The sequence below is a fragment of the Odontomachus brunneus genome, unplaced genomic scaffold (genome assembly GCF_010583005.1).
Source record: "Odontomachus brunneus isolate Ranch 3 - 2012 unplaced genomic scaffold, Obru_v1 Obru_scaffold_010, whole genome shotgun sequence".
NCBI classification, from domain to species: domain Eukaryota; kingdom Metazoa; phylum Arthropoda; class Insecta; order Hymenoptera; family Formicidae; genus Odontomachus; species Odontomachus brunneus.
Window position 1 is genome coordinate 524,192 of NW_022639460.1, and position 70,860 is coordinate 595,051.

The 70,860-nt window shown below is 43.2% G+C and overlaps 7 protein-coding genes across 10 annotated transcripts in view; 6 read left to right on the plus strand and 1 right to left on the minus strand.

The window, feature by feature from the left end:
* The window catches only part of LOC116840576, a 3,132-nt gene extending 2,122 nt beyond the window's left edge, over positions 1–1,010 (plus strand). The window contains exon 3 of the mRNA XM_032807440.1: positions 46–1,010. Coding sequence (XP_032663331.1) covers positions 46–323 — 278 coding nt within the window. The 3' untranslated portion in view covers positions 324–1,010. The remainder of the gene's footprint in view (positions 1–45) is intronic.
* A 10,883-nt stretch (positions 1,011–11,893) lies between these two features.
* On the plus strand, positions 11,894–14,558 carry LOC116840487. Its single transcript, XM_032807264.1, has 3 exons — positions 11,894–12,625; positions 13,130–13,232; positions 13,343–14,558. Exons 1-3 carry the CDS (start codon positions 12,293–12,295, stop codon positions 13,723–13,725), a joined length of 819 nt encoding a protein of 272 aa, XP_032663155.1. The 5' UTR covers positions 11,894–12,292; the 3' UTR covers positions 13,726–14,558.
* Positions 14,559–22,141: 7,583 nt separating this feature from the next.
* Positions 22,142–28,247, plus strand: LOC116840578. The gene is made up of 3 exons (XM_032807442.1): positions 22,142–22,634; positions 22,882–23,057; positions 27,150–28,247. Exons 1-3 carry the CDS (start codon positions 22,369–22,371, stop codon positions 27,548–27,550), a joined length of 843 nt encoding a protein of 280 aa, XP_032663333.1. The 5' UTR covers positions 22,142–22,368; the 3' UTR covers positions 27,551–28,247.
* A 4,897-nt stretch (positions 28,248–33,144) lies between these two features.
* On the plus strand, positions 33,145–35,814 carry LOC116840595. Of its 4 annotated transcripts, none has more exons than XM_032807486.1 (3): positions 33,145–33,228; positions 34,079–34,593; positions 35,106–35,814. In XM_032807486.1, exons 2-3 carry the CDS (start codon positions 34,104–34,106, stop codon positions 35,393–35,395), a joined length of 780 nt encoding a protein of 259 aa, XP_032663377.1. In that variant the 5' UTR covers positions 33,145–33,228; positions 34,079–34,103; the 3' UTR covers positions 35,396–35,814. The 4 variants fall into 4 exon arrangements, with proteins under 4 accessions (XP_032663377.1, XP_032663378.1, XP_032663379.1 ...); XM_032807487.1 differs by lacking the exon at positions 33,145–33,228 and adding an exon at positions 33,255–33,420; XM_032807488.1 differs by lacking the exon at positions 33,145–33,228 and adding an exon at positions 33,694–33,781.
* An 8,215-nt stretch (positions 35,815–44,029) lies between these two features.
* LOC116840532 lies at positions 44,030–47,206 on the plus strand. The gene is made up of 3 exons (XM_032807354.1): positions 44,030–44,537; positions 45,142–45,314; positions 46,155–47,206. The coding sequence occupies exons 1-3, from the start codon at positions 44,275–44,277 to the stop codon at positions 46,475–46,477; spliced, it is 759 nt and encodes a 252-aa protein (XP_032663245.1). The 5' UTR covers positions 44,030–44,274; the 3' UTR covers positions 46,478–47,206.
* Positions 47,207–48,884: 1,678 nt separating this feature from the next.
* The window catches only part of LOC116840617, a 29,315-nt gene continuing 7,339 nt past the window's right edge, over positions 48,885–70,860 (plus strand). The window contains exons 1-6 of the mRNA XM_032807524.1: positions 48,885–49,383; positions 50,052–50,478; positions 51,932–51,992; positions 55,949–56,393; positions 57,088–57,147; positions 57,780–58,023. Of these exons, the coding sequence (XP_032663415.1) occupies positions 48,900–49,383; positions 50,052–50,478; positions 51,932–51,992; positions 55,949–56,393; positions 57,088–57,147; positions 57,780–58,023 (1,721 nt within the window). The 5' untranslated portion in view covers positions 48,885–48,899. The remainder of the gene's footprint in view (positions 49,384–50,051; positions 50,479–51,931; positions 51,993–55,948; positions 56,394–57,087; positions 57,148–57,779; positions 58,024–70,860) is intronic.
* LOC116840533 lies at positions 58,788–61,940 on the minus strand. Its single transcript, XM_032807355.1, has 3 exons — positions 61,643–61,940; positions 60,221–60,397; positions 58,788–59,460 (listed from the first exon to the last, which is right to left on the minus strand). The coding sequence occupies exons 1-3, from the start codon at positions 61,908–61,910 to the stop codon at positions 59,315–59,317; spliced, it is 591 nt and encodes a 196-aa protein (XP_032663246.1). The 5' UTR covers positions 61,911–61,940; the 3' UTR covers positions 58,788–59,314.

Consider the following 70,860-nt stretch of genomic DNA (forward strand, 5'->3'; position numbering starts at 1 on the left):
GTAACAACGTATTTGAATAAATCTATGTTTTCCCGACGCGTGCAGGCAAAATGATGGCCGCGATGGGCTTCGGCGCGCTTGGTCTCCTGGCCATGAAGGCGCTGATGGTGTCGGCCATGGCCTTGATGCTCTCACTGATCGTGGCTGTGAAGAAATTGGCGGGCGGCGGCGACGACCACGGCGGCGGTCATCATGTCGTGTACGCGCAAGATGTCGGCCATCATCACCGCAAGAAGAGATCGTTCGCGGACTACGACGAGGACCGCACGCAGCTGCCCTACCGAGGATACGCCAATCTCTACGGCAACCTACAGGCGTCCTGATGTCCTGGTCAATCGCCAGCATCCTCCGCGCAATTCGATCGAGATCCCACGGCCTTCTCTCCACTCCCCTATCGCGATGACCGGAGCTTCTCTCCGCGATGGAACCGAGACGGGCCACGTTGACGGCGGCGCGTTCGCACTATTTACATTCTCCATTGCATCGTCATTGTATCCTCATCATCCTCTCATTCATTTAACGCAACTCCACCAACGTGGTGTTCACATCCTCTCGGCTGTAGAGCGCGAAACTGCACGGTTGCCGCGGCAGGGGGTTAACGGACTTCTGGGAAACGACTGACGATGACGTCGACGACGACGGCGATGACGGCGACGGCGACGTAGACAACGGCGACAACGACGACGCGACGGTGACGAAGACGCGACGCGAGATCAGTGACAGTGACACGCCGAGACGAGACGACAGTGACCAAGAAACTAATTAACAGCCACGGTAGAAAGTGACGCTCGAACAAACGTTTGCTCGCGAAAAACGCGCTCATCCAACCCTCTTCGGGCCGTTGCTACGGAACAGGACTCTCTCAGTGAAAGATCAAGGATACCGAACTGAAGAAACCAAAGTACACATTGTTCGATTAATTGTTTTTTGTACGTATATATTTATTTTTTTACATATGTATTTATTGTTGTGCATCGCATGTTAATAAAGCATACGTGCTTGGAAGCATATATACGCAAGATAGAGGTAGATAAATAGATAGATGGAGAGAGAGAGAGTGAGTGAGTGAGTGAGTGAGTGAGTGAGTGAGTGAGTGAGTGAGAAATCATGTTTGCATTTCTTGTCACTCCCGAATCGAGGAGATTTGCAGCTTTAACGACGTCGACCACCACTCACACGATAAACAGTGATAACACGACGTGGTCAACTTTTAATCGCACCACGCGCAAAGTGCAATATTCGCGAGGATATATAAATCGCGAAAATAAATATATAAATCGTGTGAAGACCCGTATAAGACGCTAAGATAAATAACAGCATTTATCTGAGTGGGAAATGAATCTCTTGATATAAATGTAGACATCCAATGAAGTATCTACATGAATATAAGTCGCGAAGATGAATATAAAACGCAAGGATGAATGTAAATCGCGCGAAAACGAATAGAAATGACGGTGATCGCGTCTAGCCGTGAGCGTTTAGCGGCGAGTCGTGCTCGGACGAATCGAGACGTAACGGCGTTATTGCGAGAAATTAATAAGACGCTTAGGGAGTAACAGCCTCTCTCTCTCCGGCGCGCGGAAACGAAACCAAACGAAGCGACACGCTTCGCCAGGTCGGCGCGCACACCGGTGTTCCCCGTTCGCTCGCGCACGGAACATTGGAAAATCGCAGGAACGAGGTAACGCGATTCGAGCCAATGAGGAAAGTGTGCCAGCGACCTGCGGTATCGCCGCGCTGCATATATTCACCTGCGTGTCGGATGCGCGTTTACTCGACCGGCTGCGCTCGTCATGAGCGCGCGTGCGACGCTAAGGCTAATAATAGTCCGTTCGCTTGCGCGGATGTCCCCTAAGTGGATTAATGGCGATGGCGCACCGAAAGTTAAGCGCGTGGATCGTGCCGCGTATGGTCTCGCGTACATGCGGCGAATTAATAACCGGGGCTCGTTAGGCGTTTGTCCGCGCGCAAAATTCATTCCATTTCCTGGAGAAAGCGACGCGCGAGGAGCCGTGATCCCGCGGGAATTCGTCGCAAATTTTCTGGCGGCTGACTTTCAGTGATCAAGAGACGAATCTCGCTGAACTGTGCCCGTAGGCTCGCGCGAATCGCAATCTGAAACGGACTCTAGAGTTGACGAGACGAAAACGAGGGAAGGAAATAGATAGATAGATAAATAAATCTGTCTCGCGCTTTTACATCTCCACAAGAGCGACTAAGTAATAATAAATCAAGGAAGTCGAGCAATATTTACACAGAGTATATTCAGATAGAGTAATGAAGAAGAAGAAGAAGATAGAAAAGAAATAGAGAACATTCAGATAGACTCTCGTGATTATCACGACGTAGGACATTCGATGAACTTTACAATTGTTTGAATCAGATTTATGAGGCAAGTGCATTATGAATTAATCATTAAATTTGCATCATAACGCAGATCACACGCAGAAAATTTTGTGGAAAAATTGCCGAGAATCTTGTAATCGATAAACAGATCGACATTCTTCTGTAATTGACTATCCATTTATTTCATGTGTACTATTTCTATTTTAGAAACTGAAATTTCAGGGACTGAGAGAGAAACTGATATTATTGAAAAATTGACCCTACTCTTTAGCATGATAGACGTTACTGACAGTCTATTCTTACACTATTAGAAACTATTAGCTAGATTGGAAAGAATGGGAAAAGAAAATTCAATATTCTCTTCATTTGTTCAATAAGATAAATTGTTTGTTACACTGATGTAGCAAATCTGATACAACAAATTTACTAAAAGTTAAATTAAAATACGTATGTTACATTTTACACGATACGTTGTTTTGTGCACGATTTGATCGTTATTTTAGCACTCATTTGCATTTCTGTTTCTGTTTCGTCATTTGTCGTGATAAATGCAAATGCATATGAATAATAAAAAACGCAATCTTTTCAAATCGATTAATAAAGTTGCTGGCAAATTTACGTACATGTCTATTTGTGTAAACATCGTGGAAAAGAAGATTCGGCCGAATAAGAGAGAAATATTTCTTTCCTAATCATTAAAAAAAATATATATAAGAAAAAGACATGTTTTTCAAATGTATCTACTCTGATCCACTATAATTATTCTTATATTTCACATTACATTTTTTCAGTATGTTTAAACTCCCAAAGGGAGTTTCGTTCCACGATCGAATAAAGTCTACCCATCTACCTCTACATATCTACCTATCTACCTCTATCTCTCCTTGTCTCTCTCCCCGTGCATCTCTCGGCTGCTTCTCCGCGCGTCGGACATTCCTCCCACTGCAACTCCCCGGCTTCTTCTTTCTCCACACGGTAGGGGAAGGAAGAGCTGAGACCCACTGGCACACATACCGATCGTTTCCTTTTTTACGTTTCGAATATCATAAAATGTGGAGACTCGCGCCGAAAGCAGCTCAGACGGCGACGCGATCCCGTGCGGAGCCGGTCGCTTCTCCGACCGCGAGCTGCAGGGCCGCGATGCAGCTCCGCAGTCTGGTCCTCGCGAGATGCCAGGACGAATTGTTTCATGACTCATTGCGCCGCAGACTCATGCGGAAACGCGTGATCCTTTCGTTCGACTCCCCCTCCCCTCTCTATCTTTCTCTCTCTCTCTCTCTCTCTCTCTCTCTCTTTCTCACTCTGCGCCGCTAATAGCTCACTAATCGTCCCGACACTCGATTGAATTCAGCCTGAACACTTTCACATTCGTTCTTAATACCATGTTATCGTCGATAACACGAAATATGTAATCGATTCAAGCTGTATCTTTTAAGTTACGATACCTATTGACACAGAAACTTGTGCGCGACTCGTACGCGTTCACAAACGATCCCGCGTTCGCTCTTCGTGTTCCTTCCGTTATCTTCTCACGCGAGAGCGAGGTGGTTGCTCACGGACGTATTTCAGACGGAGGATTAAAGGCCAATGGCACATAGAAAAACGTAATCAGTAAGATTTAAAACAGCAAGCAAATGAATCAATCACGATCACTGATTCTAAGAAGAACCACCGTCTGTGATTGGTCAATTTGCTTACTTATATATATATATATATATATATATATATATATATCTTTATTCCTTCAGCATATATTTTTAGCCGAGAAGGGGACTTGATTTACATTTAATCTATACACTCATACTCACTCATACTACCGTCCATACTATACCTCTACAAACCCTACACCATCTATATAATATTATATGAACTTAGTAGCCATATATCCTAATCTTAACCTTATGCTGGCTTTCTTTGCATTCTTAAACCTATATCCATATACATTTGCCTTTATATTCATACAGGTCAATTTGCTTACGTCTTACTGCTTAAACTTTGCTGCGGGCCCTAATACCGCGTTTTCTGGCACAGAGCGTGGAACGCGCGTCACGGTCCATAAGGGAAAAGTATCGAGCCGAGAGAGCACCGAGGAGGCGACAGCGCCCCGTTACATTCCATGCTCATTACGAATCTCGCGCGGGGGACATTTAAAATTCAAATCTGTAGTAGCTGCGCTCGGCCACCTGATCGATTCTTTTCCAGTGGGTCGTAGGCGTGTCGATCGCCGACAGCGAAACGTCGTAGGATCGATCGAGGTTTTGCATCAGACATTCCTGGCACAGTCCGCCAGCGGACGTTAAACTAGTTGCTCGTACAAGTTCGAAAGCTATGGAATACTCCGCGGAGAGAAGCGCCGGCTCTCACCGATTTAGGGCGGGTGACGACACGAGCGGCGCGTATATCTCACCGGCGTCTTCCCCTGGCCTTAATCGACATGCTTTTTGGAAAGCTCCGTGTCTTTGCTCCGTGTCACGAAGCCCCGCGCACTTCGTGGGAATCACCGACGATCGCAACCCATTGACCTATTCGTCTGGAAAAATACCGCGACCTACGAAAGTCGGTGAACGTCCCCACCCCGGGCCTGTTTTATTTTCGAGAATTCCGTAACCTCATGGAGGTATTAGCAACAATTTAGCTCGGCACTGATGTTGCCCAAGAGTCGCTAAAGAGTCGCTAAGAAGTCGCTGAACTGTCGTTAACGTGTTTCAATGAGAAGCAGATTTTAATTCGTCGCTAATTACAATTCGTTGCGGAAGTTGTGTGGAAGGATTTGTCATTTCTTTGTGAAATTCTTGTAGCAAGTTGAGTATATCAAAGGAAGACTAGCGAGTTCTTCAGTTGTTCATTTCGTTAATAAAATTATTAATTCTTTGAATTTGGATAATTTCTTAGATAAGTAGAGAAAGAGGTACATAAATTTACCAGCAACTTTACTAATCTTTAGTTTAATTACTTTAATTTAATAGTATTTACTTTAATTTAATAATTAATTCAATTCACACAATAATTTGTCTCATAAAAATAATTTAAAACGTTGTAGAACGATATAGTTCCATCATCGATTGTCTCACGTGATGTCACAATCATAAAAGTCTACCTGGGTTATCAAATAAACAGGTGTGCATAAATTTGACAGGAACTTTACTGTTAATTTGCAAAGGTAGTGCCCTACAAATGTGGTTCGTATAATATTCATATTTACTACACAGAGCGACGAAATAAAGATCCGAAAGGAATACGGAAAGAATAAATCTATTCAAGAAATCTACTGAGAAGAAATCTGCTCAAAACAATACATCAAGCAAAATGCAAAATTTAAGTGTAACTTTTAGTAAACGTGCAGTTGCATAATTGATATAACAACAACAAAATCAATATAACAATCAAATAATCAATACAATAACAAAATTTACATTGTTGTATGATGTACATTCGATGACTAATTCAATACAGCATATTTGTCTCGCAAATATAATTCAAAAATATCACAGAGTTTTCACCATGGATTTTCTATCCACGACGTGATAATTATGAAAGTCTAAAGTTTCTTTTCTGTTTTATTTGACAAACACAACACAGAGCTTTGGCACCAACCTAATAATAACGGTCGTAGAAAAAGATATTCGGAGATTGATAACTTCGTTGATTTTCCAAAGATGTCATAATGAAACGATGTAATCATCGAAAGTGGGACAGATGTAGCTGTTCTTTTACTATTGCCTTACACATGCGACGTGTGTTATCGACGCGCGTTTCGCTGAAACTTCGTCGCGTGATAAATGAACAAGGTGAATCGGAAAAGAGGTCTCTCTCTCTCTCTCTCTCTCTCTCTCTCTCTCTCTCTCTCTCTCTCTCTCTCTGCCTCTTTTCTGATCAGCTGCTAGTATCAATTGAACCTGCGAAAACGTCTTAATAGCAAGCCGCGTGATAAGAGCGAGAGTTGGCGTAATCTGTTTAATGAGGATATCCGCTCTTAATTCGCATTTCACTGAATCAAGCGGAATGATATGTCCGATTCGCGCAACATTGATGCAGCCTCGTGTTAAATATAGTGATCTTGCCCGCCGATGGGTGTGCTTGTAGCTTAACGATCGTTGTCGTTTAGCGTAACGGAGAAACCGACTGTTTGGTTTTACTTTTTAAGGCTCGCACTTCCGACCAGGAGTGAAGGATCGACGAGAGGATTCTGAACGTTGCCGGATGACCGAGAAAGGATGAATGGCATACTGACGTAAGATCGGGAATGGGAATCGCGCCTCTTGAACTTGCCTCTCGTCATTGAATCCCTTCTTACGGATCGAGATCGAGCGCGCGCACCTTCGTTACTTCGTAATAATTATGCGGCCGGGTCGACAAAGAGACGCGCTCTCGCGCGACTACCAGCGGGAGAACGAACAACGAACAGCTCTACGTGCTCTTTCGCTTGTTCCTTTCTTCATCTCGCACAATGTAATTTTCTCTGAATACGCGAGCGATGAAAGAAAGTAACGGCTGTCACGTGTAAACGGAAGAGTCGGTGTCATGGGACTATCTCGCGAATTCGTGATCAAAAGATATTCACAATTCACTATAACATAAGTCGCGTGTTGAAGTAGTAGAGAAAATCTGGCCAAGTTATTACGTCGGCTATTACTTTGATATTATTTTATTTGACATTGAGCAAGGCTCATGTAGGCCATACACTTCGTTTGTGTATTTATTTTTGTGAGAGACAGAATGGAGAAAAGGAAGCACAAAATGTTCTTTTTACGACATTGGGGAAATATACATAAAGAAACGACTTAGTATCAGCTGAATTTCAATGAGTCATTAGTCAAGCTTAGCTGAAAGGCTAATCGTTTTGCTGCTATTGCTAAAAGTTCGCTATTATAGGTAAAATAAATTCTTATTATTAGCTGGAAAGCGTCTATGTCGCTTTTCCCATTGCTTATTTGCAAAATTCGAGTGTCGTGATGAATTAATATGTGAATATTCAGCACAAAATTCCACAAGAGAAAAAGAAATCTCGTCACATAATTGACAGATGTCTTATTTATGTATGGAAAGAGAAGTTCGGCTGGTTGAAATATAAAGAAAGCAGAATTCCAGTTGAAGTCACCAGAATTCTAAGTTAACAAGATTTTTGGTTAAGCAGAACTTGCAACTATTTAACTTGAATCGTATAGATAATCGCAGATGAAGCTTGTTTAATTGACCAAAATCTTGTTAACTTAAACAGAATTCTAATAACATTAACCGGAATTTTGATTCGTATAAATCTCATGAGACATTAACTTCACCAAATCATTTCTGTGTGTCATTTAGAAAGTAAATAATTTTTTTTTCAATTCTGATAAATTCATCCCTGAAGGAAGTCAGTCTCAAAATTATATTCATGCTGCAGCCGCCAAGTGGATCTTACCCGCGAGGTGTACCGAATTTTCCACTCCATTGAGTCTACATCGCGCACATCCTCGATATCTCCGAAGATGTGGCGAAAAATCGCCGCTTTCAGTCCTAGCCGCGGACCACCTGCGGTTTCACTTTCTCGAAATTCGAATCCACGTTGTGCTCCCACGCGACCACGTCCGCTGCATACAAAGGTTTCCTCGTCGGTCATTGCGTTGGTCACCGACGCGCATCCGCTTTGTACAAATCGCGGGGTCCGGGGGAACGAAACGAAAACGAGAAGACGGAGAGAAAGAGAGAAAGAGAAGGAGAGAGAAGAAGAAGAGAGGCAAAGAGAGAGAGAGAGAGAGGGAGAGACGTTATCGTTGGTCCGTGAGAGTCGCAGGGTCAGAGTAGAAAGTGGTGGTCGCGGCGCACGCCGTCGCGATGAAGGTCGGATCCGGGATGTTTGAACTTGATCAGTTTTCTTTCATTCATGTCCGCGTGTGAGATCCGCGTGGCCGCGTAGACACGCGGTCGACACACGCGACGCCAAAAAGACGACGAGCATCGTCTGCAAGGAGAGAGTACGATCATTTCGTAGCTTTTCCTCTTGAATTGTATCACGACGACGATCATCGTCATCGTCGTCGTCGTCATCGGCGGCCGTGAGGCCAGTTGAGCTACTTAAGAGTTAAGCGAGTGTCACATGACATGAGAGAAATGTAAGTGGTGACAAAAACTTAAGCAGCAAGCAAATTGGCCAATTACATTCGAGAATTATTGAGAATGCAAGATTACCGTATCGAAATCCTCGACTGTGATTGACAATAATTTACTATGATTGGCAATTCGCTTGCTACTGAAGTCTTGTCGTTTTTCTGTATACCACGGCCCTTATCTCTCGTTACGCTGCTGTTTGCTCACTCAGAAGCGCGATATATTGAGAAATAATATCTAAAAGACAAGAAAACACTTATTTTTGGTGACACACTAACATATTTACTTAAATAATCTGAAATTTATTTACTTAAATAATCTAAAATTTATTTTATTTAAATAGAACAAAAGACAAGGAATAATTATTTTTCCGTGAAAAGCTATGATTTTAAGGAAATGCATTCCGGACAATTTTATGTCAATTTAACACATTTTACACGTCATAATTTATTCGCTCTAATTCTCGTTAATTTAACACAAAGTAGATATAAATAGATAATAGCGCAATTTACCTGTACGTTTTACTCTGCAAAATATGTCACCAAGAATTCGTACGTTATATATAAATTGTATTATTTCAACACTCAAAAATATGAATTCAACAACACAAAATAATCAAAATAACACCAAAAATGTGTTAAATAAGCACATGGCCGTGTTAACTTAACACAAAATACATATAAACACCAAACTTAACACAAAATTTCCCCTCACAAATACTAAAAGTGTTTTACAAATGCATATATTTTGTCGATTAAAAAATAATGTTTCTCAGTGCGGAAACATGTGTATCAGTATAAGCAGATTATTTTATAAAATTTTATAAAAAGATTATTTTATAAAAATAGATGTGTATTGTTTTGGTATCCACCGTGAAGGATAAATATGTATTTTTTATTTCTTAGTTACATATTTTCTCTTCCAGGGAAAAGTGTGTGCACGTGTCGCGTCTGACACGCCCGGCAACCTCGCGAATGAGGTTTTCAGTAGTAAAAGACGGCACGTAATCAGACGCGGAGGCCGCGCCGTTTCGCCGCTCCTCTCTTCTCGTCTTTTTCTCTCCTTTTTCTTTTCTTTCCTCGCGCATACACGAAATAAATGGAGGATTGTGACGCCGGGTTAATTAAGCGTCTCTCGTTTGTAGAAACTATACGTATAACGAATGCGTTATCGTCACGTGGGCTTCACCGCGGCTAATGCCTACGGACGTTAATTCAGCCGTGCGCTTTCCACTCGGTTAGCCGCAGAGGTAAACTTTCGCGGCTCCAAGCGAGCGTATTCGCTGATCGATCGTTTCTTATTGAGATTGTCTCTCCATTGAGGAGACCAACGGTGGCGGGACAACGGAGTTAATAGGCGATGTCGCACGCCCGACCACGTGCCGGGGCCGGTTAGTATTCAGGCGCGGTATCTGGGATCGCCGCTGCTTCGGAAGAATCTTACCGAAAGTTTGTTTACACGGGATTTAACACATTCTTGAAATTCGGGTCCCATTCGGTATTCTCGATTTTACATACGTAAGTATGCAAGGTAATTGGGACAGGCCGAGAAACTTCGGCGGACTCGGACGAGAATAAATCTAAGTTTAGCATTTTTTTCTTCCTTGTACGCGCCTATGTGTGCAATATGAATTTATTATATACCTCGCCACATATACGTCGAAGCGATTATCACACGCTCGCGTAGCTATGAAATTCGAGAGGAGACCGATTTAGACGTTTCTTATCTGTATTAATGTACGCGGATAAAGAAAGTTTGACTGGATTCACCAAATTTCTGGTGAGGCACGAAATCTCGCTTAACCAGAATTGTTAATCTGAGCGGAATTCTATTTAACCGAAACTTTCTGGTTCGCTCATATCTTATCTCATAAAAATTTTATTAATGCAACCAATCGTTTTATCCGTGTGTAAGTGTGTATTTTTTCTCTTGATATATCGATCTTGTATTATTTAGGTGAGGTTTAGCTGTTTTGTAAAAACTCTTGAATGCCTCATTTTTTGCTTGCAATGCAATTAAATAAATCAATATCGTGCGAAAATGATGAAATCTTCCCGAAACAGAGTTAGTCCAATTTCTCGCCTGAAAGTGTTACTTCTGTCACAATACACTTCTGCTGAAACTTAAATTACTATAGCTATTAAAAATCACTAGATTATATTTCCTAAAAGTGTTACTTCTCTCACATTTCTGCTGAAACTTAAATTACTACAGCTATTAAAAGTCACTAGATTATATTTGTAGAGGCTAGAAACAAATAAAATATGTTACTGTACTTAAACTACCTGAGTAAAGGGTGACGTCTTACATTTAGAATGAGGAAGAGATAAGGCAAGTAAGCCACAAACGCGGATGTTGGTGCTAATATTTAAGATACGTGAGGATAATAATGTTTGACAATGTTCCTAGCAGGATATTTTTACAGATGTACATTGTAAATCTACTTTCCACATCAAACTGACTCTCGTAATTATTAATATTGATATTAATATCAAACATTATTAATTACTCTCCATAATTTAAACATTCGCCCCATAATCCGCGTTCAGCTCTCATTTGCCTCGTCTCTTCTTCCTTTAAGTTGTGCACTTCGAAAACCTGTTTATATGTAGTATCCTACATTCTAATATTCGATACTTTCTAGCTTTTTGCGACCTGACACCTTTTACAGTACCTTTTGCTATCCTAGCATGTGCAATTTTCCCATTATCGCGACGCCTCGTCAATTTCCACCGTCTCATCAGCCGCACATTACGTTCTCGTGTTGTACTTAAGGAGTTTATTCACCAGGTACGGTATCTTCAAGGCGCAAGAGGTATATTTTCGATGGCGCATCAAGGAAGCCACTCATAAATTCCCTATTAAGAAAAAAATAACACTTTTACTTATTTTACTATTCAAATAATAAATGTTAATTTGAAACTAATTTCACTGCCACTCAGTATAATGCTACTCGAAGCATAAACCAGCAGTTTTCTGGCCTACAATCGACTATTACACAAAAACGATGTAATGAATACTGCCCTTACTTCTGTGCCGCGTTCCCTAAAGAAACACTTATAGGGATAAGTTCGTTTTATCTATTATGGTATTACTTTTACAAAGTTATATTGGAATAGTGGTCGTTTGTGTTGCTCCCATCATATGTTAGATGTGCAAAATTGCGATGTTCCATTTCTCATGAACGGTGTGTGCAAATCGCATGAAACTTTTGCGGTGCTGTGATGAACATTACGTAAAATTTCTGTGCAATCTGAAGCATTTTCGTTTGAGCGAGTGAACTTCTTGAGACAGAGGCCCAATGAGAGATCGCTCTCTCGTGCATCGCAGAGCGCAGCCGATTGCGGCGCGCTTGAGAGGAGCGCGTTGTTTGAAGAAAGCTTTTTTTACTAGCACTCGAGGCGTTGTCCCCACAGCACCTCGCCCGGCCTCTATTTGCCTTGTCGTAGGCAGGTCGCAGGTCGCGTCGCGATAGGCGGCGTGGTCGATACCTCCTCGACGTAGCATGTAGGTACACCCATCTTCTATTGGGCGGACACACATCCATACGTCTCGGTGGCGTGGTTAAAACGAACGACTCGCTCACGCACTCACGCATGGCAAACGGCAGAAAAAAAGGCGGCGGTGGGGCGTCAGCGGTGGAGACGGTCGAGGAGGGGTCCGCCAAATATAAGCTAAAGAGATTGTGCGATGGACCATACGAAATTTCTCACTGCGCCCGGGACACGCTAATCTCGCGGCACCAGGTTCGTGATCCTCCCTGCAAGCTCTCTGCAAGCACAAGAGCGCGCGCGAGCCACCCGGTGATCCGATCGGACTCTCCTCCAGTTTCACGTGAAATTCCCCGTCCGAACCAGCCATGAAGAAGACCGCCGTTGTGATCCTGACGACTGTGTTCGTCTTCGCCGCCGGCCAGACCATCGACGAATGTCTCAAGCAGGACAGCATATCCTGTGTGCAGAAGAGCCTGTACAGAAGCGCGAAGGAGTTCTTCAGCAAGGACCAGCTGGAGATCGTGAGCGGAGTCAGTCTGGTGAAAAGCAAGGACGACGCCAGGAGCTCCAGGTCCGGCAAGGATCTCGCACACGATCAGGAGATGGACGTCGCCAGCGGCGTGGTGGAGCGGCAGGACGCCCTCGAGAACTTCATCGGCGACGAGGCTGGCCAGTTCTTGACCGGCCGTAGTCTCAGGGTAAATCGCGAGTCCTTTTCGCTTCTAGAAAATCATGATTATCTACGATATTTATCTAATTCTTGTCTGCAATTATCAGTGACAATTGTCTAACGAATATCTACAAGTTATAAGTAACGTCTTTCCATGACAATTATCCAATAGTTATTTAATTCAAGTCTCCTTCTTTCTCTTGTATTTACATTCGATACTTTTGGTATGCATTTTTATTTATTATTTTTTATTGATTTTTATGTCTCCTATATCTCCTCTAGAAAATCAAACTTGACGTATAGGATCGTTATTTTATATTTATATTTATTTCCGTTCTCTCTTTTTCTCCCTATTTCTATCTCTTTATTTTCTCATTCTTTTAACTCACTCTTACGATCTTCCTTGTTTCAATAACTTCACTATTCAAGCAGAAACGTCCTTAGAGAATATCTACTTGTTGATCTCGCGTTTACACGCAACCATAACCGGAAAAGTGGCCGAATTGAACACTCGCCGATCTTTTCTCCACAGATCAACCTCGCGTCCGCCTTCGAGAAGGTCAGCGAGTCAGCTCGCGCCTTCAGCGAGTCCGTGCCGCCGGAGATTCGCCAGGCTGTGGATGAGGTGGTCGAAGGTAATCCAAAGCGAGACTCGCGAAAATCGAGCCGTCGATGATTACTTCCGCGCTGTACGATCGATCGATATCGCCCACGTGACTCACTGTTGTCTCTTCCGACGTTCCAGGCCGCAGGAAGAAGATGAAAGGGATTTTGCCTCTGCTGATCGCCGCGAAAGTGAAGATGGGCCTCTTGGCGACTCTCACGTACTTCGTGGCCGGCTTGCTGGCGAAGAAGGCGATCTTCGCGTCGCTCATCTCCCTCGCCATTTCCGCTTTCGTCGGCATGAAGTCGCTCTGGGGCGGCAAGAGTGGCCACGACATAACCGCTTACTCCAACGGCTGGAACGTGCCCATCAGCGGCGGATGGTCCGGTGGCGGCGGTGGATGGTCCGCTCCCGTGGTCACCGGCGGATGGTCAAACGGCGGCGGCGGCGGCGGCGGCGGCGGCGGCTGGGACGACGGTCACGCTTACGCGCACGGCCAAGCGTATTCTGGATACCATCATTAGTAGGCGAGAGTCGTCAACGTGCCTTCCTTTTGATCCTTCCTTCTCTTCCTCTCTTTTTTTAAGCAACGTGAGCGACGTGAAGAACAGTTCATCGACGACAGTCGAAGTCTCTTCTCTCAGGCTTCGTGTCGTCCCGAGCCGAAGTTTTGATCCTACTTTCAACTTGGACATTCTATTTAAGGCTTACTTTAACGATAATTTAATTTCGAAGCTCTGTATCAAGTCCTTTGCTTAGCTGTGCTGAGAAGTACTTCCTTAGAGCCTACTGTATGGTACTTTGTGCGCTTTCCGCCGTTTAGAGGCGCTAAGTAAAGGCACTGATACTTCAGAACGTGCAGATGTGGGAAGGTTCAGGTCGAAGGTAGGGCTGAAGTATCGACTCTTTTTGTTCGCGCGATCACGAGGATATTTATTTCTAATTTATCGTTAAGGTGGAGCGGACGCAGGGCGTCTGGTCCTTCCGCGATGTACATAGAGTATAAATTATTGCTCGCTCTCGTGTGTGCGAATAGATCAAACATGAAATTGAATCAAAACCGAGAGGCTAGTCGCAACACGTGTCGATCGACGGTGGCATAGCACGCGGCTACGTTACCCCGTTAATAAGGATATTATAGGATGCATCTTAGTCACGACCTCGCGACCTTAGCGCGAGCTCCCGCGGCGCGGTAGCGGACTTGTAAGCAGAACCCACTCGACGCAGTACATCTAGTCCGATATGCGATGTGTACGAAATACTTAATGGCCTCACTCTCGTGCGGCTATATCCCTATGAGATTCTGTGTATGCTTTGTAATATGCATCTTCATTAATATAATGTTATTTGTACAAAAGTGCCACGGCTGTGTCAGTGAATGGAAACGAGTAAGTGATCCTTCCTGAATCCTTTTGTGTCCTACGTTGTCGTCTCACTTCGAAATCTCTCCTCGAAAAGTCCTTCAAGCCGATAAATGTGATAGACTTTCGTGATTATCACGGCGTAGGAGACAACCGGTGATGAAATCTTTATAACCACTTTTTCAATTACATTCACTTACATCTGTGTGTAAAGCAAATTTATTGAACGAAACATTATGTTTCCATCGTAAAATAACGTTCTTTTTATAGATTTATGCTGCAATGAATTTACTAAAAGCCATTTTTATGTTAGGTACATCTTACATGACGCTTTATGTTGACAAAATTCATCATTTCTTGTATCCCTTTTGCATCTCTACATCGTCATTCTCTGTGTGGTAAATCTGCCAAATTGTAACGTAAGTAATTGTAAGTAAAAATGCTAGATAAATTGTCGATAAGGGATGTAACCCTTACAAATCGGGTAATAAAGTTGATGCCAAACTAAAGTACCTGTCAGTGTGGACTTTTGATCAAAGATCGCAGCGTGTTCATTGAATGAAATATACGCAATTTGTTGGCCAATGGACTTGCTCCACGACCAATAAAGACATACAATACGCAATTTGCAGTTCTGTGTTTAGACGATGATACTTCCGAGGTGGGGGAGGCAATCGAGAGTCTTCTGGCTCGAGCCCCGCCGGTGAAAGTATCGATTCTTGAATGAACGATCGCTATGATCGCGAGGACACCCGTTAATTTGAAGAAGCGCGTTATTAATCCACTCGATTGTCTCGGGCCAAATTCGCCAGATCATTCGCCTGCACCTCGCCGAGGAGCTTCGAAAAAGAGAAATCACCGTGACGACGACGGCGGCGGCAACTTTCCAGTCCTTCCTGGAACGTCCGAAACATCATTTTTTTATTCCCCTCTTCACGAGCGAAACTCCTCGCGACGGCCGCGTTGCATAAAGAGCACGTTCGAAATCGTTAATACAAGCCGCTGCGAGTGTTCTGCTCTCCTTGGCGAGTCATCCGGCGTCCGGCTGGAAATCGAGCCGACGAGATGGAAATGCTGCCGGCTGACTCTCGGTGCCGCGCGCGCGCACGCTGAGGGGAAAGTGCACGTGTCTCAGGTGCATCCGGGCAGAGCCGCTTGTTTCCCGCTCGCGAAGGTCGCGAGGGGCCGCGGCTCGCGGTCACTCTTAATCGGGTCGAGAGGAAGACAGGCATCCCACTAAATCTCCTTCGAGACCGACGTCCCCTTCAGTGCCACATAGAAGAAAAATAAATAGCTGGAAAGGAGGTTGAGGCAAAATTGCCGTTTCTTCCGCGCTAAAACCCCACCGGCCGGCCGGTAAAAAGAATTTTACTTCGACAATAGGTATGTGCCGGCCTAACGTTTTCTAGGACGACGCGGCGCGGACCGATCGACGCAGCGCGACGTCGCGGACGACGGTCATTAGCGTTTGCGCGGGCCGGGAGAGGTGCGATCGCCGCCGATCCAGGAGAAGAGAAACGGAACCGATCGAGCAGCAAGTTGGGCGACGGAGTGAAGAATATAGTCATTCGTCTTATTTGTTGACAGACATCACGATGAGGCCCAGCTAACTGCTTCAGGTCCGATATAAGTGGACGCGCTTTAATCTGTATTTCTGGCTATGCTTAGTAATTTTTCTGGTACGCCCTTATTTTTTAAGATAATATCAAGTTAAGTGTCTATAAACGTTAAATGATACAAAGTTAAGTAGTTAAGAGCAATACAAAGATAAGTCTATAAACGGGCTTGTTCAATGTAGGATAGACCAGGGACTAGTTGGCAAAACCGATTATTTCTGCTGTTTTCTAATAAGTTACTGAATTAAGGCAATGTTGAGAAACTTCCTTCCGGATATGATTTAAGGAAAATCAGAATGTTATTATATAATACTGTTATATTTATTATTTAGCAGAACTCACGAAAGGAAATGGGAAATTAATTCGCATTTGGTGTAGAGAATAAAAAATTCTTTTCGCATGCCAGCTACGAGATACTTTGCATTTGGGAATCAATGATGTGGAATCGGGCCGTTAAAAAATAAATCGTTTCGCGCAAGATGCAATGTGTGAGATGAGAAAGAGAGAGAGAAAAGTGACGCAAAAAGGAAACGATTGTCACGCCTCGTTACATTCAACGACGACCGCAACGCGGCCGGAAAAGACAACGTGGAAAAAGACACAGAGTGACTTCGAGAGGAAGAGGAATTACTTTCATTCGTGCTAGCGCGACGAAGTACGCTGTATTAATACTGGAAGGACTGGGACGAGAATCTCCTTCTTGTTCTTCTTCTTCGCATATTTTCCTTTCTTTTTTTTCTATGTGATTTCCATCTTTTTTAGAACGCGATAGTTCTCGCGATATCCTAAACGGCCTTACCGGCGGTTAAAAGGAAAATAGTGTCCCAGGCGAAAGAGAGACGGTGTATGTGTGCGTTTAGAGCGAATAAATAGAGAAAAAAGTGTCGTGAAAATTGGCACCGCGGAGGTTCGTCACGGATGCGCAAGTGGATGAACAGAACCGTTCGATGAGTCGCGCACAAAAGCGGAATTTCTCCGCACTCGTAGCGCCGAGCGTCTCATTATTAGAGAGTCGTAAAGTTCCTTCGCCGATCGCGTCTTTTACCCGCATCTAAGTCCAGGTACGGTTCTCACGTCACGATTATGTTCAACTCGAGTTTCTCATGCGTCACTGGGTTACTGGATTCTTCCCTCGATACGCCGATTTCCTGGGTCGCTATTAGGCGTGCGTCGTCTTGCACGTGAATCACCGCGCGCGGGGACTGCGATCCTCCCTCTCTCCCTTCCCCGCGCCGTCGCGCGTTTTGCATTGCAATACGATCCACTTTGCATACGAGGAACAACGTTTCCTCAGCTCAAAGCACACCGAATTATTCGCATTTCTGATTGCGATCCATAAATCCAAAAAGCCAGTAATAAGTCTCCGATTAACGAAACCAAGGCCAGGAATGAGCTCGAGGAAAATCGATAATATGGTGCGAAATTCAACGTGACTTTGACCTCTTTGGGAAGTGACAAAAATGTAACTAACGAGAATACATATAGCATAATAATAATACTAACTTCACATTGGTCGCAAGAAAGAGAAAGAAAGAGAGAGAAAAATAAACAATACCACAGAGATTATACAAAGGAAAACAACCAGAGATGACAATAATGTAGCTACTATCATTGCCTAATCTGATTTGAAACGATTACATAAAGAGAAATTATGAAAAATATTTTTTGCTTTAAAATTTAAGTATGAAATACAATAATAGATTGATTATCACGACGTGAGTCAATTTATGATGGAAACTCTATCATTTTTTGTGAGAGAAACGGATAAAAGAGTCTACAATTTTTAACCATTCTTCTCCTATTTTTCTCTCTGTTTCGTCATTCTAGGATATGAGTGCTATACGAGTCACTCGCAAAGGATGCGGTTTTTACAAATCGGTCAATAAAGTTGCTGCCAAATTTACGTACACCGTTTATCTGAGAAGCAGGCGAAGCATCGTGGTAGGTAGAACAAGAGGAGACAGTGTGAAATTTCGTAGCACGATGACGAGGGAAAGCCAACTGATTCCACACTGACGTGTGTCGTCAGTTATCATCACGAAAATCGGAATTACGATGTAAGAGCTCATACATCTGTTTGGAGCGCCAGTTGGCGCGCTTCGAAAGTCGCGAGTTAGTATTGCACGTTATCAAACATGCTATCTCTCGTGCCTAATTTCACAACATTTGTCCCCGAGGTAAGTTTCATTCATTCATGAGACGCGCTTGTGGTCGGTCAGAAAGTCTGTTATCTGAATGCCGGCAGTGCATTAACATGTGTCGGTGTGCGTGTGCGCATCCGCGCACGTACACACGCACGCCGAATCACGGTGTGTGTCTGAGATGACGTCTGAATACACCTTGAACTTAACCGCCGACTGCGATTTCGAAACAATCGCAGCTGCCGACCGTTACCTTTCCCGTGACTTTCAACGAGTCACTCGACGAGGGTCGAGTTGTCGCACGGAACGGATGTATCTGCTATACGACGAAATCTAATTGGCACGCCGGCGCTTAATTGCCTTCGGCGGCGGCCTGGCTAATTGGTATCGTGGCAGCGGGCGCAACGGTCGCGCTCCTGAATTTCTCCGGGTGAGTCGTTCTCGCCGGTGATGTTCCAGCATCGCGATTACAGCGATCTCCTTCCGCCCAGGAACCTTCGGCGAGATTCATCGCCACGTTTTGAGCGACTTTCTTGACGCGATTTAGCGCGAACCACAGACGACCCGCATTCTAATGAGGCATCTTAATATAGCCTATTCGTGATAATCAATTCAGCAGCTCACTGTCGATATCCGCGGGATTTACAAGTGTTATCTAACGTATCAGCCTTTACAACGGTCAAATGTGAAAGCTGATCATTTGAATATATCCGTCCGGCTCGCTCATGTCTAGATCGAGCGCGATTTCCACACAGTGGATAAAGAAGCGTCAGGCCGGACGGCTTCTTCAGAGATAATGTTAATCACTCGAGACAATCAGAATAAATGATAATGAGAACGGAAATCACCATTCGCTCGCCCAAGGACCCTATTCTAGAGACATAGCTAACGTTAAGTATGCCTGTTTCATTCCACGTTCTGTTTTTCACGAACGTCATGTGTAACGTTATTTCAGCTTGAGAAAATCAAGAAGGCATTTAAACGCGTGTTAATAGTCGTTGTTTGAAACTCATCTCAAATAGGATACTCAAATTTGAATGTAAACCCATATTGAGTTAGTTATTTGAAATTCGCCTCAACTGAGATACTTAAATTTAAATTTAGAGTTTTTCAATATAATATAAATTATATATATCAGACAATATATAGATATTACTTATATCATATAATTCAAAACTGAAAAACTTGGATCTAACTCTGTGTGAATAAAAATCTGAACATCTCATATGAGACAAATTTCAAATGACAATTTGATTTTGAGGCGTGTATAGTACAATTTGGGTTTGTCAAACCGGGACAGCTTTGAATTATAATAACTTTATTGAAAATCAATACTTTTAAACCAATTTTTTTTTTCAGAGTCAAATATAGTAAAACTTCAGGTATGAGATACCAACGCAATAAAATCAAAATCCGTAAGCAGATTTGCGCTATTTTGAACATTTTCAGCTGAGTCGCGATTAGAGATGTAAAATGTCACACACACACACACACACATATATATATATCACTTGATTTGAGTAAAAAGCCCAAACTTAATTCAAAATTCAGATCGTTCTGATTTCACGTGGGACAAGTGTCAAGTGGCGATTATTGATACGGGCCTCAGTGTTCGACGCGCGTCTGGAATAGGTCCCTGGTTATTTATGTGCTAAGATGCGTGCGCGCACGCGCGAGACGTTCGCTTTTGTTGAGGGTGTATGCGCGCGCGCGCGCGCGTACGTACGTCACTTGGCGCTCTCGGCACTTTGTTCTCGCGTCGCTGGCGAGGCTTGAAAGGACCCGCTGGGTTCAACAGGCCGCGCGTCAGGTGTGTGATTTCGCTCAAGGCGACATTCGCTCTCGCGTACTGGGGGATCTTGATCTCCGAGAGAAGTCGGGATCGAGAACGTCGTTACCGTGGGAAGAAGCGAGAGGAAGAGAGAAAGAAAGAGGGATAGATACACACAGAGAGTAGAGGCTGGCGAGAGAGACCCTGGGAGGGAAAGAGAGAAGGAGTGAGAGAGCGAGACGAAAACGATCGCCCAACTCTCGACCCAGTTATAAATAGGTGAGCGACCTCGTTCCAGGGATAATATCTCGAGTTCGTCATATCCGCCGATGAATTTTTCGGAGATCACACCGCGTCGTCGTCCGCGACGATTGGCCGCCGTCGCAACGAGACTATGAGCGACCGACAGTACGCTGATGGGTGGTTGCGCGCTTTCCTCCCTGCAGCGCGCCCACCGTGTCCCTCCCGATCGATTCCCGAATCGATTCCCGAATAGTAAGAAGCCGCAGCGCGAGATAATGTGTCCATCGTACTTCTGCATGACTTCATGACAGCATTGCAGGCAGGAAAGTAACGCGGAGGAATGAAAATAATTGCAGTTTACCGTAAGTGGCTCAACAGCATCTAGACTACACGCGCTACATTGTGCTACTTAGAGTAAAGAATTAATCAAGCCGAACTGGTAAGACCATGAGTCACGCGCAGCACAAACACACACGCGTGTACACACGTCGTGCGCAAACACACACACACGTACACGCACACATGAGCCGTCGCTAATGGAGTTTGTAATCGCATCCGCCGACGCTGGATCCTTCTTCGGTTAACGCGGGCGCCTATCGAAAATTGCACGACCTCGTTGAGCCCGGTATCTGGAGCGGTCGGCGCGCTTCTGCCGCCGCTTATTTGAATAAACGAAGAGGAGAGAGGTATCGGAGCGACTGGTGACTCGCTGGCTACCGGCGCGAGCCCTAGAATTTCGTGTTCGGTGAATTGCACACCGCGAGTACCGCGCGCACACACACACACACACGCGCGCGCACACACACATGCGTATACACAATGCAACAGTCGTGGAGGAATCTTCGCGGTCGACTTCGGCATTCCTTGATTAGGCGTCTCGAATCAACGTCATTAGGGCACGCGCACACACAAAGCTGTGGGCTCACGTCGCTCCTCCCCCCTGCCCCGTGCACGCGCGATGGTCATTTGAGTCGCCGCAACACTCTCGCGATAATCATAGGCGGGCGGTCGAGTGGCCAGGTGAAGTGGTGCGGCAAATCATACGTATACTTTTTCCGTCGTCCTGGATGCCCATGAGTTTCCCCCGGAGAGACCGTGGGTTTCCCTCATCGAATCTGGTTCCGATCGCCCCGGTCGCGTCCCCAGGCGGGGAGGCTCTCCCCTTCTATCGACGGTTCTTAATGCGACTCGAAGTAGGTCCGTAGCGTGAGAATACGCGTAGCTGGACGCCGGGGCTGAGGAAGAGAGTAAGCGGAGGAAGAGAGGTATGTATGTGCGGCGGGCCAAACGAACTGGAGTGTGCGTAATTGGAGAGTATATGTTAATTCTCTCTATCTCTATCTCGATCTTTCTTGAAAATCCTCTTGGAGGATCTCGCGGACGTGTTCATACGGGCTCTCGTCCTTCTGTACGCACTTCAGTCTGCCCCTCTCCACCTCTCCTCGGCCGGCCATCGGCGTTCCTCCTGTTTTTCCGCGCACAGCCGATGCGATTTTTACCTTGCCGAAATGATATCGGGCTGATGAGCGAGAGAGGGAGAGGGAGGGGGGAGAGAGACAGGAAGCGAGAAGAAGCGAGAGCAGGCAGTGGAGGCTGCTGAAAGGGGAGGAAGAAAGCAACCAGTGGGGAGGTATCCTGCCGGTACCCGATACACTCGACGGAGCAAGAGAGAGAAAGGGGTGGGGGGTAACGAGAGAGGAGCAGCGAAAGGAGGGATACGAGAGAGCGTGCGACGCGGACCCTCGGTGGCACCGAGAGTCCATGGGGGCTCCCCTCGTGCGATACTTCGGTATAAAAGCAAAGCAACCTCTTTTAGATGTAACACACGAGGCAGCATCGGCGAATCCCGGCGTACGTAGACCTTGGATCGTACCGTTGGCGCGTCTGCCGCACCGAGGGCACCGAGAGCGAGAGAGGAGTTCGAGGAGAACGATCAAGCGCACGCGGCTCGCGCGGCAGCAGCAGCAGCAGGATATACGAGGACTGTCTCGTCGTTCACACACGATCAGAGCGCGGCGGAGTTTCACGTACGGCCATGCATCTCGCGACGTTACTGTGGGTGTCGACGGCGGCGGCGTTAGCCGCCGTGAGCCTGGCGTTGCCGACCAACGACAAGAGCGGAAGTGAGAACGACCTTATGGCGACCATATACGCCGACTGTCTGAAGAAGGAGTCCATCAGCTGCATCAAGTACAAAGTATTCACCTACGTGGACAAGATGTTGGCGGACAAGGAGGACATCACGCTGTCCGAGGGCATCACCGTCGTCAAGACGTCCAACGCCGAGGAGGGTGCGCCCAGGTCGGTTGTTGTTCGGGACACCTTGTGCGAGCCCCGTGAGACCGCGAGAGCCTGCGGGAACTCACGTCGAACTTCGGCTTCGGGAGGGAAGCAAACGCTCGACTCGAGTCGAACGAATCGCGGTCGTGGACAGCTCGGTTGACAGAATCGGCCAGCAGTCGAGGTTCGACGGGAAGCTCGAGTTCGCGCGATCCACTTCGCGGCCGCGCAGGAGTGCGTTGCACTGATTATTCATGTCTTTTGGCAGATCTATCGAATCCAGCGACCTAGATACGCTTCTGTTCGACCGCCTCGGCAGGTTCCTGAGGACGCACTCGGTTAAGGTTGACTTGAAGGGCAGCGACATTCTGGGGGCAATCGAGTCCGCTGGGCGCAGCTTCGAGGACTTCAGCGACAACGCCGTGGAGAGTCGCGGCAAGAAAAGTGAGTATATTACGAATTCCGGTCTCTAGACGCGCGGACGGAGGCGGCTCAAGCTTCGGATGTGCTTAATTATAACACGGAACCGGTTGCGAAGTACCGCCAGACATCCAATTACGTTTTATCGCGTTCGTTATTCCCCCCCACGGGAACTCCCTCACGGCCGCTAGCGCTCGCCAAATAGACGAATTCGCCACGAAAGCGAAACTAGCGCAATAATCGAGTAATCCTTCGTCAAGCTTGCCGGGCTATTACGCCAACCGAACGTGATTTACATAAACCCGCGATATGTTTCTCGCAGACTTTTCCGTTACGTCTCCGCATAGCTTATTGATTATTAAATTTTCGTAGGGAGTTTGAAAATGGAAAGTTCTCCTTGAGAACTGTTTAAAAAACAGTAGAGATATTTAAACAAAAATACAAGGTTAATGTTATTCATTCTATTCGTAAAAATTACGTAAACACGCGATATATTCCTGTCAAAGTTTACCATTGACAAAACATACAAAACAGATGTTTTGATTTTTGTTCATTATATTCGTAAAAGTTGCATCAACTCTCTACGAAGCATTTCTCTCAGATTTTTCTGTCACGTTTTCGCATGGCTTATGAATTTGCAAATAAATACTACTTAATAATATGGCGATAAAATTGACGAAGTACAATGAGTATTTATAACCATAATTTTATAGTTCAATGAGAACTTATTATGGCTATGAGATATACTGTACATTTGATTGCATCAAACTGCAATGTTGGCTTGATACGAAACATTCATAATCTTTCTATTAAATTTTGGTAAGAGTTTCAATATAAAAAAAAAAAATAGAAAATCCCCATTGCTCATTTTATTCGTAAAAATTATGTAAACAATATATTCCTTTCAAAATTTTTCATTACGTATCCGCATGGTTTATTGATATACGAATAAACACTGGTTAAAATAATGTTATTAAATATTAATGTTAAATTCTTGTAGAAAATTGTATATTAAAAAGAAAATAGGAAGTGCTCGTTGTGTGTGAAATGTTGAAAAAAAATAGAGATTGTTTATTGTATTCATAAATATTTGCGCGATATATTCTCTCAGATTTTTCCATCACGTTTCCGCATGACTTGTTAATCTGCAAATGAACGCTATTTAATAATATCGCGTTAAAATTGGCAAACCAAATACAATGTATACTGTAAAGTTATGATTATGAGATATACTTTACAATTGATTACATATGAGATTGTAACATGTTAGATCGATACAAAATATTCGTTGTCTTTCTATTAAATTCTCATAGAAAGTTTGAATATTCACAAGAAAATGGATGGTCAATGGACATAGTTTCACGGCTATAGTTATAACAACAACAAGAAAATGGAAAGTCCTTGTTAAATGTTAAAAGAAGATATAGATATTACTTATTTTATCAATCGATTTGAAGTTCAAAATATCAAGTTCAAGATTACGAATTCCTTCAAAATTGTGTAATTTTCTATTTCATTTGACAAACAGACCTTTTGCGCCGACCTCACGTTGCCCGCATCATCATATTTTACCCGTGTTATCATGTTTGTGTTGCACACGACTTATATACGTAACGATAGCACTGGTTCTTTTCTTTTACCATTGTAAGTCCATTGAAACGCGCTCTTGACCTCTGGGTGGAAAAATTCATGTGAGTCATGCGGACGTGTGATATAGGAAAAGAAAAGAGAAACGGACTTTTCGCATGCCGCGACGAGATAATCACGGTTCATCAGGGCCAACGTCAGCTGCGGTACGGGAGTTCTCGGCGTGTGAACAGCGATGATGACGACGACGACGACGACGACGACGAGGAGGAAGCCGATACCGGCCGCAGACGTTGACCCACTGAGGAACTGGTTCCGCTTCCCCTTGAACCTCCTCCTCGGCAGAGGAGGATCAGGAGGAGATCGCTGGCGATATACCGAAAGCTCGAGAGAGAAAGAGATAGCAAAAGAGAGAGAGAGAGAGAAACACAGAGAGATAGGGAGAGGGGGAGAAAGAGAGATAGCGATAGGGAGGAAGACGGGGAGAGACGCGGGATTCCGCGCCGCGCAAGATTTTTGACATACTTTCCATGCTGCTGGTACTTCGCCTTGATCTTCGACTATTCCACTTGGTATACTAAATGTTGGTACTTCGCGTCTCGCGATGCGTTGCGCGCGCGATGATTTACGGAGGACCTTCATTACGCCCACGATGATGCGCAATCGATCATTCGGTGTGTACGCGTGTACGTGTCTCGGCGTTCGCGCTCGTCCGCTCGCAAATTGCACGTTGCCCGATGATTGATATCAACGTGCGAGGACGGGTAATGATGATCAGCTTTCCTCTCTTCTTTTTTAAAATTCGTTCAAAATTGCACGAGCGCGCAGGCGACTCCGTCGCCGCGTGTCACAACGTCTCAGTCGCGAAATATTTCGCGGGTTGTTCCGCCTCCTGCTGAAGCATTGGTCACGTCGCAGTGTCGCACGAGTCATTCATAATTCGTTGGCACCGCACAACAAGTAGCGTTATCCCGACTTCTCAATCGAGAGAGTCGTGCCGTAACGGTTTCTCATTTTGATTATACGCGTGCGATACGAGATTGATACCTTTATCGAGTTATGTAAATGCACGAGGGGAGAGGCGTATGAATAAGCGCGCGGAGCAGGTATACATTTCTGGCACAAACTAGTCACCGACACGCCATTTGTTATTCTCCGCTCGCGCCCCGCGAAAACGGGTATATCTTTAATGACACGCCTCGTAATAAGGTAATTGGCATGAAGGAGTGAAAACGTGTATTCAGTCTACTGCCTATTATACTGCATCTCACGGAGTGCTCTCGGACTCCCGTTCTCCCCAGAAGCGCGAAAAGAGAGTAACAACAGTGTTCTTCAAAGTACAAGCGGAACGGAACCCACGTTTCCATGCAAGTCGACAAGTTCTGACATAATAATTATCCCAAGACCTTAAAGAAAAAAAATGAAAGCAAAGCCCGTGACGTGCCTGAAGAAAGGAGCCGCCCCGTGTCGATGTGTTGCTCAAACGAGCGATCGTTCGAAATCCAGACAAATCCTCTGACGCGGACCTGAATAGACTTGGAAAAAAATAATAACCCAAAACGTCTTAGAAAAAAATATTGCTGATAAATGCCGATGCTTGAAGAAACAAGCATCTATCGCCTAAAATCGTCCCATATTGATGAGACGCTAAAATGTGGGATGATTTGAAGTAATTATCAGAATGTGCTTTAAAGAAGAATAGATTTAATTAAATGATATAACTTTATAGAAGAAAAAAGAGAAGGAAATATATCTATACTGGGAGAAAAGTCATCTAAAGAATAAAAATATTTATTCGGAGAGTACTAATGAAATATTTCTACTTGAATTTAAATTCTTTCATTTAAACAGAATAAATAATTGCTCTCACAAGAAACTACACGTACATTTTGCGTTGACATTGACTCACGCAGAAACTTTCGTGTTAATTTTGTAACATATCCGTGAATTACTTGAACATATTGTCGTTGTGTTATCTCGACTGTTCACAGCATTGAGTTCATATATTCATCATTTTCAAGTGTTAAAATACAACCTATGTGTAAATGTGTGAATTCTTGGTGACATATTTTATTAAAGTGTGCAGATAAGTTGTGTTATTCGTGCTACTACGTTTTTGTTTTGTGTTAAATTAACACAGAAATTAAAGTGGATAAATCAGGACATATGAAAATATGCGTTAAATTCAGCACGAAATTTTCAGCAGTGTACGCTTTTCAAAATGTACATTCTCTCATTCAAAGACATCTTTTCTTCGTGTGAAAATATCTTTTAGTACAAGCATAAATATCTTTCATTAGTGTATCGAGAGAAAATATTTGGAAATTGATTTGCAGGGAATATAAGGTTTGTTCACGGAGGAATATATAAAAACCTTATGTCCCGCAAACAAATTCAAATCTTTTTTCTCAGAGTTATGTACCTACCAAATATAAATATCTTGTTGAAAAAATGATGGACGCTCGTCACATAGAATCGGCCCACACCGATACATCACGCTAAAACGCGCGGTCATTTGAAACGTTACAGAGAAGGCGCAAAAGATCCTGGGACCGTTGATGATGGCAATGGCCCTGAAGGCGGCCGCGCTGCTGCCGCTCGCGCTGGGCGCGATCGCGATGATAGCCGGCAAGGCGTTGCTCGTGGGCAAGATCGCCCTCGTGATCTCGGCCATCATCGGGCTGAAGAAGCTGCTCGGCTCGCACCAGAAGCACGTGACCTACGAAGTGGTGTCGCACCCGCATCACAGCAGCAGCCACGTCGTCAGCCACGACGACGGCCACGGCGGCTTCGGCGGCGGTGGTGGCGGCGGCGGCGGCGGCGACTACGGCGGCTACTCCGGCGGCAGCGGACACGGCTGGGCCAGGAGTCTGCCTCAGGACGCCCACGAGATCGCCTACCGCGCCCATCAGCCGCAGACGCAGGCCTAATCGCCACCACCGCGGAACCTCTCGCCTCGCGTCATGCCCGTCGCTTCCTCCTGCGTCTTTATCCTGCAACCCCTCGTTATCTTTTCTCTTTCTTCTTCATCTCCTTCGTCCTATCTCGCTCGCATCTGCTTCCACGTCTCCTCGTTATCCTGATCCTTCCCGCTGTCTTCTGTCCTCCTCCACCTGTGTCGCAGCAATGTGCAATATCTCTTCCATCTACAACTATTACGACTATACTGCTACTGTTACTGCTACTGCTACTGCTACCGCTACTGCTACCACTAGACTCCCTGTTCTCGTCCTCGACAGTTCCCCGACGACACGTGACTCTCCGAAATCGTGGCGCGCGAAACCTCCGCGTGTCCCTCTTCTTTCAGCGCTTATTGTCATTTCCCTTTACGTCCCTCTTCATTCCTCTGTCTCTCTCACTTCCTCTTCCCCTACTTGCTCTATCCTGCGCAACGGTCGGCTCATCCTACGGCCAGTCACCAGTACCTCTGGGAAATGCTCATTGTTTTATATATGTGTGTAGATTTACGCGAGCTCGTTATTTATTATCTCGTTGTATATCTTATTACTATTAATATTTATTTGACCGTTTGACTGTGTGCTTCCACTACATGACACCTGCTGTGTGTTCTTCTTTTGTCTTTTTTATTTTTTTTTTTTATAATAAAAGAACGACAAAAAACAGAGAGAGAAAGAGAGAGATGCACCTCCGTATTGTCCCAGAAAGAAGGAAAGGAACAGAGAAAGAAAGACGCTGCAGCGTCAACCTGCGTTGATAGAGATCGGGAAAGAGGGGAGAGAGAGAGGGCGAGAATCCGCCGTGACCGAGCGCTTCTATTTATACGATACACTTGCACTCGTGGTCACGGGGCGTAACGCGCGGCCATGAAATACGGCCCGTCGAGCAGCAAACGGCCCGATCGCGCCCGACCGGATGCGCCGCTGTACCACATACCACATGAGCGAATGGAGGATAGGCCGAAGTTCACGGGCGCGGGCGAAAGTAGTCGAGGTGTGCGCGGATTGCGACCGCGTAAGGTATACGCGGGCGATCGGCGGCAACACTTCCTGCACAAGCGTTGAAATTACCGCTCCGCTCTTCACGCTCCGCTCCTCTCGCTACGCTCTTCTCGCTCCGTTGCGTCGCTTTATCGTCCTTATTATCGGGCACATTCGGAGGATCCCGTGTAGCGACCCAGTCGTCTTGAGATCGCCAGAGATTATCATTCGGCATCAGCCGCGGTTGCCGATTGTCGGGTAAGCGCGATGGTAGGTAGGTGAGTTGATCCCCGCGAGACCCCAGACGCGAGAAAATTGCCTCGAGCAGGTGAATTAATGTCGCGTAAAAGGAACGAGACAAGAAAAAGAAGAAGAAGAAGAAGCGAGATGAATTCGCACGAAACAGCGCGGCGAGAGAAAAACAGAGAGAGAGAGAGAGAGAGAGAGAGGCAGAGGGATACCGTTAAGTTCCAGGCCGCGAGTATCGCGAGAGCCGCGTTAATATCGAGTATATCCATTTCCATACCGTAAGTGGCCACTAACCCGGCTTACTATTGGCCTCACGGCCGCGTGCACGGGCACGGTGCAATTATCAAGCGCTCGTAAATCCGGCGTAAGAAGTCTCCCCCCGGGTCCTCCGTAGACACGCGGTTCCGCGACACGTATGGAGGGCGACGCGATCGACGGCGAGGGCGCTCGCGGCGACGATGCCTCTCGCGTCCTGGCCGATCGTCCTGCGAGCAACGCGAGCGGCAGCCGGCGAGGTATGCGCGACTGGGTTAACCTGCATACCGCGGCCGACGTCGCTCCTTCCGCCTCTCAGCTCACCTTCTCCTCTCGCCCCGCCGCAGGGGAAGAACGAGGGGGCACGAGTAACGACAGTTTCATTGGCCGCGCGAGAAGCCACGCGTATCGGGGAAGCGGAGGAAACCACCGTACGGCCAAACGGTCGCTACCAAATGGAATTGAGGATCGCGCGGCCCCGCGAACCGGAAACACCGGACGTCCCGGCCGGAGCCGGTACGCGATTATTAGCTCGCGCTTCGTCATGAGACGAGACGACGAGACGAGACGACGATAACGGCGACGGAGAAGACGACGGTGTCTCGCGCTGTGAGATCCGTCGCTTTCGCCGTGCCGTGCCGTGCCTCGCCGTCGAGACGAGAAGAGGCGCAGAGGAGGAGGGAGGGGAAGGGGGATCATTTTCACGGCACGTATACACGAGAAATCGGTAACGCGACTTTATGCAGGTAAGTTCCGGCAGCGCATGTCGCGTAGCCGTTCGCGCGGCGACGATAGGCGGGGAACCGGCGAGCCGCGACGAGAGGACCCAGAAGAGAAGCGCGTCTCTTCCCTCTCTTCTGCGTCTCCGTTAGCCGGTCGTGAGGCTTTCTTGCGCGCTCGCGTGCGGCTTAATGAAATCGTCGGTCGCGCGCGTCCGGTAGCCGCAAAGCGCGGTGTCAACGAAGGCGAAGGGACACGCGATCGAGCCGACATTTTTCTTCCCTTTTTTCCTTTTGGTTTGCCTCTCCTCTCGCCGTGCGTTCGCGAGAACGAATCGGTCGGAAGGATACTTCTGTTTCACGCGTCGCGCGCGAACATCCGTTTGTTCCTTCCGTCCGGGAAAAACGGCCTAAGCGCCGTCACTATCTGCATGCGATGCGTTTTCACTTGGCGCGACCTAGTTTCGCGACGCCACGTCTCGCGAATCTCGCGAATCGGCCAGGCAGGGCATGAGGAGTCAAGGATGCGCAGGCCGAGGGACAACTGTGCGCGCCAGCACGCAGTTCTCCCCGACGGGAGAGCGTCACGTGAATTAGATGATTAATCGGCGGACGGGAAGAAATGGTGCCTAACGCGTAACGGTACATGTTAATTCGCCGATTCATCGTTTCTCTTTTTCGATGGCACGATTACGTTGGCGCGTAAAGGCAGCCAGCCAGCCAGCCAGCCGGGCTACAGACATTTGTTCGATCCGCCATTGAGAAGTGGAACGTACATTGTCACATTGATTTAATAGCTGAGGCTAGCGTCGCGCGGCCTGAGTCCCGCGGATTTCAGTGTCAGCGGCATAACTGTACGCACGCAGCTCGGGGGAGGTAATGAGAAGCGCAGTCTTATCCGATCGTGCAGCATACGCCGCAGCCCCGCTAAGGGTTCCCCCCTGTTCCGGATCGTGGCGGCTGTTCCCGCTGACGCTCGGACAAGCGCTTCTCCTTGCGACACTTCCAAGCAGCGCGTCCAGAGAGATCCATGCATATTCTAAGTGTCGTGTACTCTAAAATACCGTGAATCAGGTTGGCGCAAAAGACTTCTCAGACAACATAGTGTCTAAAATCGGGACATGAGACGTCTTAAAGATAATCTTTAAGACGCCTTATGTCCCGAATTTAGACATTATGTTGTCTGGGTTGTCATTTTTCTACGAAATTTTGGTAGGACCTCAGACTTTCATGATTATCACGATGACGGAAAGTTTACAATCTTTTCTTTTTACACGCAAAAAGAAAGGAGTTAGCGGGTGCAGCAAGAGTCTGTGTGTGGTAGCTAAATATGTAATGTTGTTGTATGAATACCTAAAAATACAGCTAGGCCTATATACCAGTAAACATACATTTAGCTGTAAAGCCAAAGTAGTGGCAACAGTAGCAAAAGTTTTAGCAACAACTTTTTTTTAGTTACAGCAACAAATATATTTCCAGCAAACCATGATTATAGCTGCGGCAGTGAAATCTTTTCTCTCGTGTATTTATGAAGCAAATATGTTGTAATGAATTAATCTTAAAGAGTGCGGCCAAATAGCCATAAGTTCAACACCTGAATTTTTTCGTATTCGAGTTTTATTATAAAACCAAAAATAAACTTACGAGTAGATTACAAATATATGAGCTTCAAAGTGTATCCTTTTGTACTGTTTTCAAGAAAAGAAAAGGCTCTAAAAGATTCAAGTCATTCCCAATCAGAACTTGAGTGATGCAAACTTGACTCTTGATGCAAAAATAATACTTTATGTATAAAGATATTTTATTTAATAAATTGCATTCTTTAATTTTTATATGGCGTCATTTGTCAGGCTGTTGAAACTTTTGGAGCCTATTTTCTTGGAAACAGTTAAAGCGTACAATTTATATGTTTGTAATCTATATTTGAAACTTATATCTTTGTAATCTACTCGATTATCTTTCCTTTTACAACAAAATTAATTAGGAAATCGAATAGGAAGAGATTAAGGAGCATCTTGGCCGCACTCTACAACGATGTAATTTTTTTCATTATTTTGATGCAGTAACAGATTTGTTAAAAATTGCACTCAGATTTTCACGTTACATTTCTCGTGACATTGTTTGGAGCAACTTATAATAAATTCTTTCACATTCTTTTTGTAATTCTACTTTGGCATTCTATTTGATAAATATGAGTATCATATGAACCATTTATCAGTGACATATAATCTTTGCAAATCAATAAATAAAGCTGCTGCCATATTTACATACACGTCTGTCTATCAGGGAAATTTGGGTATTAAATCAATATTCGTTTGTGTTATTCGTGAAAATTATGAGGCGCTTGAAATTGAATAACTTCATCTTCTATTTTTCTATTTTATACTTAGCAAATACTCTTTTGCACCAACTTGATACAATTTAGCATATTATCTTAAAAAATTAGCATTTTATTATGAAATTTCCATCAACTTATGTGAGACACGATGAAGTTCCTGCATCGTGATGCGAGAAATGACGGAGGCATTACACTTGCGAAGAGAACGCTAAAAATCAGCTCGCCGTTCAGTAATTCAATTTAACGAACCAACTACTTTATGGTATCGTAAACGCGACGAGGATAGTCCGTGGGCACACTCGATCGTGCCAATAACACACTTAACATTTTATTGCGCTTCCTGTTATCAAATATATCGGCGGCTAGGTGAACGCTGTGAGACGCTTTCTACGCCTCTCGTGACACGTGACATGTCAGGGTGCGGCCGTCTGTCGCGCGTTGACGGATTATCGCACCCCTTTCATTTTCAATCTTATTTCGAGTGCCGACGAAGCAGAGCAGGTCGCCGAGAGATTAGAGCCGAGCGGGTCGGCGAGCAGCGGTTGCCAGAGCGACGAAGCGCGTCGGCCATCGGCGCGTAGGCGGTGCGAAAGCCGCCCGCGCGTAAAAGGAACGGCACGGCACGGACCGAAATGCGGTTAGATCGAATTTGACAGGCCGGGACAATGAGGAGAGCACGAGACGAGAGAGCAGCAGGCACGACTACACCGCGCGACTACTATGACGTGGAGGAAGGCCCGGTCGTGTGAAAGAGCGGCGGCTAAACCGCGCGACGGCGACGGTGGCGGCGGCGCGGAATCGCTCGCGTCCAGCTCGCGCGACCCGGAGGTGGGAGGCATGAATCCGCGAGGGGAGAGCCGTGATCATCGAGCGTTCCGCAGGAATTCTGCTCTCTACTCTCGTCTTCCCCGGGTGGTTGTCTAGTAGGCACAAGCCCAACTGCTCTCAAATCATGCTCGGCTATGAAAATGGTCGCGCAATGGTGGTGTACAACGTCGTCATCCGCGAGCGGGAGGGGGAATATCGCCCGGTACGGAGGTATACCTGGCCAGATATATAGAGCTAGGGCAGGGCTTCCGTTACGTACAGTCTACTTAGAGTGTTCTCAGGTATATACACGCGTATCTCGCGCGTTACGCACCGTGTCGAAATCTAAATCTGGGAGTCGCACAGTCGCGCGCTAGTCACACCGGGCCGCGTACGTTTGAGAGCGCGCGTCTCACCTGCTGGAGAGACACAGTATTCGAGAGAGAAGCGAAGCCCCCTGAGAGAGGCGTCCGCGTATCGAAATTGCACGGAAGGTATACAGTGCTTCGTGTCGCGACCGGATCTCGCGTTTTCGTCTCGAGTGAAGAAGAGCTCGCACTGACCGATCGCTCGCTCGCTGCGGTGACGCGCCGCAGAACGCGTTTTCATATCGCGTATTCTGTTCGACTCGAAGAGACGACGTCCAAGTGTCGCGGACGACCCTCGGGGGGATTTCCGTGGAGATTCTGGAGATTGCGCCTCGCGAGGTCGCGTTACGTCGCGTAACTCGTGGCAGTTCGTTAGAAGTGCGACATTTCTTTCGTATTTTCCGGCCGCAAGGAATCATTGATCGCGACCATCAGCCCGCATGGCTCTCATTGGCCATTGTATCCCTTCCCTCTTCTCAGTGATCGAGTATTATTATAGCTTGATACTAGAACTACCGACGATCAACGACCTTCTACCAGAACGGTTAAAATGACAGAGTTTTGAAAAAATGCGTAATATGAAGGACAGAAACGTTGATTACTCCTTTCTTGCTTTTATTCAGTTTTCATATTGGAAAGATAAAATACATCGTTACAGATTTGAGTAACTTTTAATAAGAAATTGCCAAAACATACACACCTGTCATTTTTACTGTGCCTCGCAAATCCAATTTTTTCTTTTTCTAAGCTTCACCCACGAGTAATATCTCTCTTTCTTTCACAGGTGACCCACCTCCCAAGCACAAAAAATGAGGCAGTTTGCGCGCCACTGTGTGTGTCTGGCCCTGCTGTTGGCAACAGCCGCGGCGAGATCCGCCGAGACGAACCCCGCGTCCAACTCCATCGACGAGCAGCAACAACAAACCGCGAGGTCGAGCAACAACGGTGTGTTTGGCGACCTGCGCTACGTCTATCAGGTGTACAAGGAGTGCTCCGGCGCGGAACTAAGCCCTTGTCTGAAGCTGAAGCTCGTCTCGGCCATGGACAGGATCTCCCGCAGCACGCAGTTGAATCTGGCCGAAGGTGTCACTCTGGTGCAAGACGAGCCGGCCACTAACGAGTCTGAGCTGGAGAAGACTCCGCAGGAAATCGAAGCCGGTTTGCCACGCGCGTTAGACGACAAGGAAGACGCTCTCAACGGTATGATCTTCGACAGGATCGTCAAGTTCTTCCAGAGCCATACGCTGAAGCTGAAGTTGCCGAACGTCGAGGAGCTTCAACGCAGTTTCACGGAAGAAGGTAAGAGAACCTGAACGCGATAGGAAGAAAGAAAGACGGTCGTAACGGAGATATTGCTTGATAACGGGCGAAACGCTTGAATAAATGCTCGATATCGGCTGTTGAATATCGGTTGAAACATTAAAACTGTCCCTCACAAGCTGGGGACTCGTCTCAAATTGTTTCAAAATTCTACAAACCAACGAATGGCGAAAGCCAAATTGCTGATCTAATTTGCGTATATTTACGATGAATTCTACGAGTAGGTCAGTTAATTTCAAATGAACGTCTCGGTCATTTATTGTGGTCATCTCCAGTCGAGATTATAATCGCAGAAGTTGCTTGAGGTTAATTAATTAGTACCTGCTTGTATAATTTATTGTAAATACATGCAAACTAGATCTTTGCTCTTGTTAGTTCGTGTAATTTGGAGCTTAATTCAGGAGCCTTATAATCATTAAATCGGTCGTTTTATCTCTCTCCTCGAACGTTTTCCCGGTTGGATAAGTCCATAATCGCGTTATTCTTTTCAGGTCGTAAGAAAAAGAACAAGATGGGCGGCCTCTTGGCCATTCCTCTGTTAATTGGCGGTACATTAGTACCGCTGGCGCTCGGCGCTCTTGCGTTGTTGGCCGGCAAAGCGCTGATAGTGAGCAAGCTCGCTTTGGTGCTTGCCTCCATCATCGGACTGAAGAAGCTGGTGTCGGGCGGCCACGACCACGGCCACGAGGTCGTCCAAGTCGGAGGAGGACACGGCTCGAGCGGATGGGCGAGATCGGGACACGAGCTGGCCTACTCCGCGTACAAACCACCGTCAACCTAGGAAAACGAAAATTTGCGGACGTCATCGTGGCATCACCTTGGTCTCATCGCTCTTCCCTTTCTCGCGGAGAGTTCTCTTTTCACCCTCTCGCGCTCTCTCGCTCTCTCCTCTCGTCTAACTCTTATTTATTCTCATCTCGTGAATAATTTCCTTCTCTCTCCCTAACTCTTTCCTCTCACTCCTTCTCTTCCTCTCCCTTTCTCTCTCTCTCTCTCTCTCTGTGTCTGTCTCTCTCTTTCTCTCTCCAGCTGAATCCACGTCCAGATCATATCGCACGCACGAGAGACTCGCCCGTGTCCACGGATCGCTCCCGTTATTTATTGTTTCCACGCGTAGCCGCGACGCGCTCGCCGCCACGCACGACATGTATATTTAATTTATAAATACGTAAATAAATTAAGACAGAGTTACACATCGTACGACTAGCGCGTGCGCGCACATTATTCCCGACCCACCACTCGATCTCCCATTCTGCGTCCCGTGAATGGGAGACACCTCCTTCGCGCCTCGCAGCAAGCTAATGCAGTTACGATCTCGTACGATACAGCAGCGTGTGCGCCTCGGAATTCCGCCTGGCGGAGAGACGCTTAAAATTCGGGTGAAACTAACGGAAATCGCGTCGATACGCTATAATCGTAGATCGGCCGGGCGAGAGAAAACGCGGCGGCAGGCGGGGGTAACACGAGATGTAGCAAGTGAGCGAGCGAGCGAGTGAACGAGAGAGAAAAAGAGAGAGAGAGAGGGACAGGTGGAGGGAGAGAGAGGACAGCAGGCATGCAAAAGAATTGGAGCCTGACCGACTGATGATGGGCCCGGCGGATTCGGGACTCGATCGAAAGTAAGGCTCCACAAGAGACACCGTGGCGGGCCGAGAATCGTAGGTGGCCGCGGGGTACAGAAGGGGGGCCCTCGTGAGGTACAGGTCTCTGCTCGCGAGACGACCAAGTCGCGTCTAAGACGCCGTAAATGCTCGTTCAGCACCTGGACTGTGGACAATCGACGTGGACGACACACGTCTCGATTGCCCCCCGTGATTTCTCCGTGAAAAATGGAGCAGGATACGGAGTGACGCGTGAAGCGGCAACGAGATGACGGTGCGGGGTACACCGAGAAGAGACGGCGAGAGAAAGAGGAGGCGGCCGTTCACCTACATACGAGAGACGCGCCAACGAAACCTGACGTGTCCGCGCGGCCACCTTACGCACTTGCTCGATCGCTCACTCCATCCGTCGTCGTCGTCGTCGTCATCGTCGTCGCCGTCTTGGTCTCGGTCTTCGTGGTCCGCCGATGGTCGTGTGCGTAGCCGAGCGTGTAAAGATGCTCGAGAGAGCCGTGTGTACGCAGGACCAGTCGGTGGACATACGCTCGGGAAGTAAACCAGGCCGAGCAGACCGATCAGGCCAGTCAGCATCCGCGCTGAGTCTTTTCAAGGTGCGCCTAACACTCTCTACCGTGCCAGAGAAAAAGTCGATGCCCGGTCCCCCTTCGTCCGCCCCCTTCGCCCGCTCTGGTACCCCGGAGTATGTAGTGTCCGTGTCTTCGTCTTCTCTCTCCGTCGCTCTCTCCGCGCTGGCCCGCGCCGTCGGCTCTCTCCATCCTCGTCTATGGCCACACGGAGATTCGCCGATCCCCGAGAACGCACTTCTGACCAGGTGGTCCCGTTCCTGACACGCCGCCGGGGCCCTTCTACGTGCAAGTTCCGAAAGTCGCCTCGATGGACCGACTTCCCGAATTCTTCGCCCGCCTTTCTCGTCTTCCTTAAATACCGCCACGATCGCCGTTAGATACGACGACCACGGCGACGGTGCCTCCGACTGAGGAGCCACACGCCGATCGTGAAATTTCGCGAAACGACAGAACGACGGAAGGTCGAGGGCACACACGGGAAAATATCGTTCTACTGTTTAGAAAAGCGAGGGATCAATTTATTTTCTTTCTTTTAAATAACGGTTATCTTCAGCAAAGAATATCTTCTTGATAATATTATTCAAATATACACATTAAAGATCCCAGAAAAGCTCATTACACTGAGAAAAAAATAGTTGAAAATTTATTTACAAAGGCAAAGTTTCTGTGAATTTTGAAAAAAATGGTTTCCCTGTAAAACTTTATCCTACAAATGAATTTCCCTAATATAAAGAAATATCCCAGCAAAATAAATTTCGAAGTATTTTTTTTCTCAATATATCATGCACTGTCAAAAGAAGAATTTATTCTCTCTACAAAAATATTATGAGACTTTAATAAAAAGGAACACTAGCTCGACTCTATGGAGCAAGCAAACAAATTTTTTTTTCAATTTTATATTCTCGATTGAAATACTAGACTTATTAGCATTTAGAATGTATTTTGAATAAATTTCATTTGCTTATGATAGGCTTGCGGATATATAAACTTAAGAAGCACTTGAAGCAAGTAATATTTGCTCGAATGCAGTATATATTTTTCTGTGTGTATTCTCAAATAATACATCCTATCTTATACTTAAGACCGTCTTACGTTCACCCATCGCTGTTATTAATCTGTTATTAGTATTATCTTGTTCAGACGCTCCATAGCCGATGAAATAATCCGCACAGCGTCTGAAGATGGGTCCAAGACAATCTTAAACATAAGTAGGCCAACATGCCGGAATTAGCGCCGAGTTTACGTCGAGCGCAAATTTATTCGCGTGAAAGTACTAATGCCGCTACTTTCCTCAGTGACGCGTGAACGATCCGGAACATAGGAGGATGCGCCCGTATATCCGCGATATCGTTGCTATTACGAGGTGCTTATTAACCCGCTGGAGAGGCTCGTCCCCCATTGTTCGTGATGCCGTGCGGCCGCAGGTGTGCCACCCCACGCGACGATCGCCACTGTTCATTCATCCGTGCAGACCCGTTCTCCGTGTTCCGTCTTGCCGCTGTTTCCTAACGGTGCGCCTCATCTCTCTTTCGAGTGAACTCCTTCGAGTGGCGGTCAGGCACGGCCAGGGGGAGGGAGGGGTGACTAATCGCTAAGCAATAAGAGGAGAATCCCGCGGAATCACGTGCGAGCGCGAACGCGGAGAAACAGGCGAGAAAGAAAGGCGAGAGAACTTTCGTTTCGTCCATTCACGCGTGCCTCCACGCAAGGTGCGAGCCTTTTTCTCTCTCTCTCTCTCTCTCTCTCTCTTTCTCCATCTTTCTCGCCTTCGACATCCTACTTTACGCTCATGACAGCCCGGAGGAAAGCAGGACCGCGATACCGCGGTTTTACCAACCCGCATAACGATGCACATAACGATGGGTGCATAATAACGCATGTACGAATGCGCACACGACTGCAGGCGCGTTCCGCTTGTTCCTCGCGCTTTGCAGCTGAAAGAAAGAAGGTCGCTGATTTCGGAACATGCATGGAACATGCGTGTCTCTTCGTCAGTGGCTGAAATGTTTTTCCCTTCGAACTTTATGCCTCTTAATCTACAATGAGCTCTTTGCTCTCTGTTTCTTGTTCCCTGTCTTTTTCTGGCTTAAGGCTTGAGGTCACAGAAAGAGATAAAGAGAAAGAAACAGGAAGCAGAGAATAGATCTACAAAGATTGTAGATCGAGCTTTAGGCAACGACATGTACACATAAACCAGATATTCACATACCTCTACTACAGCAGGGGATAAGTTGGCATTAATAATTTGAAGCAGAGTGAGGAAGCTGTTTTGAGGCTAACCCTTTCTCATTCTAGCTTAGAGCGGTTGTCAAGAGTCTACATTTATTGTAAAGCTGTGCTACATATACACATACAACACAAATATAAATATTTATGACAGCTAAAACGAGAGAGGATTATAGCCTCAAACAGCTTCCTGGCTCTGTCTCGAGCTGCCAACTTCATTCTGTGGAGATGATATTTGTTTATGTGTACATGTTGGTTTTAAGACGCCTCGCAAATGCAACGACAGAGCAATCAACGGACGGACGGACGGACGAACGAAGCAGACGCAGTAGGACGAGATGAGAAACGGCACGGGGCAGAAGCAGAACAAGCAGGAGAGCGAGAACTCCCAGGTACGAAGGCTTCACTTCGTGGGGGCCTTGACCTGACCTCGATCCTCGGGCGAGTTCACTCTCGCCGGCGTCGACGAGAGGAAAGTGTTCCATCACCAAGAGCGCGCATGGCTGCCACCCGGCGCGGCCTATACCATCCGGATTAGCGTTTTAGTTCGCGACGGTACACATATACGAGCCCGATTCCGCCGCCTGCCAGCCGGAGGCCGGACGGCGAAACTTTCGGATTAGCACGCCCGTTGCAAGCGAGAGATCATGGGACGCCAACGTGTCTGCCATGTAGCCGAGGCGCGGAGGGAACAAGCGTTTCTCGGGCGTCGCGATATGCCGACGAGAGAATAAAAAGAAAAAAACATCGCGGGAACAAAGTGAAAGTTCCCCGGGACCCGGGACGTATATTATGTACCTACTCGCGAGAGTTCGCGAATAATGCTAATTTCGAGAGAGCACGAGAGCAGCAGCGGAGGCACCTGCGAAAATGTGAAAGAAGTGCGCTGCGCGCGTCATTGTCTTCTTCCTCCGTTGCATTACGACGCCCCCTGCGAGATGCCTCCTCTGTATGTCTTGTTATAAAATTCCAGATACCCTTAATCCTTAATACTTTATATTTAAGTAGACAGGTGCGTGTAAATTTCGCAACAACTTAGTCGCGATTTATAAAGAAATACATATTAAAGGCTCTTGAGATATACACTTAATTTTTAAAGGCCGCATCTCTTATGAAAGGTTTACATGGCGCTTATATTTATCACATAAGAGTGACGAGATAGAAATAGTTTACTTTAATAAAAAATTTATCAAAATTTGTTTAAAACGACATGTCATGTAATATGAATATCTGAGTGTGATTTTTAGTTTGTTGATGCATCGGCATAACGAAAAATTTACGTTCTTGAATAATATAAATTTATTAAATTTGCACCATACACACACAATATATAATATGAATTAATCATACATTGATAATCTTATAATTGATAATTATTAATTAATGAAATACCACATGTTTGCTTGATAAATATGATATAAATTGGAAAAGTAGTGAAGTCTCCATCATTAATTATCTCGCATCGTGATAATTATGAAAGTCTATCTGGATAATTTTATTTTTAGTCTTTGTGCTTTTTGCAAGTTCCACATTAAAGATGTCCATAATAATGGTTGAAACTCAACTTGTGTGAATTTGGTTCCTTCCTAGATAGCACAGATAATTAAACAAGAATTCAAAAAGAATTCAGTTGTATTTCATCAATTCTGAGTTCATTTTCAGATGCAAAAAGAATTCTTCAAAGCTCAGTTCAGTGAAAAGAATTCTTTTTGTATCCAAAAGTAAACTCAGAATTGGTGACACACTGAATTCTTTTTGAATTCGCTGTGCTATCTGGGTTGTTACATTTCTTTATTTTAATCCAAGAGTCTTGTAATCATTAATTCGAGATCCTTGATTCCCCTCGCCGAGGAATTCGCCATAACGCGAACGTGTCCGCGAGACGTTTCAAACACCTGTGAGAGAGACGCGTCTTCGTGCTGCGCGAATCGTTCAATTAAACGTCTCTCTCCGATCTCGACGGTCATTTTCCATTTCCGGAATATTCGCCGGCGTGTTCGATGGCCGGCACTGTCATAATTAGCGCGCATGTCAGGAGGTACCGTTGGGTATAGTCAAATTCTTCGATAAGGCACGTGGGAACGCGCGCGAGCGGGACCACGGAGAGATGCAGAGATTCGTTTGACCATTTTCGGGCTTGAAGCGCGGAGAAAGTCTGGCCCGCGCGCATCCGAGCTCCTCTCGTCGAATCGCGCGCGCGCGAATGGATCGGCGGCAATGAAATACTTTGTGTCATGTGTGTCTCCTCCCTTTTTCCATCTTTCGTTCTTTTCCTTTTTTTCTCTAGGCAAGAAGTCTTCGGGGTCACACTGTGCGGCGTGGAGCGGGAACAGGGTGAGGCGAGGCGAGGCGAGGCGAGGCGAGGCGAGACAAGGCGCGGCTCGTCCTCCTGGAGGAAGCCTGGCTCGGGCCCAACTCGCACACCATCGGCAAAGCGCGCTCACGCACATTCCATGTGAAAAACCGTTAAACGTTCCGCGCGACAGCCACTGGAATACATTAATTTCAAAGACTATCGACGACTAGTCGACCGGTAGTGGTATCGATCGGCGCCGCCGTCACCGTGTCGTCCGCGTGGCGACCTTAACCTACGTCGTCGGGTTGCGCGATTAGAGCGTGATGAGTGGGACAGGCGACTAGCATGAGAGAAAAAAAATTTTTTTAAAATGAGAAAAGAAAGAAAGGAATTTAAGAAAGAGAGGAAAAAGGAAAATTGTCGAGGCGAATCAACCGGAATGCGGAACGTTGCGAAATACCTTGATTCGCATTTTCTTAAAGTGCGTCAGTAAAAATGTCTTTAGTTAAATTAGCAGAAGAAGTATTTCACTGAGATTACTTAGAGATTTTTTTAGTGGAAAATCTCCCATTTTACTATTCTGTTCCATGTCTTACTGATTTTGATCGGTGGAAGCAAGACTTTACTGCAAAATCCGTGGCGCAAGAATTCGTCACACGCTGCGCCAAATTTAACTTTCTGCCTTCGTGGCGATGGAATTAACGGCTGTACGTGTTCGCAAAATGTATCGATAACAGGAACAGCTGCTAGTAACCGATTCTCGCAGCGAGATTTTACTGATTGCAATGCTGTACTTACAACTGACGGCTCGGACAAGTGCAGCGTTTCAACGAAAAATACACCAATTGCACTTTAAAGAGTGACTACAATTGTCAGTTAGTTCTTAGAGAGACGCGTTACATTAGGCGTGGTACACATTTATATGTATGTATTATATATATACACACGTGCGGAACGAAAATTATACTAAAAAATGCGACCCCGATAACGAAGAGCGAAGAGGCGCGCTCATGAGGAGCGGTACACTTCTCGCATGAGGGGGGAAGGGGAGAGGAGGAAAACGTTAGGAATGTCGCAATTCCGGATAATAAGGAATAAGCGCGAGAAGTTGGTGGCGCCGAACGGGAGGCGTCCTCGTGCACACGGCGCCGGCTCGTATAACATTATAAGCACGTTGGAAAGTTGACGTGGAGGCGTATGAAGCTACGTCGTCTACGTGGCGTAGAGCGTGTAGTACCCAAGGCGTAATATACCTTCTTGTCGAAAGCGAAATCGCGCACGGCGACTTGTCCCCCGAGTGTATGCCTCTCGGCCAAATACAGCCGTCCGCTTCTCTATCGCCGCACCGCTCGTTGTTCCACCCGCGTATTCGGTCTCGTTACTCGGGAGGGGTAGAGGGAAGGTAGAAAGGTGCAGGTTAATTAAAGATACCGCGCGACGACGCGACCTCGTCGATGCGCGTTACGGTACATAATCAGGCGGAGAGGAGATACGGTTTAACGACAAAATGAACACTACGGCCGCACTCTCTCGCTCGGGGACTAATTACGACAGGCCAGTCGACTCAGCAAGTCATTCCGAGAGTCGTTTCGGTGACAGAGAGAGCAAGAAAGAAAGAGAGAAGAGGATACGCCGCATATAATTCATGCAACCGCAAATAATTCATCTTTAATGCATGGGGCACTGCGCATGTGTCTCTTTGAAAGTCTTCTCGCAAGTAGGCGATTCCTGTCGCAGCTGCTATGTACGGTGCCCTGTAAAACGTCATTTAGACACGATGAAGTTGGCTCGACAAAGTGTCAAAATGGAAAGTCATTATCGACACTTACGCAATATAATAATATAATTAATGATACAATGAGAAACATTAAGCAACAAGAAATAATAACAAGAAGAATTAGTGATGTAATTATTGGGCGAACCCGTCAATAACGATTTCGACAGTTCGGTGAGAGCTCGTAACGTGAATGTGTCCGAACCGACCTACTGCAGATCGCACCAGCCACTGGTCCAGGCTACGCAAAGCGAGCTCATAATTACTCTCCCGAGTAATTTCTCGAGCAAATTTCGCCGCAGATGCCGCGCGACGCCGTCATTATGCCGACAGAGATTAGCGATAGTCGTGGGGCCAGCAGCGACGAGAGCGAATTCGCATCGGAACGAATTCCCGAAGGACGCGTCCCAGTGATCCAACTCGGCCGGTGGATCGGTGCTCTCGGTGCTTTTGACCCGTGCCGAAACGTCTCCCTCGATTCGATCGCGGCGGGGCCGATCTCCACGGAGAGGAGAAGAGAGGCAGAGACGCGGTGTGCGTAGGCACACATCATCTTTCTCTCGTTTTCTCTCTCTCCTCTCTTCCTCGCCCTCTCCCCTTGGCGCGTTTTCTCGCGAATGTGCGCGCGTGTGCGTGAGAGCTCGCGCTACGCACACGCACAGGGCGGGTTTGTCGGGGGCCAACACACCCGTTGTGTACACAAACGACCTAAGTAAGTAGGCACACACGCGGAGAGGAGAGTCGATGGAGAAGGACCAGCGCGCGGTGTGGAGGCGCGTCAACGAGAGACGCACACGACACGAACGGATCGACCGCCTGGAGGAGAACCAATAGCTCGTATGGGTTGGCAACCCGGCGGGGGCCACCCGGTGGGGGCCATCAAAATTTCAAAAACGTACGCGGGCCCCTTTCGCGACGAGGATAAAAGGCAGCAATCGTGATTCTTTCGGGCAGTGTCGATACGATCGCCGTACTCGTTCGAGCATCAACGCGCACCACGAGAGCCAGGACGTTGAGGGAGTTGATTATCGCAAGGCGGCGCGGAGAAGCGAGAGGAAGGGCAAGAGAACCAGCAATAGTGAGGATCAGTTACGTAGGAGTTGGAGTAAATCGGCTCGGCTTAGTGTGCCATCTTCATCGTACCCGACAAATTCACGTCAAGAAATTCACGCCAAGATGTTCAGACTCGCGATAGTCGGCACAGCGCTCTTCGTGGTATCCACCCTGGCCGCACCGGCGGCACAGGACTCGGCCGCGGCAGCGCCAACCTCGATCCTCGAGGAAGCCCTCGACGTGTACGCTTCCTGCTCCGGGGAATCGAGCGTCGCGGTGTGTCTCAAACTGAAGGCCCTGCGCTACGTCGACCGTGCCGCCCGATCGGCCGACATCGACATCATCGACGGATTCAAGATCGTGCAGACCGAGGAGGCCAAGAACAGGTAAGGGCCGGCGAGGATCGCTCTGCTCGGGATGACTGTGATCGCCGCGCTCGTTTCACCGTGGCTCGGGACCACTCGGGAACGATATCGTAGTCGGCGCCGAGTGAAATTGGGACGTGAGAAACGCGCCAGGTGACCCGTGTGGTGAACGCGTGAACGAGAGCCGAGCCTCGAGCATTTTTCGCTACGTCCGAGTGCACGAGATCGCCCGCGTGGCACGCACATGCGTAAACCAAGCGTTCGCTGCACGTTATTTGATCTGTTAAAGAAGAACTGACAATCTCGCCATTATTTCGATCATTCTAAAAAAGAACTCGAAAGCCATTGGATTTGACAATTCGATCACTTGGATAATTATCTCGCCAATTATCAAATTCTCGAATTCGATCGTTCTCGCGAACTGAGAAACTAGCAAGTCACTCTAACATCGCGTTCTTGTTACTTCTAATCGTGAGGGGATGTAAGCTCGAGTACCACTTCACTCTGCTGAGCACTCAGTCGAACGTCCGCTTGTTATAACAGTAGTATAGAAAGTTGTTGGCGTGCCTGTCTCGACAGATATATGCAAGTGGACCATAATAAGAATGGAATCGTTTCTTTTCAGCCGCGCTGACAATGCGAGGTCTCTCAATGACATCGAAAGTACCTTGCCAGCCGAGACCGAAGCCAAAGAAGCCGCGATCGACCAGGCCCTCGTTGACAGAGCCGCCAAATTCTTGTCCACGCACACCGTCGAGCTGAGCCTGCCCGAGGAGGTCTCTCGCTCCTTCGACGAAGGTAAAATTCAATTTTACCAATCTTCTAAATTAAAATAAAAAACTTTCTGACCTCACCCACAAACTTTTAATAGCAGAATTTTTATCCTTTGAATTATATCTCAATTAAAAAATGTAGACAATTAAATATAAGGGGAACATAATTGAAATTATATCTGATCGCTCGAAAGAGAGAAAAGAGAGACTCAGATTAATAGTCTTAACTTGAAACTTGTCTCAAGTGAGATACTTAGATTTGAATTTAGAGTTAGATGTGAGTTTTTCCATTGAATCGCGATTACAAATCTAATGTCACATATATGATTCAAATAAAAAACTCAAATCTAATTCTAAATTTAGATCTGACGAATAAGAACAAGTTTCAGGTTACGAGATTAGATTGTATTAATAGTCGTCACGTTTGAAACTTATTTCAAGTGATACTTAAATTTGATTTTAGATTTGAATTTTCCGGTTGAATAACAATTACAGATGTAACACGTATCGTGATATTTATAATCGAAGAACTCAGATTTAACTTGAAATTCAGACTTAAGTATCGCACTTACTTCACCATACTTCACTAAGTATCATACGTAAAATAAGTTTCAAGTAATAACTAATGATGTCAGCCTGAAGACCGTATTAATAATTGTGACTTATGAAACAAGTGAGATACTTAGATTTTTATTTAAAGTTAGACACAAATTCTCCAATCGAATTGTACAATATATATAATCGCAATTCAACAAGGAAACTTTCATCCGACTCTGGACTCAAATCTAAGTATCTCACTTGAAAGCTTTAAGTAACGACTATTAATACGGGCCCAAGACACTTATATTCCGAAATAACGTTTCAGCTCGTGGCAAAAAGAAGAGAATCGTGAAATCCCTGTTGCCTATTCTCCTTCTTCTGAAACTCAAGGCCGCCGCCCTCATCCCGATCGCCCTCGGCGCTCTGGCGCTGATCGCCTTCAAGGCCCTCGTCATCGGCAAGATCGCCCTCATCATCAGCTTGATCATCGGTCTGCAGAAACTGCTGGCTCAGAAGCACCACGGCTACGACATCGTCGCTCACCCCGTCCACTCCTACGGACACGACGAGCATGTCCACCATGACCATCACGGCTGGGCAAGGTCCGGCGCGGATCTCGCGTACAACGCGTATAAGCCCTCTGAATAGCTCAATGTCTCGTACAATCTCCCTCCCCCCTAACTCTCTACCTTCATTCGCCAAAGTGATCGTCTCTAACCCCGGCGGTCACCCGAGGGTGGCGTGACCCAGCTTCTCAGGGAACCGCGGACGACAAACGCTCAGCTCTCTCTCTTTCTCTCTCTTTGTCTCTCTTGAAGACAACTCGAAGGAGACTTGCGTTCTGCGACGCAAGAACGACGAACCAGATTGAAAACGCAATCGCACGCTGATGAACGTGCGACTATCCTTCAAGGACGAGCACTTCGTTACCGGATTTGAACCGTAGCACGCGACACACGACGACACGACGATGGTAGCCGACGACGGGGATTCCGCATCGACGTGCATGAAGGCTCGATGCGCGCCCCGGCAATCCTTGACAACGACGATAACGATGATGACGACAACGACGACGATGACAACGACGACGATAACGACGAAGAAAGATTGTTATTCGTGAGATCAACGAGAATCTCGAAACTCTCCCAAAACGGTGACCTGTCACAGCGGTAGAGGTCGCGCCCCCTCGATCACTCGCGCAGTATCCTTTCAGAGTCCTTCGCGTCTAATCCGCACGCGAATCGACTCGTAGTCAATGCTCGCGCGAGACCACCAGATTTAATCCAATGATTATTTATATATCGATCACCCCTGTCGGGATCACATCATGTAACTTATCGTATTATTTATAAATAAATTGTAATTTTATATAATATACATCAGCTCTTTTAACTCTGCTGTCCTTGAATACCTTATCCTTCATAGAAAAAATAAGTCTCTTATAAAGTGTGAATCGTAAAAATTAAACTCTTTAGAATACACAATCAGTGTATTCTTCATTGAAATATCTTGCGCTTATAACTGATGGCTCAGTTGTAAGTATAGCACTGTAGTCACAATCAAATCTCGCTGAGAGAATCAGTTAATAATGACGATTGTTCAATATATTTTTTATGCAATTTTTTATACAGTTTGAAAGACAGTGCCAAAACTTAGAGAAAAGCGTGGCAATGGTCAACTACACGAGTTCAATGTGCAGAATTACAATGTAACAGTTTAATAAACCATCTTTATAGTTATTGTAGTAGACTAAAGCTTTAATTGCAGTGTGTGTATAACTATAAAGAATATAATTACAAAGAAGTTCACTGAACTATATACGCATTAATTCTTCACGCAAAACTCGTACAGTTGTCGGCTATAAATAATTGCCACCATCGTGTCTTTTTCTCTGCGTGCGCAAGAAAGCCTTTATTTACACCTTTATTTATTTATTCCATCGTCATGAACGCAGAAAGCTGGATCTGGTGCAACGAATTTATGTACCACAGATTTTGCGGTGAAATCTTGCTGCCACTGTGGCCCCCATCAGTGAGATACAAGATGGAGGAGTAAAGTGGGAGAGTTTCTACTGAGGATCATTGAATACTCGCTGACTTATCAAGTGACAAATTATCCGATTTATCTGATTCTCGTTTTATATCTCTATACTGGGAATTATCTTCAATTATCAGTAAAATGCTCCTCTTGCTGATTCAATCCGAGACATTTTTACTGACTTTCACTCGAGCGAGAATATTATCCTGAATGGATAAAGAGAATTGTAGGACAAAGAGCAGAGTAGAAATTCAACGATCGACAGATGTAACGTGGCTCCGATGAAAAGACAAATTTCTTTTTTTTTAAGGACACCTCGAGAGGTCCGAATTCAGGACTGTTGTCCGCAAACGGCATCCTCATATTTCGACTGTCCCGGATTTACTTACGCGAATTCGGCAATTATGTCTGCGCTACTTGCGTCCCTCAATTCTTTTCCTCCGACTATCATGCCTGTCTCATCAATCTGACGTAGTAACGATCTTCTCGACGCTCCATTCTTCCGCCGGCGGAAATTACTCTCCTCGGGTGCATCCGGTGTATCGACTACAAGCGCCCGCTGTATACAAACGCCAAATACAAATGAGAAGTGTACTTTCGCTACTTGTAAAATCCACAGAGTGAAACCGATTGTTCTGTCGTGTGTGAACGCTCCCTTGTCGCCTATATAGCTGGGTGATCGTGGGTGCAGAATGAGCAGTATTTTACGGGAACCGCGGCCACACGAGCGCTCCGCGTTCTCTCCGTCGACGAGAAGCGCAGTTCGTCCTGAAACAAAACAAAAAGAAAAGAAAGGAAAATAAAGTTGTAATGTTTCGGTAATTCGAGGGTGTAAGGAGTGCGCCAAGGGCTTGTCGAATCTTACGTCATTTTTTGACGATGTGACAACAATCTGTCGGTGTCTGTCAGCCCTCGACGGAAAAGTTCAACCGTGCAGAAGCTTGTTCGGTTCTCCCCAGTTCTGTAGATCCTTCCTCCGATGTTCGGTCGCGTTTGAGTACGTCTGGCTTGCGACAAGATCGACGGCGCGACGATGAAGAGCGAACTACTCAAGCTCTGCCTGCTCGTGCTCGTGTCTACGGGGATCACGGTGGTCATGGAGCCGAGGGAGCACGTCCCGCTGGAAAACCCCGGACACTCGCAAGATTTCAACGATGCCTTCGGCATGTGCCTGTCAAAGAAGGAGCACGGCATGTTCGAGTGCGTGAACCGCGCCATCCTGAGTGCTCTGCAGTCCTTGAACGACAAGGACAGCTTGGAGTTCGGCAAGGTGAGGCTGGACCGAGCGGAGGGCTACGGCAGGGACCTCTTGGACCTGGACTACGACCCGAAGGACTTTGGGAACGTCGTGAAGGCCGCGGCCAGACTGATGGAGCGGCGGAACGTCAAGTGGAACTTGGATCATCTGTACCCCGGCTTGCAGATGCGCGTCGGTCCGATGTTGAACGGCGAGGGAGTGCTGGAATTCGTCCTTAACGAAAGGACTGCTTCGTACAACGACAGGCAAGCTGGCCCGGGTAGGTTGTTAAAAAAATACAAAGGGCTTGCGAAAGTTCGTCGGATTGTCAACCTGATTTTCTCAGTGACAATAATAAAACCTTACGCGCTATATTCGATTGAAACGTGCCATCATTATCCGCTATTTTCATCTTTCAGGTCATTAATTCCGCTTCTGTAAAATGACCCATCTTTCGAGCCAATGAAACCATCAGTGGTCTGACGAACTGCCGTGAGCCCTTAGTATTACAAAGACGGAGGTATCCAGCTTTTTCGACGAGGCTAAATTACTCTCCATCGTGAGATCTCCGTGCGCGGAGGAGACTCATGATTTGGAATGTTACGGTTGCGGTTGCGTGCTCGGTTGGTTTACCGCTTATAAAGTGGACAAAATAATGCGATGTCGTAATAGCAAGGCCGCCGTTACGGATTCTTTGCGGGGTAATCCGAGGAACGAATAGAATTGACTCAAAGCGACTGCCGCGAAAGACTGCGGCTCGTTACACGCGGAATTACCCGCGCCGCTCTGTCTTAGCGCAGAAGTGAACCTCGTCGCGGCTCCTTGTACTCACTAAGAGTCGTGGCACGTCGGCCAGCTGCTTCCAAGAACGTCCTTCAGTTGGCAGCACGGTCAAGGCCGCCGAGGCCTTGCCGTCGTGGATTCACGGTCGGCTTGTGTCGTTTTCAGGTAAGCAGCTCGCGCGGCACGTACTGCTGCCGTTTCTCTTAGGTTTCAAGTTCAATTTGGCTTCCCTGATCCCGCTCATGTTCGGCTTCCTGATGATCGTCACGAAGAAGGCGCTGCTATTGACGAAGGTGGCGTTGTTCGTGAGCGGCCTCCTAGGATGGAACACGCTCTTCTCCGCAGCCTCGGCTCCGCACCCGCCGAACGGGTTCAACGGCTTCCACACTTACGCGCACGAAATACCGATAGACACGCACTACTATCACGACCATTACTTCCCGCATCGGCCTTACAGAACACTACCGCCGTCGGAATTCAGTCCTTACGATCAGCACGTCATCCGGGAGGTCGTGAACGTTTACGACGGCAGCGGCGATCTGGAGCAGGGCAAGCAGAACACGAAGAACTTTGCTTGGACCAAGAATATTTAGTCGGAAATTAAGGGCCAATGGGAGCCTTATGTTATCTGAGAAAAAAATACTTGACAAATTATTTCACGGAAATGAACTTTATCTCACAAAAAGTTTACTTCACAGAAATAAACTTTATATCGCACAAATAAACTTTATTTCACAGAAATAAACTTTATGTCTCACAAGTAATAACAATAATTTTCAAGTATTTTTTTTCAGTCAAAATGTCGTCAAAATCGCGCAAATTGTTGATTACTTAACGTCAAGCGATTCAACTAATTAATGAACAGACATTTCGGTTTCAATTTCGAATCTTTATTAATAATCGAATAAATCGAATAATCATAGTAAAATTTGCGCGATATTAACCTCTTATTAAGCCCTTTATTGGCCCTTGATTTCCAAGCAGATGCACATTGATAGGAAAAATATCTGAAAAATAAAAAATACTTATCCGCGTTGGGTATTAATAACATATATTCACTTAAATCTAAATTCTTCCGTTCAATAGAATAATCGATTGTTTTTATGAAAAAATAACGATTTTAGGAAAATACATACTTTCCTCGTTTGAAAGAAATTTGTTCTCAATGTAGAAATGTATTATATTTCTACATTGAGGATACATTTCTTTCGTACAGGAATATATATATTAGTACAGATAAATATGTTATTAGAACCCGTCAAATAAATATCTTTTCCGAACTTTTTTCTCTCATTGCAGATTCTGAAAGTCTCACCTTCTTTTATTTAAAAAATTGCATCAAAGCACGTAGTTGTAATAAAGTTTAGATGAACGTGGCAATCACCAGCGAAGTAGTCGTCAAACCTAAATATCCGTCTTAGATTTAGGTCTAGTTCTAATTGTAGTGTTCTCTTCAATTATCTTAGAATGTAGGAGATGCCCTCAATTGATTATCGCGTTGCTAGAATAAAGTAGAGCCTTTAAGAATTCCTAACTTCTAAAATTACGGCTTGATTCAATGACGGTGCATCAATACTTTAAACATCTTTTCCGTTTGCAATATTCGTCGTTGTGTAAGTATTTAGAAAAACTATTGATACAAATGTAAATAAAAAGCTGAATATTTTAAAACCACCGTTCGTTTTCCTTAACAAGGTCATAAAAATGTAAAAGGAAATACAAAGAGATCTCATAAGAGAATAATAATCTTTTTTTAATCGATCCTTTCCTTGAGTGAAAAGAATTATAAATTCTCTTAAGTGACTTTCCATCGAGAGAGGGGAAAGCAAGGTAGAATATTTAGTGTAATATTCTCGTCTTGTTGCGTGTATTAAACGTACAATTAAACCGATAAAGACTGATTTAGTCGGGAGAAGCGCCTCATTCTTCTTCTTCTTCTCGTCTTAGATTTGTGCAATGAGCACGACGTATAATTATCTCACCAGCCGAGCGTATATTTTATCAGTTTATGAGGAAAACGATCGCTCCTTCTCGTCATTGTGCAGTAATGACCCTCATTATGAGTTCACTGTCGGTTTCAAGGTATATTTGTCCACCGGCGGCAAGGTTCGTCACTGAGATCCTTCGTGTTTTCACTCGGCGGCGCCATTAGTCTCATTATTGCGTCGTTCTTTCTTTCGGTCGTCTAACTGTACCAGTTCTCTCTTTCTCTGTCGCTCTCACATCGCACCATCCGCAGGAATGGCGATGGCTACATCCGGGAAACGCGTTTGCTTGTAAAGGAAAAATACTACCGTATCTTTACGGTCACGCGAATGCACCGCGTGCTCATAACTTCTTCTGTCAGATATAACAATCAAGGCGGGGGCACATCGACGTGTACGCGCACCGTAACAGTCGGTGGAAAAAATTTTTCGCCGAACCCGCGCCGCTTTTCTTCTTCTGTCGTTCACGAGATTAAAGGGTCGTCTACAATGCGGTAGCGGTTACGCCCTGAGGTCGTAGCACCGGTCTATAAATCGATCGTGTGTCTATTTCCTGCGCGCGGACTCGTGAAAAATGAAAAGTTTCGTTGAGCTCGTCAATGGAGCTTTTCATTTTTCACGAAATTACGTGAAAGAAATTTATAACTTTACGACGGAAACCATGGCCGTATTGTAGACGATACTTAAAATGTTCCTTCCTACAATTTTCTACATCGCCGCTCGATTTAGTAATTAGATACGCATTACACATCGAGGATAGTTACGATCTCCAATTAATCTAAATTTTCAGTTAAGCGGAAATATCAGTTATAGTAATAACGACAATAATAATAATAATAACTTTATCGTGCCAACGATGCACAGGTAATAACTAAATTTTGCCAGAGAAATAAGAAAGACAACAATAGGAGAAATTATATAGAAAAAATTATATATTATATATAGAGAATATATATAGAGAATATATATAGAAAAATAATTATATATAGAGAAAAAAATGTCTGTCTGTCTGTCTGTTGAACAGTCGCAAGTTCTGGTTAATCCGAAATCTTGTTTGATCAATTACACGGAAAGAAAAAACTCCATTAATGAGATTGAATTTTCTGTTACATGGGAACTAGATGAAAAACTCGGTTGTGGGAACAGAAGAATTCCTGCAGACCACTGCTCAGTCAATTGCTTTCAGTTACCTCAACTAGGTTTTAATGCAGCTCAACGTTCAAACGAATATCTTCGCTCACAGAGATATTATTTTTTGATAGCGAGTTTTTCTTCCGTTTTCCACTCTGTTGGCCGAGCTGAAATTGTTTTTTCCGTGCAGGATCTCGTTAGCTTAAGCAGAATTCTGGTAATTTCAATCAGAATTTTAATTCGCTTATATTCCACCAGACACTTGGTTAATCCAAACAAATCCTTTCTTCCGCACGGAAGCGTTGTTATTTGAGGAACAACAACGATGTCATTGTTGACAATGCCACATTGGATAATGAGACCGTGAAAAAAAGTATCTCACGCTCAAACGTATGACGCTTTCTTCGCGATAATTGCTCCTACCGTATCATTAAGGTAACGAAGAGTGAAGTGCACAATGAATCCATCTCGTTGAGTAATTCGCGAGATTATCCTCTCGTTGATGTGGACAGAATTCGTCGGATTTCAGACGGAAACGCGGAGGAGCAAGAGCGAATTCGACTCGCTGTGCGACCAGTAGCCTACATTCGGCAAAGGAAATCGCGAAAGAGAGAGAGAGAGAGAGAGAAAGAGAGAGAGAGAGAGAGAGAGAGAGAGAGAAACAGAGAGAGAAAATCGAATACATTGAATACACAGTGGACAGCGTTAATCAAGTCCATTACTCCGTAATTGCCCAAGTTGCTTTCTGAATGTAGCTCGTCACGGAGCGTAATCTGTGCCGGATTAACAGTATCTCAGAGTGCGCCATGTTAATAAGTTCCCCGCGAGACCTTGATTGGTCGCTGCATCGCGCTACATTGACGGTAAGAGCTATAATGCTGTGAAAATATTCATACATTAATACGTAATAATCGCGATTCATTCGCCATTCGTTGATTATTATCTGATAACAAAGGTCGGTATCGCTTTCGTAGCGATCGACCGGACGCGCTTTCCGTTTCGCGTCCTCACGGACATTCCAACATAATTATATACTCCCAGCGACAAAATGTGGCGTTAGTAATTAGCGAATTCAACACGTCTGAGATCCAGCGACATGCGTGTGGATAGCGTTGATGTGCGATGCTGTGACGAAATTCAACCTGGTTGCCGTCCAATGACTTATTGATCACAATTGCACTTGTATTTCTCGAAACTTAATCCGGATTTCGACGTCCTCGCGATAATTAGAATGAATTCCTTGTTTGTGATTTAATATATTATTTAATCTCTTCGGGGTGAGCTTATTAGAATAACATATCTAATGTTATCAATGCGTTTTTAATATGTCATTTGACATTACCTTGCTATTTAGGAGCATTTTTATCTGTGCTATTACACAGAGAGAACGATTTATTGAATCAAATAAATGTTTCTTTGGAACAGTCCAAACAAATTATTTAGTAGACACAACAAAAATATTTCTTTGCAACTAAGCCGCAAATAAATATTTTTGTTGTTTCAAACAACATTTTGTTCAATCAATCAAAAAATTCGTTTGGACTATTCCAGAGAAGCGTTTATTTGATTCAACCAAATCGTTTTCTCTGTGTACAGAAACATATAATGTTGCTTTTTTTAGCAAAGGAAAAGATAATTACAAAATAACGGAAATCTCATTTCTCTTTTCGCATATATGTATTTCGCATACTTTAAGTATTTAAAATAATGTATGCAAAATTTCATTATGATTCAGCAATAAAAGCTTAAAAAAGTCAGAAATAATATAAAATAAAACAAATAAACTATAAAAAGAGGTGATGTTGAAGTAAAAATATGTTGTTAATTAATTCAAGTATTGCGTATCTATATACTATAGGATTTTATAAAAATATTAATTCTCTAATTTTAATAGTCTCTCTCTTTAGTGATTTTTTACAGGGACTCCCTACATCTCTAACGTTTTTAACGTTAATATTACGTCATTAATGTGTTATTTGACATCATCAAGTTAGCTGGGACTCAAATTTCAAAGTGAAATAATTTTCAAAGTGAAATTTTGATCCAAGCTCGTGTTAAATTATTTGTGTAACTTAAATGCAATATAGATTAATCTGCAATTCTTTCAAAATTTTTGCTTTGTTTCTGAGATATATTTGAGTGATATATTTTTAACTGTATATCTTGAGAGCTTGTTGTGTTATATGTATAAAAATTGAACATATCTAAACGTTCTACACATGTTTTACTGTGTCCTTGAGATAATTAATATTGATTGTTCGATCATTTACATCGGATGAACGTCGAATACCGACGTATATTGAAGGTACATTGAGAACTATTCCGGATTGGCGGTCACTGAGGTCTCTATTATTTTACCTTCACCATCGAACTCAATTGCCTCTGATCGACAAGACAAATATTTTCACGTCTTCTGCTCATATTGTTTTATCATGCAACACGTAAAGCTAGTCGTGCGTGCAAATTGACGGACTGCAGCTCAGTTTCTTTCGGCTTTCTCGTATCCTGCAATCATACAACTGAGTGGAGCGTCATCTGTTCTACCTTCATTCCAATGTGATTCTGATACGTCGCTATTAACGACGGAGTTGGCACGGGGCCGTTTAAGGCTCGTTTGGCAAGCGGGTCAGAGGGATACTTACTTACGGGGCTGTACGACATTGTTTTGGTTGAGGGGTCTCTCCTCCCGTTGTTGTAGCGTTAAACAGCGCGTGGATCTCAAGTACGAACCGCGTATCCTAAGAATTTTAATGGTCGCCTGGTAGGAGAGGCTAAACAGCCGCGTGCGCTTATATAAGTCACAATGCAACCAGATTCTCACAATTAGTCGGCGGCGTTTACCGACCAGTTGACCAGCTGACCAGAGCGGAGAGAACAGTAGTAGCCGGTGGAAACGTGGAAGCGCAATAGCAGCCCGTGGCCATTGCGCTGGAGAACAGCTGAGAGGGCACAGACGAGGAAGAGAATCCGACGAGAGAGCTCGGGCGCGGACGCGTGCGAACGACACCGTCGACTATGATGGGCAAGCGACGCTCGACGATCTGGATCTTGCGTGTCCTTCAGCTTGCGTTGTTCTGCAACTTGGTGTCTGGCAAAAGTGAGTACACGAAGCTGTTCGAGAGGTGCACGAACGAGAAGAACACCTTCGACTGCTTCAAACGGCGCGCCCTGGATATCCTCGACTCGGCGATCAGCGACGACTCCGTGTACAAGATCAACAATTACATCTCGATCACCAAGGACTCGGCAGCGTCCACTGCGAGAAGCCAAGATCCGGCCACGTCCGAGAATGCCACGGAACTGAGCCTCGATCAGAAGCTGGATAACAAGTTCTACGAGTATCTGTCGTCCAGGAGCCTGAAGCTCACGATACCCGGCAATGCTTTCGAAGGTAGTGCTTTAATCTGAGAGCGTTATTAAGTTACTGACATATTGAGCGCGTGTTTGTATATTTATATATACATTATATATTATCTATATATATATATATATATATATATATATATATATATATATATATATATATATATATATATATATATATATATATAGAAGGAGACAAAGAGAATTGTAATATTTCATTCGAAATTTTAAAACACATAATTAGCGAATATACTAATAATGTTTTTAATATGTTATTAATAAAATTTTAATTTAGTAAATTAGTAATGAATTTAGTTTATTAGTAAAAGTTTAACGTGATATTCATTACTAAAATATTAACATTTTATTTATTAAAATAGTACCTCTTGTAAAAAGATATGATACCAAGCAAAATTTATTGGAATTATAGTAATTTACCGCGTTTTGTCCTCCTAAAGGCGCGAATCAACATTTCCAATTTTCGAAATTTAAGACATTCACATCGATTCAGCTCGAGTCTTCGTCTCGCTACATGTTAATAAGTATCTTTGATTAAATTATCGCGGTGAGACGCAGTTGAAAATTCTTTTACGACTAATATTACTCCTTGCGTTAAAGGAGTGCAATTTGTTGCAATGAATAGTGGAGAGATACTATTTGAATATTACGAGTATTAAATTTAACGCTCATATTTGTAACTGACATATTTGTAATACTTGCAGGAAGAAGGAAAAAAAACAGAGGTTTTGGATATCTGTTAATGGCGGGCGCCGTGTTAGCAGGTGAGTATCCCCTCGAAAATTTAGAGATATCACAGTAAAAAGATACTAAAGTAAAGTGGAAGGACTAAACGCAAAAAGATGACTAACGACTTGTTTCTATCAGAACGACCAAAATGATAAGTTCTTGAAAAAATACGTAATATAAAGGAAAAGATATTAATTTTTTTCTGATATTATTTAACTTCAATTGAAAGTGTAAAACGCACGTTATAAGTTTGAATAATTCTTATAAGAAAGTACAAACCAGATATTTTGACTGTCTCGGCAATTCTAACGTTAATAATGAAGAAATAGAAAGTCAAATCGTTACACTAAAAAAAAGTAATTGATTTATTTGTGAGATATAAATTTGATTTTACAGAAAAATAAACTTTATATCCCGCAAACAAATTTCAAATACTTTTTTCTCAGTATATTTTAGCAGAAACCCCTTCTCGAACAAAATTGTGCATCAATCTTATATCTCTAATCGATGTCGATCTAGTTGATAAATAAAGGACCGTTTTCTTCACTTTTACGTTTCCCTAATATTGAAAACGATTGCAAAGAAGCACAATCAATCCTTTTAGTGGTGCTCGTGCGATCGTCAATATCCTGATCGGCATCTTATGACGCGAATCGTATCTGTGTAGGAATGATGGCGCAACTGGCTTACGGGAAAATAGCTTTCCTCGCCGGAACGGCGTTACTGACGGCGAAGATGGCACTGGTGTTGAGCGCGATAGTCGGCTTGAAAAAGCTCGTATCGAGCGGAGGTGGTGGTCATGAAGTGATCTACGCGACAGCGTCGGAGCATCACGGCGGTGGTGGCGGATACGGCGGCGGTGGTGGTTACGGTGGCTGGCAACGAGCAATGGAAGTAGTTCCGCCCACCTGAATCGACATTCACCGCAAATATCGAAGCTTCGTATAACATAACACCGCGCCTTTCCTGATGCATCCAATAGCGTTCTGAAAAGCATTAATTTATTCTCCAACACGGACTGAAATAAGACCTCATGTGTATCATCCTTCTCTTTTTATACTCGACGAACGTATTGTCACATAAATAATAAACAGTGTGTAATACTGAAGAGATTTTTCTGTAAGGGATATTTCATACTTTGAGTCGACAAGCAAACGTTTCGTTCTGGATTTCCCATCAATTTAGGAATTTCATCTCTCGTTAATATCGACTGAATTAGAATACGAATGTAAATTCGAGACGGCTGACATGTTTATATCTCACAATATCGTGTGCGTCTTGTATTTTATTTATATTGCGTTCTGTTTAATTTATTATACTATTGTTATATATATATATATATATGTGTGTGTGTGTGTGTGTGTGTGTGTGTGTGTGTGTGTGTGTGTGTGTGTGTTAAATACACACACACACACACATACACACATATATATATATATATATATAATTTTTATCTAACATAATTATTCCGTAAGAATAATATATAATATTCGGCGTTAACATTAAAGTGATACCGAATACCAAATAACGTGTGTATATTTAATGTTAATATATATATATATATATATTTATTTATTTATTTATTAATGTTATGAAAAAAATTTAATATGTACATTATGTAAAGAATTCCAAGCGTATCGAGAAGGGGAATAAAGTTAAATTATTTATTTAAATATAATTTGGACGATTATATGGTGCCTTTATTACGATACATCTGTACTTAAAGGCTTACAGATTATTGCATTATATTCGCATTATATTTTTATCGTGTAATTTTGTATAATCGTATAATTATTACATAACATAATTATTACATAATATAACATTATGAGATATGCGGAGCAAAGCCTCTACTACAAGATATTCGTCTAAATCGAATCTACCCAGATGACACAAATTTCTACAAAATATCTTAAAGATGTCCAAAAAAAAAACATCCTATTTTATTTAGATGTTTCTTTAGATGTTATGTATCTTTCAGATGTCTTTAAGATGTCTTTTGGATGTCTTTAAGATGTCTTGTGCTGTCTAGTTATGTTGTCGTGCGAATATATATTGAATCTCGGTAATCTTTGCCATTTTTAGTGTTATTTTCTTCTTTCTTCTTCGGTGCAGCACACATGGAGTTTCCGTAAGTATGAGTAGTCGCTAATTCATGCTATTCACGTTGCTTGTGAATTATTAATTATTTAAGATCTATCTTTATCGTTGAACCCGACGTCGTTTTCGATGTTCGTATCCGTCTTCGCCGTAATCACTACGGTGATCGTAATCGACACTTGAACTATGCGTTTGTACGAAACTGTGTTGTGGATGTTTCACTATCTCGTAAGATGTTTTCTCATGATCTGAAACAAAGAGCTCGCTAAGTGAAACGTTCCACCGAAATCAGGAGCTTCCTCTTTTGTCATATAATGGAGGTCGTGACAAGTTCGCACCGTTCCTAGGAACTAATTGATCATAGTTATGCAAGAATAATCCAACCCACATAAAGTGTGTTTCGAGAAAAATAAAGATGAAAATTTAATTTAAAAAATACAGATAACTCTGAGATTTTTCGCAATCGTTCAAAGAGTCAAGCATGATTAATTGTCTTTAAACGTATTCATTGCAATCTTAACTCTTAGAAAATGGGTAAAAAAGATGCAACTAGTAAAAATGGCGCAATTAGTAGAAAATAAACACTGTTTTTTTAATTAATTTTAAGTGCCTATAAAAATCTTGGGTTGTATATAGAAAGACGTATGGACTATTGATGACAAAAAAATAAAAAAATAAAATTTTGTGAGTTGGATTTCATTTTTAATTTTTAAATAACTTCGAATCTTTACGAAGAAAAATGTTCACGTAAAAATTTAGAATCTGATTTAGAATAAATGTGAAAGCAATTATTGCTTTAGATAGACAAATTTTATATAGTGAAGTTAAAAAAAGAAAATTATAATTCGCAAGTTCTTGTAAATTTATACGTGATTTTGGATCATGGAAGTTCAAAGATGTGAAAGAAGATGTGAAAAATTTTCAATGATGAAAATCAGGTTACAATTTTCTAACTTACCTACTTTACCTAACTTACCTACCACGTATTACGTACCTACTAGTACGTACCATTCTTTTTCAAAATTGCAACGATTGCGATAGCTAAGGCTATTTTAGCAACTAACACCGCCTTTCCCGCAAGAGCTGCAACTCCGTGTAATAGTCCGTAAATTATTGCTGCTTTCATAGCTCCAAGCATATACAATAATATTCTTTGACCTCCGCGTCTCTTTTTACGGCCAGTAACTGAAAAGCCAAAAAGAGTGACTATTAGTCGTGCTACTTTATTTAAGTTTAGCTTTATTTTAGTTTAAACCTTCTTCTTCCAACGCAATTAATTAAAACTACGTTTATAAGAACTCATCGAAATAGAACTTGTTCAAACTAGATAGAAAGTATTAGAAAGATAGAAAGTATTACGGAGAAAAAAGATTGATGGAATTAACAATGATAATGAACAAAGTCTAAATACTTTTTGATAAAAAGAAACAGAATTTGAATGATGAGTTTGTATAATCATAATTTTGATTAATTAAATTGGGAGGAGATTTATTCATTGTGACGTTAATTTAATCGAACCTTTTTCCCTGTGCAAGATATCAAGATAGAGCTTATCAAGAAATTAAAAAGAAACACAAAGTACACTTTTAGAACAAATGACATTTTGCAAACCAAAAACTAATCAATTACTTTAAAACTAATAACACTCAAATTTTTTCATCTTAGCAATGTTTTCCTTTTTCTTCTCAAATAATATCCTCAATTAAATCGTCAACTAAATGACGTATAATAGACGAAACGCTTAAGAATAATTAGCAGTTACGAATAATTAGCAGTTATTAGTTGAGACTCATCTCAAATGAGATATTGAGATTTAAATTCAGATTTAGGACCATATTAATAGTTGTTATTTGTCTCATATGAGACACTCAGATTTTTATTTAGAGTTAAATCTAAATTTTTTAGTTGAGTTATATAATATGTGTGGCATTATATCTGCAATCACGATTCAAAATAAAGATACGAAAACTGAAAAACTTTTATCTAATTCTGAATTGAAATGAAATCTAAGTAGCTCACTTGAAAGGAATTTTAAACGATTTATATACAGGATATGGGTCTTAGATGAGAATTTTTCAGTTGAAACTTTTAGCAATTTAGCCAAAAATTATTCATTTCTCATAAATATTACATATATTATAATTCAATTGAAAAAGTTGGATCTAATTCTGTATAAAAATCTAATTACCTCACATGAGACAAATTTTAAGATACCTACAGTATTAATAAATAATTACGGGCCTTAATAAATCGACATGAAATCTCTCAGGAAGTCCCATGGCACGTATTTTCGCGTAACGCGTAACCGCATAACCAATCACATCTTTCTATTCTTTTAGAAGTTTCAACAGAAATACTAAACGTCGCAATTTATTGGTTACGCGTTTACGCGGTACGCGGAAAATAAATGCCATGGGATTTCAGCCTCACCTTCGGCTGGCTCGTCGTAATTCTCGTAGTCATCCATAGATCTTGGCTCGACTTCCCTGACTGTCCGCGTTCGATCTTCGTGATTCTCCGTCGACACGCTCGTCGTCTCATTGATACCGGCACACTTGGACGTGCCACCCTCATCGTTCGCGCACTCGATCGTTCCCAGCAACGAAGCTCTCGGCAGGTGCTTTCTGTTGACGGGCTCGCAAGAACAAATGGCGACAAAGCCGCCCAATATGAGAGGCACGATGAGCTGCCGAAGCATGTTCGACAAGGACTGACGCTATACAGGGTTCGTCATATTTATAGGTGTACCAGCAATTAGTAGTAATAGCGGAGCAAAGTGGTGTTACGACATACAGAGCGTGAATGCGTCTATGATAAAATGCATCATGCGCGTAAAATTATTCGAACCGGTGCGCCGCGATACTTCCGTATGGTCTTGGCACGCACACTCTGGGTGCCCTCATGTTGGCTGATACATAGTGGCGTGATAATGTTAAATGGAGTACATGAGGCGGGCAGTGAGATTTCATCGGCGCACATTATCGTGTGAAATAATATAATCGATATGTGTATGTATATGTGTGTGAGTAGACACAAAGCGCGAGATCGGCTCGCACGAAAACTCGTCTCATAATTAGACAGACAAAAAAAGGGAGAGAAACAGAGAGAGAGAAAGAGAGAGAGAGAGAGAGAGTGCGTGTGTGTGTGTGTGTTGCGTGTGGTGAGAGAGTGGTGAAAAAAATTACCACGTAGAGAAAAATCTTAAGTGGAAGAGGAAATATGAAATTTATCGAAATCGAATGCTGAGCATCAACGGATATGTTGGCCAAAGTAGCTGTTTTTTTTATCATGCAGCGGTACCGCGTATAGAATTTTACAGGATCTGTAATTAGCGGAAGGAAAGGTAATTTATTTATGTATATTAAATAGGCCGGTAATAGAAAATGTTGTTGGTGGAGAAAGTAGAGTATATAAAATTAGTTTACGTGTTAAGGATACACTATATCAGAAAACTTCAATAGCAAAATATTGACATATTGATGCAAAATTTACATTGTACTCGTTGCATAAAATTATGATGTTTTTATATCACGAATTATGTTATTATGACAGTTAGTTATTCCATAAAGTAATGTTTGAAATATTTTCTAAGATATCAGAACTACAAATATATAATTCAGTACAGTTTGACAAATATATAATTTATACGTAAGAATTGTTTGATTCTTTGTAGCAGTTTCATTACATCGTCTATACAGGTACCAGGACTCAATCCACTTTGCATCCTGAAATAATAAAATATCATTTACTAGTTTTATTATATGGTGTATTTTCTAATTTTACTTACTTGTAATTCCTTTCATATTGTTTAATATATTTAATTTATATATTATAGTAATGTTCCAAGCCGCAATATACCCAATTTTGGGACTATTAACTTCCATCATGTACGCATACAAGTGTTTTCTCAAAAGTGGACTTCTGCTCTTTGCAGAAACAGTCAAAAGAAGATCCTACAGAATTTTTTCCCTGTGTAAAACAGAATTAACATTTATATATTGTTATATTGTCATCAATCAAACAAATTATTTGACATATCTGAGGTAGGAAGTAAGCATTATGTAATGTTTTTATGATTAGAAGTTATTTTCTGTCTGTATTTAATAAAGATGTTATACTTTTTAAATACAACTGCAGCAGTAGCAGAATTATATTTCTTGGATAATAATAACAGATATAATTGAACCTTTTTTTATTAGTTTTCTGGATATATGTAAAATATATGTATACATGAAACAAGCGGCATCAAACTATCAAGAAAGGACCATTAAAACTTGATGAAAACAGTACTAGCTTAACAGCTCCTTGTACTAACTCATTACTTCTCGAATAACATTAATATTAACGAATAATTTTTCAAGATCAGTAATGTAGTAACAGTATGTTTGTTCAATATAATAAGCAACCCTTATGTAATGCTTTTACGGTTAGAAGATACATTTGTCTGTAAGTATTTAGTAAAGATGTTAATCATTTTGAATGTAACTGTAACACTAATAGAATTATATTTCTTAATAATAAAAAGAGATGTAATTGAAACTTTTTAGATTAGTTTGTCAATACATGTAGAATAAATGTCTACATGAAACAAGCGGCATCAAAATGTCAAGAAAGGATTATTAAAACTTGGTAAAAACAGTACTAACTCGGTAGTTCTTGCACTAACTCATTACTTCTTGAATAACAATAATGATAATGAGTAATTTTTCAAGATTAGTAATGGGGATAATAAGTTTGTTGAATGTAATAAGGAACCTATACGTAATGCTTTTACGGTTAGAAGATACATTTGACTGTAAATATTTAGTAAAGATGTTAATCTTTTTAAATGCAACTGTAACAATAGTAGAATCACATTTCTTAGGCAATAAAACAAATATAATTGAAACCTTTTAGATTAGTTTGCAAATACATATAGAACATGTTTACATAAGACAAGTGATGTCAAACTGTCAAGAAAGGACCATGAAAACTTGAAGAAAACAATACCAACACAACAGTTCTTGTACTAACTTATTACTTCTTGAATAATAACAATGGTAATGAGTAATTTTTCAAGATTAGTAATGGGAATAGTAAGTTTGTTGAATGTAATAAGCAATCTATACGTAATGCTTTTACGGTTAGAAGATACATTTATCTGTAAGTATTTAGTAAAGATGTTAATCATTTTGAATGTAACTGTAACACTAATAGAATTATATTTCTTGGTAATAAAAAGAGATGTAATTGAAACTTTTTAGATTAGTTTGTCAATACATGTAGAATAAATGTCTATATGAAACAAGCGGCATCAAAATGTCAAGAAAGGACCATTAAAACTTGATAAAAACAGTACTAACTCGGTAGTTCTTGCACTAACTCATTACTTCTTGAATAACAATAATGATAATGAGTAATTTTTCAAGATTAGTAATGGAAATGGTAAGTTTGTTGAATGTAATAAGCAATCAATACGTAATGTTTTTACGGTTAGAAGATACATTTGTCTGTAAGTATTTAGTAAAGATGTTAATCTTTTTGAATGTAACTGTAACAGTAATAGAATTATATTTTCTGGTAATAAAACTTGTAATTAAAACTCTTAAATTAGTTTGCAAATACATGTAGAATAAATGTCTATATGAAACAAGCGGCATTAAAATATCAAAAAAGGACCATCAAAACTTGGTAAAAACAATACTAACTCGGTAGTTCTTGCACTAATTCATTACTTCTTGATAACAATAATGGTAATGAATAATTTTTTAAGATTAGTAGTAGGAATAGTAAGTTTGTTGAATGTAATAAGGAAACTATACGTAATGCTTTTACAATTAGATGTTATTTTTTGTCTGCAAGTAATTGGTAAAGACGTCAATCTTTTTACATGCAACTGCAACAATATCAGAATTACATTTCTTCAATAAAAACAGATATAATTGAAACTGTTTAGATTAGTTTGTAAATATATATAAAACATATGTCTACATAGGACAAGTGATGTCAAACTGAAAGGACCATCAAAACTTGGTGAAAATGATACTAACCCAGTAGTTATTGTACTAACTTCTTGATTAACATTAATGTTAATGAGTAATTTTCTAAGATTAGGAATTGTTTCAATATGTGTGTATGTGTGTAACAAGCATGTTAGTTTTAAAACATAATTTTTCCCAATTTATATACTTTACTTGTGCTATGTATATATACACATTACAATCTAGTATAGTACAAGTAACTTACTATACTTTTTATGACTAACTATATTTTTTAAAATATGTGAAGATCTGTAAACTTGTTTTTATTGAAGAGTTCGTTAATCCAAATTTCTACTTCTTTGTTAAAGTATAGATATATCAAGATAGATACTACAAGATATATTTAAAGTACATTGGTTTCTCTCTCTCTATGCAAGATACTTATGAGCTACTTTTATATGAATTTCCTTAACAGACTTCTTTCACAAATTTTCTATCTTCTAGAGTATGTCAGTCACATCATATCACGACTAGTTCTTCATTTACTGGATACTCTATTGCCATACTTCTAATGAATTTTTTTCCAAACATTTTTATATTTGGAACATGTTTATGATATAACGATATATATAATATACCCAGTTTTTATATGAGACTATTAAAATGCATTGATATCCTAATATGATAAATTTTATCACACTTTGCTTCAATTTCACAAAATGTTTTAAGTATATATCATTATAATTATGATATATTTATATAAAAAAAGAGAGTTAAAGCTCTTGCACAATGCCAGGCTACAGGCAATAGGAATAGGTATTAGCTAATAGGAACAGGGAATAAAAATAATTGGTCAAGCCGAATTCCTATTCCCTGTTCCTATTGCCTGTTGCCTGGCATTGTGCATAGAGCGTTAAATCCCAGTAAGTACTAACAGAAAGCAATATCGCTCACACACACACTAATATACAGAGTGTCTCACAACTGGACAAGCAGGGCCCTTGAGGAGCCCATGATGTCCTACGTCCCTGAACGCTCACGCAGGGCGTTAAGGGATTGGTAGACTTAATTAATTAATATCTCGTTAACTAATTGTCGGACCCAAAAATGGAAGAGGAACTTTCAGTTCCAAATTGCACCTTCTACCTACTCCTAACGGGTGTCCTACCAGTTGTGGGACACTCTGTATATAATTTCCTATTTACTTATATAAATATAATATAACTCATGTTATATAACATTTACATATTTTTAAATAAAAAATTAGTATATTTAGGAGATATCACTGTTAGTTGGTGTTATTGGCATGTATAATTAAAATTACTTTATCATCTTTTGTTACATGTGGTAAATAATGCAACACACTTCTAAAAATAAATAAAATAAGTAAACTATTTAGGTAATCACACAATCATCATCCAAACATAATATTCATACATCCTGGAATAGTTTCTTAGGGTTTTTTAAAGCAACATTCCACGGTTACGGAACTTTGTGTGCAAAAGCCCTAATATTAGAGATTTGTTCAAATTAATTGCACTTTTGACATTTTTGCACCTAATGTCCATTGCACATCAGAAGCGATGAGTTAAATCCAATGAGAGTTCTTCTTTCTAAAGAAGGACCAGTGTGCAACGGCCATTAGATATAAAAGTATCAAAAGAGCAAGCAATACACGAACAAACTTTAAATAAAACAACCATCGATTCCATCGATCATCATATCGAGCTTCAACTTCATATAGAAAGTAGCGACTCGTAACGTAGACTTTCGAACTATTTCAGCCAATCAGAAATAACGGGTCTAATAAACCCTTTATTTGCTAGCCAATAGTGTTCGGCGTCTATTGAATGTTTCTCATAAGTTGGCCGTACTGACCAAAGACGAATTGCAACCGGTGAAGGAGAGAATAACGTATTTCGCACGTCGTCTTGTTTACGCGATTTCGACTCGCTCAGTGCGAGTTTCGTGCCTGAATCATTACTAGGAGTGCCGAAAGTAAGTGTCGCGTTCGTCGTAATTGAAATCGTTAAATACGCGCCCGAAATATGTATGTCGCGGAACAGGCAGTTGCAAGTTTTGAGGAAACAGCGCGCGTTTGTGGTGTTAATGGCGACCGAAAATACGAGCCGTGAATCGTTATTTCTCGCATCTGTCGGAGAAAAGTGATGTGCGCGAATATTGTCGAGAGTGCCGAAAGTAAGTCTCGCACGATCGTCCTGACGAGATATCATCAAATAAACGTTCGAAACGGATATGTCGCGAAACGGGTAGTCGGGAATTCCAAGAAAAGTATCGCGCGTTTCTCGTATCAGTGTTTATTAGAAATAAATATTTGGAGTTCAACGACAAACCAGCCAGAAACTAAGATGGTAATATCAGTGTCAGTGATAATCTATGTATTGATTGTTTCACCGTTATAATAACAATATTTGGGTCGTGTTACTCGCGAACGCATGATCGGACGAAAATGGGGTTTGCACGCTGATGACTTCTTTGGCCCGTAGAACATTACCATGCGTTTCAAAATTTTTTCTCGCACACCTGGATACTCACCTTCCTGTCACTTGACAATTTTTCGAGGCTAATTGCTCGCGAACGCGTGATTGGACGAAAATGCGGTTTGCGCGTTAATGACTTATTTGGCCTGTAGAACATTATTATGCGTTTCAAAATTTTTTCTCGCACACCTCGAATCGCAACTTTTTGACACCTGACAATTTTACGGAGCTGATTGCTCGAGAACGCGTGATCGGACGACAATACGGTTTGCACCGCGATGTCTTATTTGGATCAGAGAATGTCATCATATGTTTCAAATTTTTCTATCGCACACCTGGAATCGCACCTTTTTGACACCTGACAATCTTTCGGGGCTGATTGCTCGAGAACGCGTGATCGGACGACAATACGGTTTGCACCGCGATGTCTTATTTAGACCAGAGAATGTCATTATATGTTTTAAATTTTTCTATCGCACACCTGGATTCACACCTTTCTGTCACTTGAAAATTTTTCGAGGCTAATTGCTCGCGAACGCGTGATCGGACGAAAATGCGGTTTGCACACTGATGACTTATTTGTGCCGGAGAACATTATCATGCGTTTCAAATTTTTCTATCGCACACCTGGATTTTTCATGGTCAGTTCGCTTAATCATTCTGCGACGCGTATTGTAACGTACAAATGGATGATATAGAACACTCGAGTCGACATGCAACATATATCAAAGACTAATGTAGCTTTGACATTTATTAGGTCAGAGCTCACTAATAATTTCTAGCCATTCACACTGTTAAAGTTTAAAGAATGATGTTTATATATAAAATGATATGATATGTAATTTTGAGCTGTCAAAATTATTGATTATCCGAGTAGTCAACAACTACTGTTGTAATAGTGGATTATAATGATAATATTTGTATTGATCACAAGAAAGAAAAAGATTAATGAGCAACAGTGTAGTATAAATATGAAAGGAAAGCGACTGATTGCAACGTGGCTGCTAAGACTGCCTCATCTAGAAAATTCAATAAATTACAATGCAATGTAAAATTATAAGGAATGAATGTTAAATATTAAGTACATTGTAGGTTTCTATAACGGAGCGAAACGCAGAGAGTGAGAATATATCATAACGTACACATCCAGACGTATATGACTGAAAATCAATAGTGAGTTTTGACCTGGTAAATGTGAAGGTTCTGTTGAATTTCCATGTACATCATAAAAAAGAAAGAAGAACTGCTCCGATTCCGATCACCCACGTCGCGTGAGCGTGTTGAATGAATTAGAAGGTAAGTAGAGATTGTCACCGAAGTGAATGACGACGTTTGCGTTTCACTTGTTCTCGCTCCCACGACTCTTCCCCGTGCCGGAAAGTAGAGAACAAGGCCTAAAAAGGCCGATCCTTCTTCTTCGGCGGCCGTTTTGTATGCCACTGGGCCAATCGAGTATCCTCGATTCATTGCTCAGGAGTATGTAGCCAGGGGTTACAGCCTCCGAAGGTTACCGGCTGTTATTGCGCGTCCCCAGACACGTCCTGCGGCGGGAAGAATGCTGCACCCGTGTTTCAGTACCGTCTAAAATTCCTTTCGCCTCTTCTCTTCATGAAGCATATAATTCACAGAGCCGTACATCTCCCGCTGAAGTGATTTTCCCGACGTTTTACTGCCTTGTGTGCCACGCGCGCGTTGTTTTTCTCCGTGTCATCTCTTCGCGAGATTCCACCTTGGGGGAGAACGTGTCAAGTCGGCTCGAGGTTTATGTTGGTCATACGTATAATTCGTATATTTGTTGTGAAAGTGACAGTGGAAAAGGGATTGCAAAATGTTCCCTTTAGGACATAGAGAAAATATAGTTTTCTTTGGTATGAATTCTTCTCAATTTTACTATATTTCTCTCAGTGTTCAAGAATAGACTCAGTAAGAATCTATGTTGGTAGTAGTAAGTTTTGCTAGAAACATAGCAAATTTTGTTGGTAATATTATTATAGTTAAATTTTATTATATTTATAGTAGTATAATTATATTTTATAATCATGCAATCATAGTATTATAGTATTATTCCTATATATAAAACTGTTACTATAGTAATATAATACTATAAAATTCTCTGCATAAATTCTTCTTGTATTCTAAAAAGGGATATTTTACGATTCTCTTGCCATTATTTCTCTTACAATAAATACACATAGCTAATATTGCCCCTAGATCGACTTGACTCGGCCTGCCCTACATTGTTATTTCCGTCGCCTGAAACTCACCTCAGCTAATTGCGTAATGAGTATTTATGTGCCAGGAGCATTAAATCTACCGCGATAATGTTTATCGGCGCGCACGCGGTACTCACGTCGTTCGGCACGATATTAATTTTTAATGTTCCCGCGAGCCAGGCATGATCCAGTAGTGAGGTAGGTCAGAACCTTCCGCGCGCAAATCGGTAGCATCACCTGTTGCTGATCGTCGACCTCGATCTAATAGCGGACAGAACACGGTCCTGCTAAAATATCTCCCAAGAAGATCGCTCTTGACGGGCTTTAACCTTTTGCCTCACTTTCATCATTCCGAAAACTCGCGTCTCGCTGTGAAACTCCACTTCCGCTTGCGGACAAAGCCTGCATTACGCAAGAGCGTTCTCCAGATACCTCCTCTCTCATGATTACGCCGGAGTAATCGATTTTTACATGTCATTTTACATCGCACATTGCTTGGAGAAAATTTTGATCATCCTTTTAGTATTTTTGTCTTTGGTTTCTACTTAGCCATCCTGTGCGATAAATATATGAGTACCATATAGATCACCAAATTTATATTATTACATGTTATAAATTTAATATTTAGTTCAATACAATATATACAATACAATATTTTTATCAATATTTGCCCCATAAGTATATAATTTAAAAAATTGTAAAATTCCCATCATCATTTTGTGAGTTATATGAAGCTTGTATTTACTACACAGAATAACAAAATGCAAATAAAAATTGTCAAAATTAGCTCAAAATGCTATATAAAGATCTGAGTGTAACTTTTAGTAACTTTGTACAGCTGCATCAACATAAAAAACTCCATCTTATTTTGTGTACAATATAAATTAAATAATTCAGTGCACACAGTATATATTTGTCTCGATGAATGAAATTGAAGTTCTCAAAATTATTCCGAATTGTCACGCAATGATGAT

What these genes read in the sequence shown, in the direction of transcription:
- LOC116840487 (XM_032807264.1), top strand. Translation starts at nt 12,293, where the DNA reads ATGAAGAAGACCGCCGTTGTGATCCTGACGACTGTGTTCGTCTTCGCC. An exon ending in TGACCGGCCGTAGTCTCAGG is followed by an intron (nt 12,626 to 13,129) that starts GTAAATCGCGAG and finishes TTTTCTCCACAG; the next exon opens with ATCAACCTCGCGTCCGCCTT. An exon ending in TGTGGATGAGGTGGTCGAAG is followed by an intron (nt 13,233 to 13,342) that starts GTAATCCAAAGC and finishes CCGACGTTCCAG; the next exon opens with GCCGCAGGAAGAAGATGAAA.
- LOC116840578 (XM_032807442.1), top strand. Translation starts at nt 22,369, where the DNA reads ATGCATCTCGCGACGTTACTGTGGGTGTCGACGGCGGCGGCGTTAGCC. An exon ending in GCCGAGGAGGGTGCGCCCAG is followed by an intron (nt 22,635 to 22,881) that starts GTCGGTTGTTGT and finishes GTCTTTTGGCAG; the next exon opens with ATCTATCGAATCCAGCGACC. An exon ending in GGAGAGTCGCGGCAAGAAAA is followed by an intron (nt 23,058 to 27,149) that starts GTGAGTATATTA and finishes GAAACGTTACAG; the next exon opens with AGAAGGCGCAAAAGATCCTG.
- LOC116840595 (XM_032807486.1), top strand. Translation starts at nt 34,104, where the DNA reads ATGAGGCAGTTTGCGCGCCACTGTGTGTGTCTGGCCCTGCTGTTGGCA. An exon ending in ACGCAGTTTCACGGAAGAAG is followed by an intron (nt 34,594 to 35,105) that starts GTAAGAGAACCT and finishes TATTCTTTTCAG; the next exon opens with GTCGTAAGAAAAAGAACAAG.
- LOC116840532 (XM_032807354.1), top strand. Translation starts at nt 44,275, where the DNA reads ATGTTCAGACTCGCGATAGTCGGCACAGCGCTCTTCGTGGTATCCACC. An exon ending in ACCGAGGAGGCCAAGAACAG is followed by an intron (nt 44,538 to 45,141) that starts GTAAGGGCCGGC and finishes GTTTCTTTTCAG; the next exon opens with CCGCGCTGACAATGCGAGGT. An exon ending in CTCTCGCTCCTTCGACGAAG is followed by an intron (nt 45,315 to 46,154) that starts GTAAAATTCAAT and finishes ATAACGTTTCAG; the next exon opens with CTCGTGGCAAAAAGAAGAGA.
- LOC116840533 (XM_032807355.1), bottom strand. Translation starts at nt 61,910, where the DNA reads ATGCTTCGGCAGCTCATCGTGCCTCTCATATTGGGCGGCTTTGTCGCC. An exon ending in TTACGACGAGCCAGCCGAAG is followed by an intron (nt 60,398 to 61,642) that starts GTGAGGCTGAAA and finishes TTGGCTTTTCAG; the next exon opens with TTACTGGCCGTAAAAAGAGA. An exon ending in TGCAATTTTGAAAAAGAATG is followed by an intron (nt 59,461 to 60,220) that starts GTACGTACTAGT and finishes TCTTTGTTTCAG; the next exon opens with ATCATGAGAAAACATCTTAC.